The sequence below is a fragment of the Abramis brama genome (genome assembly GCF_963993115.1).
Source record: "Abramis brama genome assembly, chromosome: 10".
In the NCBI taxonomy this organism is placed as follows: domain Eukaryota; kingdom Metazoa; phylum Chordata; class Actinopteri; order Cypriniformes; family Leuciscidae; genus Abramis; species Abramis brama.
The window spans coordinates 42,732,081-42,795,074 of NC_139972.1; the positions used below are offsets into that span (position 1 = coordinate 42,732,081).

Genomic DNA, 62,994 nt, shown 5'->3' on the forward strand with positions numbered 1-62,994 from the left:
TTATTTAAGTTATAAATGAACTATAAACAAGTTAACTTAGTAATACAGTAATATGTTTGTCATCAAATAATTTATCAATGTTTTATTATTATAGGCTATAACCTAACCTTCTACAGTTTTGGATAAAATAGGCCTACATTTTTTGCATAATTTTTGCTTAAAAATAAAGCATTCATAAATTATTTTATGATAAACATATTACTGTCTTAAGTGAACTCATTTATAGTTATTAACTCAAATAATATTATTATTATTATTATTATTATTATAATTATTAATATTATTACATTTTAGGCTACATATTTTGAAGACGCTTTTGTCCAAAACTTACAAAAAAATGAACAAAGCAATTCGTCAAATATCAGTCATAATACAGTTTAGAAAATAATAATAAATTGCTAAGATTATATCACAAATAAACAAAAGATTTTGATGCATGTCATTCATATTAAATCGTATATTCCACCCCGCTACAATTGAGAATCACTTTAAGCATTCAGACGTATGTCAATTTGATGTATTCCACTTAATATTCAATAAAACAATATACAATAAGATTCGTTAACAACGTGTTCTTCTAAAATGAGGGCGAGTCACAAATCCGTGAGTACAGTTTACAAACCCGTGGGAACGGATTGCGAAAGCGTGGGCACGGTTTATGAATTTGTGGGTACAGATTGCAAAAACTGAAGGCACGGTTTACAAATCTGAGAGCGCGGATTAGAAACTCGTGGGTACGGTTTGTTAAACCGAGGGAACAGTTTGAGAATTCCAAACCGTCGCCACAGATTGTTTTTTTTTCCCTACAGGTGACTTCCCGGGCTCCGTAGATTATAGAATATTGCATTAATAAATATTCATAGTAAAGTGTTACTTGGTTAAATAAATTCACATACTGAGATCAGTTTTATTCAGCTGTTTTTTTTTTTTTTTTTTTGAGCCTCCTCAGCTCACAGTCCAGCTCCTTTAGTGAACAGTCTAGTTCAAGACTCCTTTAGTGAACAGTCTAGTTCAAGACTCCTTTAGTGAACAGTCTAGTTCAAGACTCCTTTAGTGAACAGTCTAGTTCAAGTCTCCTTTAGTGAACAGTCTAGTTCAAGACTCCTTTAGTGAACAGTCTAGTTCAAGACTCCTTTAGTGAACAGTCTAGTTCAAGTCTCCTTTAGTGAACAGTCTAGTTCAAGACTCCTTTAGTGAACAGTCTAGTTCAAGTCTCCTTTACGCCCGTTTCACACATACTCCGTGTGCAGTGCGTGTTGCAGTGCGTATGCGGTGCGGAAGCATGATGTGCCGATGTGCCAATGTGCTTTCACACATCACGCGTTTGCAGTGCGCTACTGATCCGCAGTTTCTGTGTGCCACAAATTCAAAATGGGTAATTAATTTTGATTTTAAATCCAAACGTTAACTCTGACATTGTTAAAGACATTTAAAACAATATGAAAAGTTATTTTAATCATTGTGATTCTTTGTTTTATATGTAGTTCGATTTGTTGACAGAAAAAAAGCTATCGCGCTATATCTGTTTCTAAAAAGGAGAAGAAAGAGACGCATTTGGGTTCACTCAGTCAACCAGCGCAGGATACAGTTTGGTGCTTATTACCATCTTGTCTCAGAACTACGACTTTACAGTGACCGGCACCTAAAGTACTTTCGGATGAGTGCCGAACAGATGGATAATGTTCTTTCTTTGGTTGGAGCAGACATCACAAGGCAAACCACAACTTATCGTCCGTCCATCGAACCCAAGCAGAGGCTTGCTGTTACACTCAGGTAAGGACAGATTTTGTACACATTAATTACATTTAGCCTATAAATTAATAAATATAATGCTATATGTTTGTTTAAAAAAAAGTGTACTTAAAAAAAGTAAATATATATATATGTGTGTGTGTGTGTATATATATATATATATATATGAAGAGTTTGGTTCCAAAACGCGATAAACGCCATTTTAAAAAAAATTGAGTTCCTGCAAAAATCAGTATTGTATAGGGTCAGTATTGAAAAGTCAATTTTAAATTTTATGTAAAATGCGATATCCGCCGTGTTATTCTGTCATGTTTTCTCCCTTTCTTTCCAAACCGCGACAAACGCCAGTCTCCTTTCTCTGCAGAATGAGATAAATCCGCTCTCAACCAATCACAGCGCACTATACCACGCACTGTAAACAGTAACTGCAGCGCTTTGAATACACCCGGCATCCTAGTTTTTCCTATCTACTTTGTACTTTTTGATCAACAATCAAACAAAATCTTTTATAATTTTGACGGCATTGATGAACCTGTGGTGGTTTCTGCGGTAGGGAAGAAACGTAAGCCATCGAAATCTAATCATTTACGTGAGGAGATTAAGAAGACGAGGCGCGGGAGGAGGAAAAATGCCGGCTGTTGCTTGTTCTCACACGACAGCATCAAACTTCTATCACGCTGACACGTTGAACCCAGGGGATCTTTTGAAAAACTTTCAGTTGTTTTACTCAAAGTCAACGAAAACCGAGCAGGACTAAGCCGTTTTACAGATGATCGCCGTCAAAAAAGTTCAGGAGGTATTTCCTAGCGATAGCTGATTGAATGTATTTTTAGTCCAGTGCCTGTAACATTAATAAGATATTGATCGAGTTCAGGCTGTCATATGTGGATGGATCAACTTATTTTGTTGTGTATTTTCAACAGTTTCAATATGAAAAATAACTTTTATATTGATTCAATGGATTAATTGCATTTGGGGGAAAAAAGTGTTATGAATTTATTGCATTTTGGGGAAAAAATGATCAGTTTTTATAATAAATCTTTGAAAATCAAAATCTGGATTTAAATTTGTTTTGTTATTATAACCTAAATATGCTATGTGAAAGTTTGAAACAGAAAATAGCGTTTTTCATCTTGCCAAATTCTTGGTAAAGAAAACACATTTTTACTCAAATTAATCAAAATGGATTTATCGCGTTTTGGAACCAAACTCTTCATATATAGTACATGAAACGCAATATATATTTAAATATCTTTATTAAGTACAATATCCAAACATTACAACTCAGTCATGCATGCATGGTAAAACTATATACATATTATTAAGAGTAATAAAACACTTTAGACCTAAAAAAGAACATTAAAGTAATAACTTATTGGCATAATTTAAATGAAAAAAAATATTACAAAACAATAAAACAATAAAATAAAACAATTAAGTGTAGTGTACAACTAAATACTTTATAGAGCTAAGGGAACTGATGATAAACAGGAGAGGAGTCCTGTTCTGATCCGTGCTGATGGTAGGATGTAGTTCGGGAAGGTGTTATACGGTGGAGGTGATGGGTCTGGACTTCATGGCAGGAGGTGGTGGGGTGGATTGGCTGAAATCCTGTTGTCTGTGCGGGCTGGGTACGTGAGAACACAGGGCCGGCTCGTGTGTTTTGATGGCGTTGATTTTCGTCCTCTAACTCCATAGTTGCTAGGTAGTTGAGGATATGGATTTGTGCCCTATTTTGGTTCCGTGGATGAAGCCTGTTTAGTTTAGGCACTAAACTGAGGGCAAAATAGTACATCTCATCCTCCTGTCTTGGTACATGAGGTGGAGCTGTAGTTGTTGGCTGAGTTATAATATCCAGAAGCTGTTGTTCTGTTGGACTTGGTGATGCAACTCTTCTCCTTTTTTGTCTCTGTCGACCTTCATTCATTATTGCCTGCACTCTGGGATGGGCAGGGGTGTCAACTATTTGTGATGATAATGGAGGAGTAGAGGTGGTTGGGGGTGGAGTGGGTGTTAAAGATATTTGACTTTCCAGCGCAGGTGTTGCAGACCTTTGTACAACGTTAAGGGGACTGTATGGTCTGCTTAGCTGGCATATCTCTGGATCCACATCCTCCTCAGCCAAACTCATATCCACTGGTTCATCCTCTAGCTGCAAAGTGGTTTTTGAACTGAAATAATAACAGGCATTATTAATTTACATTTACAATGTAATATAATAACAACAAATCAGTTATGCATTTTGAAAACATACTGTATAACAATATTCCAAAAATAGTAATACAAAATTATTTAAACAACTCTTGTTTTCCCTAATTAATTGTTGAGTTATTTTGTAGACATTACAAACATACTAACCTTCTGGCCTGCATATGTGGCAACAGGAAAGACATCACCCGTTCATATTTCCACTCCTTCACAGTGCCACCAGCAGAACCACTAGGCATTTTCTTTTGCTTTTTATTCCTTACAAAGGCATCTCTCAGTAGTCTCCATCTACGCTTGCATTCATTCACTAAAAAAAATTCCATTTATATTTTAATACATTGTTGTTTCTTTTGTTCTCAGATACCTTGGCACAGGGGAGAGTTTCAGCAGCCTAGCATTCCAATATAGGCTTGGGATAAGTACCGTGGCTGAATCTGTCCACATGACATGCAGAGTTATTGAGAGGCATTTGGATGGCGTCCCAGTTCCCAAAACCAACTGAGGAAATGTGGAGAAATATTGCCACCCAATTTTGGGATAAATGGAATTTTCCAAATTGCATAGGTGCAATTGATGGAAAACATGTCACCTTAGTGTCACCAGCACATTCTGGGAGCTTGTATTTTAATTACAAGGGGACATTCTCTATTGTTCTCTTAGCGCTGGCAGATGCTGAATACCGATTCACTTTTCTACAAGTGGGTGACTTTGGTAGAACAAGTGATGGAGGAGTATATAGTGGTTCAGCACTTGGAAGAGCAATGGAGGCCAACAAGTTGGCTGTGCCAGAAGACTGCCCTTTGCCAGGGTCTGGGGCACAAGGTCCGATGCCATTCACCATGGTGGGAGATGCTGCATTTCCCCTGAAGACATATCTGATGAGGCCATTTCCTGGGAAACAAATTCCACAATGGCGCAGAGTGTTCAATTACAGATTGTCTCGGGCACGGATGGTTATTGAGTGTGCCTTTGGCATTCTTTCATCTAGATGGAGAGTGCTCCACACAAAGATGAACGTGAATCCGTCAAATGCTGATTCTGTGGTCACTGCAGCCTGCATCCTACACAACTACCTCCTGAATCCTTCAGAGAACCAAAGGTGGCTGGAGGAGTCAGAAGAAAGAGGTGAAGTGCTATCACGTGTGAGAAATGTAGGTGGCAACAGGGGATGCAGGGAAGCCTATGACGTACGCGAGAGGCTTTGCACTTTTTTCAACACCACAGAAGGCAGAGTGTCCTGGCAAGAACAGATGATCTAAGATGTGTATTAACCATCTCCAAATACAACTGTGTTGAGTATAGAAAACATTTTGAATTGTAAATAGTTTTACTTTGTGAGTGAAAAACAACCTGTGATATATTTTAGAAAGAAAAGAAAAAAGAAAAATAAATAAATAGATTTAACCACTTCTTGTCTCAGTTCTTTTGTAATGTAAGGACACCCATGTGTAATATATATAAAATATATTTTTTTAATAAAGTTCACATTTGTATTATATAATTTCAAATTTGAAAATATATTTATAATCTTCGGCATGTCAATAAAAATCTGTTCTTGCAGTTTGTCTTTGTAATTAAAACATTAATCTAACACATTATGTATGTAACAATGCAGATATTGTAATATATTAATTATTGTTAGTACATGTCACTTATCTACACCAAAATGATTATTTTTCCTCTACTGACAAGGCTGGCTGTACATATAAGGTTAGACATTTTGATTTACAATTAGATAGTTTTTACTATTTGTAAAATACAAATTGTAACATATTAGTATTTATTACTAAATGTATTGTAATTTTTATATTGTTATGTAATTATGTAATTTTACTCCCTTTTAGGATGACTTTTTACCATCTGTCTAGGGACTGCAGATGAAAAATAGCCTTTTGGCTACTTCTGGCATATTGACAGAAATGTTTATTATTAATATGCACTGTCCCAGTTATAGAAAAAAATTACAAGTGAATAAAATAGTAAAAATTATAACTATATAATTAAAACAAACTTTTAATTACACTGTTCAACATCTGTATATTCAAAACTAATTTAGATTTACTTATGAATTCAGACGTAGGCTACAAATATTCAGATGTTAATTTATATATTCAAACTTTCTATCAATATTTCCTGTTCAGCCCTTCATACATTAAATGTAATAATTTAATAAATTCGCATGACATGGAAGGTGACGACTAACAAAATAGATAAAAAAGGGGAAAAACAGTAAAGTATTCAAGTTTAAATAGAATAACATACAGCAATAATATCTTTGTATTCTAGTTTAAAAACAATAAATAACTTTCTTATATTCATTAAGATTATATCGATTGATAGTCAAGCAATGGAAAAATATAGGCCTATGTAAACAGAAAATGGCACTTGAAACAAACATTTTAAAACTTACCATCAACACCAATAGCCGAGGAAATTGCTTCCCATGCCTTTTCCTTGGCATTCAAATCTTTGTACAACATATTCTGCGGGTCATAAAGAATTTTGTGTTTTTCCACCTCCACGATTAGACGAGTGTCATCCATGTCACCTTCTTTTTGAGTACTTTTCTGTCCACCAGCCTGTCATGTGATTGCCTGCTGTGATGCGGGTGTTCCCCCCAAACCCCTCCCCAAAATATTTATTATGTATTTCTTGAGGGGAAAAAATAGTATTATCTGATCGCATTTTGCAATTGGGACTATACTGATTTTACTTTTTTTTTTTTACTTCTTGACCCTGTAATTTATTACCTGTATAACACAGTAACTGCAATTATAAATGTGTATATTATGAAATTATTCAGTTTCTTGTCAATCTATGTTTATTTTAATGTGAACAATGCGCTGCCACTTTAATTCACTGCGGTGCAGCACAGCAAAAATAGACTCGGTGCGGAAACGATCGCTGCACTGCTGTATACGCACCGCAACTGGAACGGATCGACGGACTGCAACCGCGTGCAGTGTGAAAGCTCTAACCTGTTAACATGGGTACGGAAAAAAAAACGCACTGCACACGCACTGCACACGGAGTATGTGTGAAACGGGCGTTAGTGTGCAGTCTAGTTCAAGACTCCTTTAGTGTGCAGTCTAGTTCAAGACTCCTTTAGTGTGCAGTCTAGTTCAAGACTCCTTTAGTGTGCAGTCTAGTTCAAGACTCCTTTAGTGTGCAGTCTAGTTCAAGACTCCTTTAGTGTGCAGTCTAGTTCAAGACTCCTTTAGTGTGCAGTCTAGTTCGAGTCTCCTTTAGTGTGCAGTCTAGTTCAAGTCTCCTTTAGTGTGCAGTCTAGTTCAAGACTCCTTTAGTGAACAGTCTAGTTCGAGTCTCCTTTAGTGTGCAGTCTAGTTCGAGTCTCCTTTAGTGTGCAGTCTAGTTCAAGACTCCTTTAGTGAACAGTCTAGTTCGAGACTCCTTTAGTGTGCAGTCTAGTTCGAGACTCCTTTAGTGTGCAGTCTAGTTCGAGACTCCTTTAGTGTGCAGTCTAGTTCGAGACTCCTTTAGTGTGCAGTCTAGTTCGAGACTCCTTTAGTGTGCAGTCTAGTTCGAGTCTCCTTTAGTGTGCAGTCTAGTTCAAGACTCCTTTAGTGTGCAGTCTAGTTCAAGTCTCCTTTAGTGTGCAGTCTAGTTCAAGACTCCTTTAGTGAACAGTCTAGTTCGAGACTCCTTTAGTGTGCAGTCTAGTTCGAGACTCCTTTAGTGTGCAGTCTAGTTCGAGACTCCTTTAGTGTGCAGTCTAGTTCGAGACTCCTTTAGTGTGCAGTCTAGTTCGAGACTCCTTTAGTGTGCAGTCTAGTTCGAGACTCCTTTAGTGTGCAGTCTAGTTCGAGACTCCTTTAGTGTGCAGTCTAGTTCGAGACTCCTTTAGTGTGCAGTCTAGTTCAAGACTCCTTTAGTGTGCAGTCTAGTTCGAGACTCCTTTAGTGTGCAGTCTAGTTCGAGACTCCTTTAGTGTGCAGTCTAGTTCGAGACTCCTTTAGTGTGCAGTCTAGTTCAAGACTCCTTTAGTGTGCAGTCTAGTTCGAGACTCCTTTAGTGTGCAGTCTAGTTCGAGTCTCCTTTAGTGTGCAGTCTAGTTCGAGACTCCTTTAGTGTGCAGTCTAGTTCGAGACTCCTTTAGTGTGCAGTCTAGTTCGAGACTCCTTTAGTGTGCAGTCTAGTTCGAGACTCCTTTAGTGTGCAGTCTAGTTCGAGACTCCTTTAGTGTGCAGTCTAGTTCGAGACTCTTTTAGTGTGCAGTCTAGTTCGAGACTCCTTTAGTGTGCAGTCTAGTTCGAGACTCCTTTAGTGTGCAGTCTAGTTCGAGTCTCCTTTAGTGTGCAGTCTAGTTCAAGTCTCCTTTAGTGAACAGTCTAGTTTGAGACTCTTTTGTACAGGGCCCTGACTGAGTCTGTTTCCACCTGAAACATAATTCCACCACAAACATGATCATTACAAGTTTTCTAGAGGCTCATCAAAATCACAAAAAGTTCCTTGACTTCCTACAAACACAGGACTGACTGTAATTTATGTCAAGGGTTTTAAATCCTTACACTTTTCTTCTGAAGCCCATTGAGGTAGAGGCCTCAGTTTCTGGAGCAGGTTCTGAAAAATCCTACAATAAAAGAGATGTGTAAGGGCCAGTCCCTTTTTATGCCACACATTCAAATGTTTGCCATAATAAAAAGCCCAGTGCATTCACATCAGCAACTCTGAGAACACACAGACAGAGTGTCTTCATCACTTCACCCTAATAAATAAAAATAGGCCAATGTAAAGCATAACTGTTGTAAAGCAGGTTATGTTTGGTGTTCTGTCTGCTGCACACTGACCTCTGTGTGGGAGACTGTGTGTGTGTGTGCTGGCTTCAACAGGGACACTGTATTTCCCTCTACTGCAGAACATACAGTCAGCCATATTTAAAACTTACAAAAAAGTAGTAATGTATTGCACACGTACCCAGTGTTACTTGTTTAGAGGAGCCAGCACCAGGGTCAGATTGTACAGCACCTGTAATCCCATCCATAATCGGCCGTCCCTTATTGCCTACTCAGAGCCAACTCCTCCGCCAGTGTATTCTGGTTTTCTGAATTTAACTCTTTATTTCTGTTTGCTGCAAACAAGTGTATGTGATAAAATGTTCACAAAAGTAATAAAAGGTTGTGGTAAATACTCACCACTTTGAATTATATTTTTATATTTTGTCTTTATCTGCTGCCAAGAACATTTGGAGTTGGGGTTGCATCTAAAAAATCTAAAAATCAATGAATATTAATCTTTCTTAGTACATACATGCACATTTTTTTATATATTATAAAAATAGGCTATATTACACATATAGGCTACACATACATATATACATACATCATTTTACATAAATATAGAACGTATTTGTTTAACTTACACATTAACAATCAGCAATCTTTCTCCAACAGTCTTCTCTTGCTTTGGCAGCAGAGACCGTATTGTTTCGAGCTTGAAATACATATTTAAATTCATCGTAATTCTGAATAATTATCTCTTGCTCCTCCGCAGAAAAATATATCGCTCTCGCTCTACCCGCAATTGGCTGTTCAGTGTCGACATCACTCTTTTATGTGCACGCGCGCGTGGAGTAATCATAGCTTAAGGATCAAAGCCTGAGTTGACAGAGAAAGTTGATGAGCTGCATCATGGTACCAATAAAGCCTGATTGCATCGGTTTGGTTTTGTCAATTCAAAACTAATCCTGTAACCCCGAGTTTGTTCAGCTACCTTCATGGTACAGGCCCCAGATGACAGATGAAGTCGTGAAGGAAGACAAAAACAATCAAGCTTCAGACAAGAAGCCACAGTGACTCCAAGTGGTTGGTAGGAGTATCCCTAAATGTATGACAACTTTATTTAACAATGTTAAATAAATAAACTTCTAAATTAAATATAATTAAGTATTACTCGTGTGTTAAAAGTGTCCCTATTATGCTATTTTAAAGGTTCCTAATTTTGTTTTGGAGGTTTTTTCATTATATAAATTGCAGTCTCTGCTCTTTTCTCACTGTGTCTGAAACGTTCGAATAAGGATTTGTTCTCTTGAGAGCTGTTCTGCTTTAATTGGTCAGACTCAATCTGTTGTGTTTGCACTGAAAAAAATGTTTGAAACTTAGAAAATGTAATTCATGTGGTAACATAAAAAATAACTGGCTTTACTGAGGCATTACTCTCAATAGACATAACCTGATTTCTCCAGCAAGGTAAATGTGTGTGTGTATGTATAGTGTGTATGTCTTTCCTGTAGCTCAAACAGTAGAGCGTTGGCGCTTTCAACGCCAAGGTCATGGATTTGATTCCCAGGGAAAGCAAGAACTGATAACAATGTAAATATGTACCATGAAATGCATGTACCTAGCATCTGCCAAAAGCATAAATGTAAATGTATAGGCCTATGTATGTGTATATATGAAGAGTTTGGTTCCAAAGCGCAATAAATGCTATATATATATATAAAAAAAAAAAAAAGAGTTCCTGCAAAAATCAGTATTGTATCTGGTCGGTATTGAAAAGTACATTTTTAATTTGACGTAAAATGCGATATCCGCCGTGTTATTCTGTCATGTTTTCTCCCTTTCTTTCCAAACCGCGACAAACGCCAGTCTCCTTTCTCTGCAGAATGCGATACATCCGCTCAACCAATCACAGCGCACCATTCCACGCATTGTAAACAGTCACGACGGCGCTTTAAATACACCCAGCTTGCTAGTTTTTCTTATATACTTTGTACTTTTCGATCAACAAACAAACAAAAACATGAATAATTTTGACGGCATTGATGAACCTGTGGTGGTTTCTGCGGTGGATAAGAAACTAAGGAATCGAAATCGAATCATTTACGTGAGGAGATTAAGAAGATGAGGCACTCTGGAGGAGGAAAAATGCTGGCTGTTGCTTGTTCTCACACGACACAAGAGAGGAAAGAAGTGGGCAAACTTCAAGCCAAGTCAGCTTCCCAATGAAAGCACAGTGAAAGAAGCAAAAAGGAAGGATGTGCTGAACTTGATCTCTGAAATTGGACTGCAAATGTGCCTTCTATGATAATGCACTCTCTCAGTCACAGACGAACGATGTAGACTGTGACAGTCATGAAGAGTAGCTGCCCACTGTGTCAGATTTCTTCATGAATGACAAGTTGTTGAATGATTTTACAAAGAATATTGGGTAACACTTTGGAATACTGTTTCTTACTGCATAACTAATAAGGAATTACTGAAGAACTAATAAGTAATTCTTTATTAACATTTAAGTCACTACTCACTTAAAAAAGTTGGGTTAAAATCGACCCAACAGCTAACCTAATGGTGGGTTATTTTAACCCAATAAATTAGGTAACTACTTTTACCCGATAAATTGGGTTACAAAAAACTAATTTGTTGGGTTATTTGGCCAAAATGATGCTTTAACCAACCTAGTATTATTATTATTATTACTATTATTGCCATGTAAATAACTCACAACTTCAGTATATTGACAATCCTTTATTTACATTCAATTAGACAAAATTAAATTAAAATTAAAGTTATTGTTTTAATTTATTTCCTAAAGGTAAGAAATTGTTTCAATAAATAAAAAAGGTGACAGTATGTTGAGGGAACACCTCCAGGCACAGAATATTAATGTTAAAATTAATTACTTTAGAATTATGTTTTAAGTTCTAAGAAACATGGAGCACAAAAACACAAATAAACAGTAGTAAACATTTTCATTAAGTTATTGTTGCAATTGCTTTCATTTACTTCCTTAAGGTAAGACATTATTTCAATAAATGAATAAATAAAAGTAATGCAATCATAAACTGCCTCATAAGGCGACAGTGTGTTGAGGGGACACATCTCCAGGCACAGGCTATTAACGCTAAAATTAATTTTTTTACAAATATGTTTTAAATTCTAAGAAACATGGAATACAAAAACACAAATAAACAAAGAAAACAAACCAAAGCTAGTCCAGCTTATCCAATTCTAAACTGCCTAAGTAGGCGACAGTGAGTTGAGGGAACTCCTCCTGGCACAGACTATATTGTGTGTTGTAGAAACTGCTAAACAGCTGCAGCAGGCTTTGGATACTCAATGTCTAAAACATAGAATAATTAAAGCATGTATCCACAGCTTGTACACACAACGACGAAGGCTTGTGAGCGCTTGAATTTATCCCCAAGCTGCAGGACATGAGGGAATTGCCTCTGTTGCTCCTCCTCCAAATATCGAATGATGTTTGTTCCAACCTTTAAATAGAATTTTGAAATGGTGAATATGCACACATGGATCAAATATTACCCAAAATGTGTTGTCATAAAATTTGCTAAATATTACAACTTGACATGAAAGTACACAGCTGTTGTGCAGGATTTTCTCACCAGAAGAAATGTTAGTCTGAACAGGAAGAAGATCCAAGGCTCTCTTCTCGCTCTTGCAGTATGAAAGGATTCGTTGAGATGCATGTCCCCAAATTTCAAAAAGTTTATCTTTGGCATGTGGGTATAAAATACCAAAGTCTTGAGCAATCTAAAAATTAATAAAGGAAAAAAGAAAAGTTAAAATCACACCAACACCTCATATGGTGCAGTAACAATGAAAGTGTGGACTTTTGTTTTTCAATATGAAAAAATCAAGTGGGATTCATTTTTTTAGGGCAGGACACAGTGATTTTTTTTTTTTTACAATGTCCAAGCAAACAAATGAATTGTTTAGGTTAGTATTAGTTGTTTATTAAAATTAATGCAAACTTAATTTTCTTATTATAGATTATACATTTCTTTACCATTCCAGGGGTGTCCAGAAGTCTTGGATACTCTTGTGTGATCTCTTTTAAAGATTTAGACCCGTTCTCTCTTATCCACTGTGCTCTGAAGATTGCTGTTCCTCTCATAAATTCCTCAATTTGACTAACTAGCTGCTTATTCTTTTTCAGCCACTCTGTCATTTTTGTTATTGTCTGCTTCACTGACTTGTGAATCTGCATGAATCAAACAGCATCAGAGTGATTAATATCACAACAACCTAAAGCAATGTTTGAAGAATATTAACAGGCCGATGTAACAGTTACTACTAAAATTTCCAAAATTAGGAGAACAGTTTCACATTGAACGACTTTGATCACAGCACAATTTAGATTTAAGGAATAAAAAAGGAATAAGAAAGAAAGTAGAAAGAAGAACGTTAATAAGGTTTCAGCACCTTTGGTTAAATTTGTCTTATACCTGGCAATAAAGTAATCCTCTCAGTCACAGTAGCTCGGCGCTCATAGGTTCGTGACCTCTGTCTAGATGTTGAACTGTGCCTGTGGAGGCGTTTCCTGATGTTACGGAGTCGTTCCTCCAGAAACCCTGTGGCCGGATGGCAGTATCACCCTGGTGTATACCATACCTCCTAAAACATCTACACAAATGTTAAATGGATAGTTTAACAAAATGCGAACCATTTTCCTTCGGTCTTCAAGACATAAGTTGTGGTTTTGTTCCAAATTGGAGAGAATAGAAAAACCCATGTGTGCTTCCCTCTAAAATCTGTCGTATATCCTTAATGGAGAATTTCTTTTTTCTAGAATTACACATCAGCATAACTTCATAATGCTAGAGAATTTCAGATGTCAGAGAATTTCAACATCACTGATGAAGGTCTCTATAAAGTGTGTATTTGTAAGGTATTTTACAAAGGAAATTGGTACTAAGACTGAACTATTAGGTGTATTATGCCTCGTTTCCACTGAGCAGTACGGTACGGTTCGGATCTGTTAACCATGATCTGGCTAGCGTTTCCACTGCCAACAGTACTCTTACTTGATAGGCGTGGTGTTTCGATCGACGTCATTTTCGCGCGAAGAAGAACATAGTAAACTACAATGGATGATATACAGCAGATCTTGTTCTTGCTCCTCGACATGTTTGTCACAAGAAGACAAGCGCCGACATTAGGCTTTTCTCAATATCAAGTACGCAAAGTTTGTACTTGCCATGTGCGACTCCTACATGCAAATGGTACAGCGCGTTCTTAAAAGCGTCACTCAGCTCGCTCTGCTACTCCGGTTATCTCTGTTAACTTACTCAGTATGTAACGTTACATTTTAAGCAACAATAAAACGAAATATGTTATAAAACACCACTCTGCCTCTTTTCGTTTCATTTAAATAAATTAAACATTATAGGGACACAAATGTGGTTCATGCGTAACGCATATTGATTATTCACTGCACGTTATACGTTATTCTATTTATAACAAAACGAAATTTAAAACACAACCCTAACGTTACCTCTTTTCGTTTAAAAAAATAAATAAAATAAACATATTCCAGGCAATATATGCATTTGTACAAATGTTGCAATAAACATCAGTGATAATCTTGTAATAAAAAATGACAAGAAACCATATTTCTTTTTGTAAAATTTCAGTTTTATCAATAATAGCCTATATAAAAGTTTAAGTAAAGTACAAGAAGCTATACAATAAGAAATAAAGCAAACAATTCAGTCAAATATCCAAATGCAGCGCTCTAGTCTAACATTACAACAGTAAAGTTAAATACAAATAACGTTAATATGAAACTAAACTTAGCCCTCAGCCAAAACGATTGACAGGGAACTCATTATATTCACGAGACCAAAGATCGCCCGTTAGGTCTACACAAAACGAATTATATCTTATGTTTAACCACTACCGTCGGAGTCAGCGACGAACGCCGAGAACTAGCCGAGGAAAGGCTCATCCAGCCGGGAAACATGAGCGCCGAGCGCCCGCTGAACGCATGGATCACACAACCGGGGAAAAAAATAATCATCTTTATAAATAAACCACAGATTTGAGCTTTAAACAACTACATTCTCGCCTGAAAAACTCTTAAAATTACATTTAGTGATACAGTACCAGTAGTATTATATTAAACTGTATATTAAAAAATGGCGCTTCTTATGTTGTCATTCCCCTTGTAGCACGCGCAAGTGACGATTCTCTGTCAACCAATCAACGTCCTGCAGTGAGTCTAGCTCCTACTTTTAGTACCGTACCACTGTGCTAGGAACCCCAATGGAAGGGTACCTAAAAAGTGGTACGGTACGGTTCGGCATTTTGGTACCATTCACAACTTTTGATAGTGGAAACGCAAATAAATGCGTACCGTTCCGTACCGTACCGTACCGCTCAGTGGAAACAAGCCATTAGGTGATTGTAACATAAACTGGGCTGAGAAAGCAAGCAGGAAAAAACTCAAAAGTAAAGTATTTAAAAATAAGGGAAAAGGAAATACGTACAAATGAGGTTGAGTTTTCCACAATAGTCAGTGTCACAGTAGGAACTTCGGTTATGGTAGGCACCTCGGTGTCACTAGCATTGTTTTCAGAGTGTTCTTCTGTCTGTATGTATAGAAAAGACATTCTGGTTTTTAATTCCATTTACAATATACTTTACATAACCAACTAAATAAATAAAAAATATTAATAATTGTACAATACAGCTGCTGTAGATTACCAACCTAACATATGCCTTGCAACTGATTACTGTACCACACCAAGAATTGGCCTTTTAAAATTATAATAACAAACCTTAAAATTGTAATATATACATATAACCTATGGTAAAGTGTGTATGTCTAGATGTACAAGAGGCTTCTATTTATAACATGTATTTAATAAAGATGTACTGATAAGGGGAAAAAAGTAAAAGCTTGTACGACTCATTTAATGTAATAAAATAAATAAATAAATACTGCCTTAAAAACGTCTGTAGCGCAAGGGTTAGGTTTAATATTTCGGTAACACTAAGGTTCATTAGTTAACTACATTAGTTAACATTAACTAATAATGAACTGCACTTATACAGCATTTGTTCATCTTTGTTAATGTTAATTTCAACATTTACTAATACTTTATTAAAATATTGTTAACATTAGTTAATGCACTGTGAACTAACATGAACAAACAATGAACAGCTTTATTTTCATTAACTAACATTAACAAAGATTAACAAAAACAGTAGTAAATGTATTGCTCATTGTTAGTTCATGTTAGTTAATACATTTACTAATGTTTAATAAAGGAACCTTATTGTAAAGTGTTACCAATATTTCTAAATGATTATCTGGCACTGAACTGTAATTCCACATTACAAGATGACAAATTATAAGAACATTGAAATTTATTGCAAAAAGTGTTGAAAACATGTTTTCAAAAAAAATAAATAGCTGTAATAATCTATAATAGCTGTATAATATTTATAAATAATATAAAACAGCAGGTTAACACTGTCATAAAGAAAGCATCGTTTTAATTCCAAAAGTTTTACACCAAATTACAAAAGAAACTGACCAAACATAACAGATAAAACATCAACAAATAAAATAATATGTATGCACTCCCAAGGCCTGAACTTCAACCCTGCCAATGTTTCTCTAACACACATGAACAAAAGTTACTTTTGTTTTTGACAAAGGTCACCGAGCAAGCCAGTTTTCTTTTTTTGCTCAATGACACTTCGAAGTGGCTCCTTCATGCACATTTCTGTGCATTGTTCTGCAAACTGTGATAGTTTCTGGCCTCTATGAAATGTTTCGCGCAAGGTCTTGTAGGCTTCAACGTCACAAGCCTCTTGCTCAGCTATCGCTGCAGTATCCACCATTGTTTTGCGGTCAACCCCACACTTGTGGTATTCCAGCGTTTGGTGATTCCCTGTTCCAAGAAATGCAGGACCTTTTTATATCTTTGAATTGCATGCTCTGGAAGAAACACTGGGAGAGAACAAAGGTGCATGATTGGTAAGTAACTCAAATAAGACTATATTTCAAACACACACACACACACACACACACACACACACACACATACTTTTACTTTTTCCTAACAATAAATAATTTTCATGATATGATGAAAGACTCTCGATAGGATTCAATACAATGCGATACAGTTATCAAAACAGTGTCCCAAATAGTGTGCTTAAACTTGAATGTATTGTAAGAAATGTATTTTAAATATTAAATGACACTATACTGAATGCCATTTGACAGCAGAAAGAAGAACTCTGAATAATGTGGAAAATCCAGGTCACATCAGATGTCACACAAACTTTTGTCATTTTTTTCAATATCATTTAAATATCAATATCATTCAGATAGAGCTCACTGCCACAGGTGGAACGACCCCCATCGGGTCCTGATCGAATCATTGAGTCTGGGATTACATGAACAAAGTTGGTTACACCAAATATTCATTTAGCTTTCTATGATGTTAATTCAGAAGTGGAAACTATTTATGGCAATGTTTTTGGTAGACATTTTACAATTTTTTTTCCAGTACTTTAGGACACCATTTTAAGTATAACATTGATGATGGCATAGTTATTATGACAATGACAACATACCACTCCTGCTTTTTTTTCTTTTTCTTGATTTGTGGGGTGAAGACGGAACAGATGAATCAGAGGTGCAGTAAGAGACTGATTCATTGGAAGAGGATGAAGAGTCAACTTTATTTGACTTTTTTTCTTTTAACCTTTTTGTTCTCTTTATGCAGGTTGTCTACTTCATCAGAAGAGTCAGGGTTGACAATCATACTTCGCATTTGGGAGGAAGCTCCTTGCATCTCATCCTTTGTTGACAATGCTGACAAGAAATACAGAAATAAACGTCTTGGTTACACATTAGTTCCCTGAAGAACCGCTGCGTCATCGCTATTGGTTCCATACGTGCTTCACGAAGCAATCACGCAGAGGCGTTCCCACAGCGATGACGCAGCGGGAGTTCCCTTGAAAAGGAACTATGTTTCATTTTAATTATTTGGCATCATGCACATGTGAGCTACTACTTTGATTAACACAAACTAATGCATTTGGACAAGACTTGTGAGCTTGTAAACTGTTTACGTACATATTTACAGCTGTTCTATTTGTACAGAATTAGTATCACCTGAGAAAATATTTCTGGACCATTATACAGAAGGTAAAAGTCACCGTAATCTTTACTGACATTGTCCGTAATTATTACTGAGATTGCACATTCGGATGGGATTAAAAGCACTGGTAATAATTACTTTACCCCACCTAGTCTCATCCGAATAGGGCTTAAATCTGTCATTGTATGTTGAATGCATTTGCAGCCATAGCAGATATTCGCTATGGACCCTTTTCACATTTCAGGGTTCTCAGAAGCGGAAGTCATCACAGTTGGGTAAACTTCTATAGCAAAAGAAAAAAAATCTATGATAGAGTTTCCACGGCTTTCCAAAAGAGGGAAAACACATAGAGAGATGATTGTGTTGTTCAGAAAAGAGAAAGATGTAACTTTTGCGGTCACAGCCGTTGTATTAGAAACACCCTCGCAGCAGCGTTGATTTTTTTTTTGTCATTTACTAACAAGGTAATATTACAAAATATATAGTTAGAAATGTGTATTAAATTTTTCATATTTTCATTTTTAAAACATTTAACTAGACTTGCGATGTTGATAACTGTGGAGATGAAAAAAGGGTCCAGTGTCAGTTAGCCATGATGATTCCTTTAACTCGTGAACGAAGGGTCCAAAACCACGAGGGTACCCTCTCCATAATGTGACTTATGTGATTGAAATGTCAAGTGAGTCCTCAGAATTTTATACACATTTGTACACATTAAACATACAAAAAAATGTATAAGTAAATCTTTATAACGATTGAACGATTTAAATGAGTGCATATTAAAAATGTATTGTACTCGCTTTTTATTAGACAGAGAGCATTTTACCATTTGTCAGACTGTGCAGGAAATCCCTCTCACTCTCTAGATCTCTGCATTAGTCCTCAAGGACTTTGATTTTTGATTGCAAAAATATGTTTTCTTCCTTAATTTTCATTAATGACACATGCCTCTGTTGAAACAAAACACAAACATTTTATTTGTTAAGAGAACAGCCAAAGTTGATTGGATTTATTATTAGATTAAATATAAAATGTCATATGAAATCAAAATGTCATAAAATGTCATAAAACATTTTTTTTTCCTTGATGTTGTGATATAATAATGAAGTTACAGATCTCAAAATGCTCACGGCCCAAAAAAGAGCATTAAATGTTTTCACCCTGCGAAAACAACTTTGTAGAAATGTAGAAATTGATAATCCTAATGTGTGCAATCTAATTAATATTTACCACAGTTTTCATTGTACTCATTAAACTTGTAATCAAACAGAAAGTTGCTCAGCGCTGCAGTGGTTACCAGGGTAACCAGTCTATAGCGCCACCTGCTGTCAGTGTCAGTCTTTTGCTTGTCATGTTGTGTTTTGGCCTCTAGAGGTCCTCATGGTGCCCTCATGCCCAGCTTACTCAGCTTGTAATTGATGTTATTAGGTTCACATGTGTCTTGTTCTGCCGTGTGACTCTGTCTCATAGCTTCTTTGCTTGGTGTTTATTTGTTTTGAAGCCAGTTGCCTGAGTAGGTGTTCTCTAACTCTGAGACTTTGTATTTTCTTTTGCCTGTGGATTTTTCCTTATCAGTTTTTTTTTTTTTTTTTTTTTGTGGACTTACTCCTCTGGAGGTTTATGATTTTTTGAATCTTTTTAATATTTTCTGGAATACCCTTTTTGGACTTATTTTGTTTGAGAACTACTTTTTGCTGTTTTTTGCTCCAGCTGTGGACTATTGCTTGAACTCTTATTAAAAGACTTTCTGCATCTCAAGTTCTCCATAGTGCGTCTTACTGTTGGGTTCACCATCCTCCAGTGGCTCAAAGTTTGAGAGTCTGACTCTCACACCGGAGATCCGAGTTCAAGTCCTGGTTCTGACAGTCAGTGAGTGAATTAGTATTTCATTCGGCCCATAGGCACAACGTACATGCACCAAATTGCATGCATGTAAAATAAGTTACAAAGTGCGTTCTAAAACACTAAACAATACTGGGTAACGCTTTAGATTACAGCCCGGAAAGTACTGCGTAATTACGCCGAAATTACAGCGTACGTTTCGGGAATTATAGTGTACTTATAAAGTACGTATGTGTAATTATAAGGGAACAAGTTATAATATTTGGGGAATAAAGGGGTAACAACCAAGAAAAATACAAATAATATGCAGTAGGTCTATTTCATAACTAAGGGCTAACTATTTTAATATTAAATGGTATGTATGACCTAAATGCTAAAAACGTGGAAAATTACAAATGATTTATACAGTAAGTAATTCATAACTAAGGGCTAACTATTTTAATATTAGGCCTACCTGATATGGCCTACAAGCTACATGCAAAACAACAATCTTATATTTGAGAGCAATTTAGCGAGAACACATTCACTGAATTGGCTCGATCACACTCCTCTCCACATATAGCTGGTGTGTGGTGATTGCACTGGCTTGTCATAGTCGTTGTCGTAGTACCATGGCTGCCGTCGCATCATCCAAGTGGATTCTGCAAACTGTGGTGATTCAGAAGACACCTCTGATATGGTTGTAAAGTGCGCTGGGTCTTCATTCAATCATAATCATACAGCATATCTTTTTGGAATAATACAAAGGTATTAAAATATGTTTAGGCCTAGGTATTTTTTTAACCCCGGGGTACATATTCTATCATTTCATGATGCATGATGGAGATTACTGAACAACAAAACTTGAAATTCAGAGGAATGAGTTTCTGCTATGGTTTTATTTAGAATTTTCAATATAGGTTACTTACCTTAAGAAAGAAAAACAGGAGTACAGGATTTTGTTGGGTCATCAAGCAAAATTAAAAATAGGCAAGGCAACTATGATGAAAACAAGGCAAGCAAAACTAGAACTATTTTCTGTCACAGGATAGATGATCATGAGACGAGGATACAGATGCAGAGGAAATTTAATAGTGACAATCAGACAAGGTACAAAAACTCAAAACACAGAGACTCTAGGAACAAGAAACTAGGACAACGAACCAGCACAAGACTACAAACACAAGGAGGCTAAATAGGGGAACAAACAAAGGAGGGTAATGAGACAGACAGGTGGGACAAATTAACCAATAATCAGATAACAAGATGGGAGGGGCTAGACAATAGACACGAGCACATGGCCCAAAATAACAAAACACCCATGTGCAGCACAAGACAGGACAGGCATGTGACATTACCCCCTCCCTACGGAGCGGCTACCAGACGCTCCATAAGACCAGGGCGGGACGGGAGGGACAGACCAGGGCGGGGCAGGGCGGGGCGGGGCGGGGCGGGGCGGGGCGGGGCGGGGCGGGGCGGGGCGGGGCGGGAGGGACAGACCAGGGCGGGACGGGAGGGACAGACCAGGGCGGGACGGGAGGGACAGACCAGGGCGGGACGGGAGGGACAGACCAGGGCGGGAAAAGGGGAATGGACAGTTCAGAAGGCCAGGGAGGCACACAAAGTTTGGAAGTCCAGGGCGGAGCAGACAGTCCATCGGGCGGCCAGGGCGGAGACGACAGTCCATCGGGTGGCCAGGGCGGAGACCACAGTCCATCGGGCGGCCAGGGCGGAGACGACAGTCCATCGGGCGGCCAGGGCGGAGACGACAGTCCATCGGGCGGCCACGGCGGAGACGACCCCTCGGGCGGCCAAGGAACAGGCACCGGTTCAGGAACAGACACCACCGGCCCAGGAGCAGACACCACCGGCCCAGGAGCAGACACCACCGGCTCAGGAGCAGACACCACCGGCTCAGGAGCAGACACCACCGGCTCAGGAACAGATACCAGCGGCCCAGGAACAGACGCCACCGGCTCAGACACCACCGGCTCAGGATCAGACACCACCGGCCCAGGAACAGACACCACCGGCTCAGGAGCAGACACCACCGGCTCAGGAAGAGACACCACCGGTTCAGGAACAGATATCAGCGGCCCAGGAACAGACGCCACCGGCTCAGACACCACCGGTTCAGGAACAGATACCACCGGCTTAGGCTCAGGAACAGGGACCACCGGCTCAGGGTCAGGCACTGGAACTGGCACCACCGGCTCAGGCACTGGAACCGGCTCGGCAGCGGCCATCTTGTCCGAAGACACAAGCTCGACGGCCACCATCCTGTCCGAAGACACAGGCTCGGCAGACCTGACGTGAACAGTTCTGGGAAACTCTAGGATCTTGTATAGTCTTTCAAAGTAATTCAACAGAGTCTCAGCTGCTCTGTCTACCTCAGACTGCACGGGGACCACCGGAACTGGGACCACCGGACTCGGGATCACCAGAACTGGGACCACCGGAACTGGGACCACCGGACTCGGGACCACCGGAACTGGGACCACCAGAACTGGGACCACCGTACTCGGGACCACCGGAACTGGAACCACCGGACTCGGGACCACCGGAACTGGGACCACCGGACTCGGAACCACCGGAACTGGGACCACCGGAACTGGGACCACCGGGACAGTCACGGAGGGAGTCTTCCTTCTCCTCCTCCGTTTCGGGATCACCGGAACTGGGACCACCGGGACTGGGACCACCGGACTCGGGACCACCGGACTCGGGACCACCGGAACTGGGACCACCGGAACAGTCACGGAGGGGTTCTTCCCTCTTCCCTCCGTTTCGGGATCAGCGATGAAGGCTTTCCTTTCCGCTGACTGCCGTCTGCCGTGGTCCTCTCCTCCTCCATAGTCCTTTGAGCACATCTGGCGAAGTACTCCAGCAAGAAAATAGAGGATCCTTTCACCTTTCCCTGAGGAAAAATCTCACTCTGCTGTATCCACATTTTGGCTGGTTCGTTCTGTCACGGGATAGATGATCATGAGACGAGGATACAGATGCAGAGGAAATTTAATAGAGACAATCAGACAAGGTACAAAAACTCAAAACACAGAGACTCTAGGAACAAGAAACTAGGACAACGAACCAGCACAAGACTACAAACACAAGGAGGCTAAATAGGGGAACAAACAAAGGAGGGTAACGAGACAGACAGGTGGGACAAATTAACCAATAATCAGATAACAAGATGGGAGGGGCTAGACAATAGACACAAGCACATGGCCCAAAATAACAAAACACCCATGTGCAGCACAAGACAGGACAGGCATGTGACATTTTCATAGTTACTGTGTAAATATACCATTGTTTTGTGTTGTTATAGTGTAAGTCAAACTTGTTACCCCCTTGTTTCACGTAGTTACAGAGTAATTACAACATCTGCGGGCTGTAAATTGAAGTGGCACTTGTTACCCCCTTGTTTCACGTAGTTACAGAGTAATTACAACATCTGCGGGCTGTAAATTGAAGTGGCACTTGTTACCCCCTTGTTTTGTGTAGTTCTAGGATAAGTTTAATATTAAAGTAATGGTGCAGATAAACCTAACTTCAGCCAAAGTTCTAAACAAAGAAATAAAATACAAATTTAAAAGCATAGTAGAAAGACCTTAATTTAACCCAAAACAAGTTTATTTAAAACAAAAATATTTATCCGAACAATTTTAAAAGAACAACAAGAAACTGTAAAAACAACAAATAACTAACGAACAATTCAACAAAAGAACATCAATTTAAGGATTAAGTATTTAATCAAAAAAATTAACGCCTAAATTTATTTTTTAAAGGTAACAGCTTGTTTGCTGCCTTCATTTTTTCAATTTTAATTTTGAGCTGGGGGCAGGAAGAAAGGAATTGCTGCAAATCTTTTCCATAAGACTGCAAGGTTGTCCCTGCAGTATAGGGAGGTACAGTCAGGGCTTCTCCCTCTGATGCTATTGCCACCTGTAATCACACAAGTAGAGAAATATATATATATATATATATATATATATATATATATATATATACACTGCTCAAAAAAATTAAAGGAACACTTTGAAAACACATCAGATCTCAATGGGGAAAAATATCATGCTGGATATCTATACTAATATGGACTGGGTAATGTGTTATGAACGAAAGGATGCCACATCGTTTGATGGAAATGAAAATTATCAACCTACAGAGGATTGAATTCAAAGACACCCCGGAAATCTAAGTGAAAAAATGATGCAGCAGGCTTGTCAATTTTGCTGAAATTTCATTGCAGCAACTCAAAATGGTACTCAGTAGTTTGTATGGCCCCCACGTGCTTGTATGCATGCCTGACATCGTCGGGGCATACTCCTAATGAGACGACGGATGGTGTCCTGTGGTATTTCCTCCCAGATCTGGACCAGCGCATCACTGAGCTCCTGGACAGTCTGAGGTGCAACCAGGTGATGTCAGATGGACCGAAACACAATGTCCCAGAGGTGTTCTATTGGATGTAGGTCAGGTGAGCGTGGTGGCCCTTCAATGGTATCATTCCTTCATCCTCCAGGAACTGCCTGCATGCTCTCGCCACATGAGGCCGGGCATTGTTGTGCACCAGGAGGAACCCAGGACCCACTGCACCAGCATAGGGTCTGACAATGGATCCAAGGATTTCATCCCAATACCTAATGGCAGTCAGGGTGCCATTGTCTAGCCTGCAGAGGTCTGTGCGTCCCTCCATGGATATGCCTCCCCAGACCCTCACTGACCCACCACCAAACCGGTCATGCTGAACGATGTTACAGGCAGCATAACATTCTCCACGGCTTCTCCAGACCCTTTCCTGTCTGTCACGTGCTCAGGGTGAACCTGCTCTCATTTGTGAAAACCACAGGGCACCAGTGGCGGACCTGCCAATTCTGGTGTTCAATGGGAAATGCCAATCGAGCTCCCTGGTGCTGGGCAGTGAGCACAGGGCCCACTAGAGGACGTCGGGCCCTCAGGCCACCCTCATGAAGTCTGTTTCTGATTGTTTGGTCAGAGACATTCACACCAGTGGCCTGCTGGAGGTCATTTTGTAGGGCTCTGGCAGTGCTCATCATGTTCCTCCTCGCACAAAGGAGCAGATACCGGTCCTGCTGATGGGTTAAGGACCTTCTACGGCCCTGTCCAGCTCTCCTAGAGTAGCTGTCTGTCTTCCTGGAATCTCCTCCATGCTCTTGAGACTGTGCTGGGAGACACAGTAAACCTTCTGGCAATGGCACGTATTGATGAGCCATCCTGAAGGAGCTGGACTGCCTGCGCAACCTCTGTAGGGTCCAGGTATCGCCTCATGCTACCAGTAGTGACACTGACCCTAGCCAAATGCAAAACTGGTGAAAAACAGTCTGAAAAGATGAGTAGGGAAAAAATGTCAGTGGCCTCCACCTGTAAAACCATTCCTGTTTTGGGGGTTGTCTCACTGTTGCCCATCTAGTGCACCTGCTGTTAATTTCATTAACACTAAAGCAGCCAAAACTGATTCCCCAACCCCCTCTGTTACTTAACTGATCAGATCAATATCCCAGGAGTTTAACTGACTTGATGCTATTCTCTGATTAAAAAGTGTTCCCTTTATTTTTTTGAGCAGTGTATATATATATATTTAGCAGAATGTCAAAACAATTTGTTACACTAGTACAATAATAGGAATTAGGCAAAGAATATGGAAACAGATTATTGTGTGTGTGTGTGTGTACAATCTACAAATCAGCCACGATACAGAAAAAAAGTGCACAGCGATGAATGGGTGAAACTAAATCAACAAGAGTGCAAAACAGACACACAGACACAGACACACACACACACACACACACACACACAAACTGGTACGGATATTACCATACAACAAAAATTTGTCAGAAGACTGAAATACAAGGTTTAATCCAGATGGATTAAGCTGTGATAAAGCATTCCTGTTTATTTTTGTTACATTTTTATTGAACTTTAATGTTAAGTTCTCTCACGCAGATTGCACTAATCTGCCTTCAAAAATTTTATTTAAAAAGCCTAGTCTCTATATTAATCTGAAATACTGCATTAATTGAAAAATGTATTTAAAAAAAAAATGGGTGAGTTTAATTTTCAGGTGTCCAGTCACTTGTTTTGACCGCAAAGAACACACGTGTGACTCCCAAATGAGGAACAGGCAAGAATAGAAATTGATCAGCAAAAAATAAATTCATGTAAATTTCATCTGGTCTTAAGTAAACATATCCAAAGGAATATGTTAAATATTTGATGGTAGTTTGGATTTTATGAGTTGTACCTCCTATATATTGTCCTATTAAGGTATTAAAAAGGCCAAAGTAATCAATATTCCTATGATTTATTTTATATATATATATATATATATATATATATATATATATATATATATATATATATATATATATATGACAGGTCTAAGTGTTCTGAAATTTAGGCATATATATATATATATATATATATATATATATATATATATATATATAAATAAAATGTATTTCTTATATTTTTTCACTGCTGAACAATTTTTCACATCTTCAGCCTCAGGGGTGGGCAACTCTAGCCCTTGAGGTCCACTGTCCTGCAGGGTTTAGCTCCATTTCTAAGCAATCATTTAATCTGATTTATGATACAACAATAATTTTCAAAGTAATCCTGAAGACTTTGGTAAGATTTTTCAGTTGTGTTTGGTCAGGGTTGGACCCAAACTCTGCAGGATGGAGCAGGATTGGACACCCCTGTGTTCTACCATAAAATAAGCTGTGTGAAACGCTGCAAGAAAAAATCTTGTTAAAAATGCAAAGATGTAATCAACTTAACATAATATATATATATTATTTTAACATTTAAATATTACCATTTGCACAATTTTTAACTCAAAATACTTAGATTGAGAAGGGGGACTGTGTACAGGGGGCCCTGAGGCCAGGAGGGCCTACAAGGATCTTCTCTAAAGTGTCCCGGCCCTGGAACGAGATTTCTACTGCCCCCAAAAACAATAGGGAAGCCTTTTAGCATAACACTATAATTCAACGAGTGTTTTGTGTACTTCACTGTGTAACGTTATGTTCCATGATAATGAAAGGGAGAGAGAGAGAGTTTATGAATAAGACTTTAATGCGCACTTATATACTGTGTTTATTCAGTTCTTAGTGATTTTCTGCAGTAAAACTAACGCTTCATATTTTATGTGATGTACAATAAACTTAATTGAACTCATCAGTATATTTTGGTCATCATTCAGACGGGGTCTGCTACAGCAGGCTTGTATTAATAGTGGAGCAGATGGCATAAAAGTTATAAACGTAATTAAAATAAACATACCTGTTCTATCGCCATACAGCATATATTCTCTAGCTCTGTGGGCATTATTGTCCTACTCCGAGTCGAAATAAACACTGTTACTGTGAGTTTCTGTTTTGTTATTATCATCTTTCTGTGAGATGAGATTTTCCTGGCTCTGAGCGTGAGCTGGTTAGGCTCCGCCCAATGTGCGTGGAACCGCATCTCATTATCATTTAAAGGAGACATACTAAAACTGTGCGTTTTTCTCAGCCCGCCAAAAATGACAATTTAAACATGCTGTAAAAATTATCTGTGAGGTATTTTGAGCTAAAACTTCACACACACACTCTGGGGACATCAGAGACTTATTTTACATCTTGTGAAGAGGGGCATAATAGGTGCCCTTTAAATCAAGATATCTCAAAAATGATCTGAACAAAAACTAAAAAATTCTCACCTTCATGAAGGAGGATTTATTCCAGGATTGCATTAGTTTTAAAACTTTTTTTTTTTTTTTTTTTAGACCGCATTAGTTTTTACTAAGTGTAACTAATATTAACATTGCGATAGTAGTACTGTAAGTGGTCACACTAATACATGACAGCAAGCTGTGTAACAACAACAGAAGTTACAGAACGATTATGATTACATATTTACTGATACATACCTCTGCAATGATGCTTGACAAAGCCAAGGTAGTTTTGTCAACCTTGTGTTTTTTTAGTGATTCGGGGATGCTCTTGGTTTTTTTGAATGTAGACAGTATCTGCAGGTAGCGATGCGTAACCTGCTCCGGGGTTGTCACTAGACGGAGAGACATTTTTGGTAATTATTACAACTGTTATCAGCTCTTCGGCACTGTGTTGTTGTTTGATAACTGTATAACATTATGGAGTCCATACACATTGAAATGACAGTCTTTAGTGTTTTATTTGCTACTAGGCTTTTTCTTCAGCACTGACTCAGTGGATGCATACATGGACCTTTATAATCCCTTAGTAATTGGATTAAGACTGCAATTGGATTGAAAACCATGTAAATACCTCTAATGATCCTAATGACATCGATCTGAATGAAATTTTATTCGGATTGTAAGTGGTGGTATAAACCTTTTGGGTCCCATTTTATATTAAGTGGCTTTAAGTACTATTTACTTACATTGAAAAAAGTAATTTGATACAATGGACTTAAGTGTACATACATGTTTTTTCATTGAACTTATATATTAAAAATACCAGCATGTAATTAATTTATGTAATTACATTTGTAATTACACAGTTGACCCTTCCCTTATACCTACCCATCCCACCACACCTGTCCCTAACCTTACCCGTATCACACCTCAATAGCAACAAAAGTGTTTTACAATACAACATGAACACAATAAGTACATTGTACTTATTTTTCAATGTAAGTACATAGTACTTAAAGCCACTTAATATAAAGTGGGACCACCTTTTGTTATCTGATCGTTAAGAAAACATTAGCCATGTATACACTTGATTGAACTGCTTCCTAAAACGGGGATGTTCTGCGCATGTTCATTAATGAGTCATTAAGAGTCATGACAAGCGGGAAGCAGAAATGGCCCGTCGGAGATGTCACAGTGTTGCTAAACATGTTTAATGATTAAAAAAAAAATAGTTTAAAGACTACTTTGTACCATACAATAGATATATTGTACTAATTCAGAGACCTAATGCTGGATAAATTTAAGCAGTATGGCACAAATAATTTGTTTTCACTTTCACCTATTTAGAGCCTGAAGTTATATTAATTTGAACTTAATATAACTATAAATAGTAAAGGTAAGAGGTAGCTATAAGGTGCATATTTTGTTTGAATATAAGAGGATGTTTGTGTGGTGTACGCAAATGCAAATATATATACAGATTTGAAGCTTGCAACAAAACATGCACATCGATCTGATTACTTTATGTAGCGGTAAAGTAAACAGTATGTTTAGAATCATCAATCGGAATCAAGGCAACTTGCGGTCAGATTAATAAAAAAAACACTACGCATCTGTAGAGATTATAAGTGTATGAGTTGTCCCACACAATCAGAAATCTCAACACTGTTTGGCCAAACTGTCTTTATATTGTTATTACTGTGATGAGTTTTCACTGTGATGCTTTAAAGGATTAGGTCACTTTCTAAAAAAATTTGCTGGTAATTTACTCACCACGATGTCATCCAAGATATCCATGTCTTTCTTTCTTCAGTGGAAAAAGAAATTAAGTTTTTTGAGGAAAACATTTCAGGATTTTTCTACACAGAATGGACTTCAATGGCAACAACGATCCCAATGTTCAAAGAAGGTTCAAATGTCCGTCTCAATGCAGCTTCAGACTCTCGACACGATCCCAGTCGAGAAATAAGGGTCTTAACTAGCGAAACCATCGGCCATTTTCAACAAAAAAAAATCTATATACTTTTTAACCACAAATGCCCATCTTGTACCATCTCTGACGTATTACGTCATCACGTTGGAAAGGTCACCAAAAAAAAAAAAAAGAAATTAAAAGAAAGATGTCGGACAATTTTGAAGTTGGAGGAGAAGATGAGATGGAGTATTTCGCCCTTTGCTGCCTTTTTGAACCGGAGCACACAGACAAATAACAGATGACGTGACGTGTCACCTTTCCAACGTGATGACGTAATGCTTGGCGCATCTCAGAGATGGTACATGATGGGCATTTGTGGTTAAAAAAGTATATAATTGTTGTTGTTTTTTGTGTGAAAATAACAGATCGTTTTGCTAGATAAGACCCTTATTTCTCGACTGGGATTGTGTCGAGACTCTGAAGCTGCATTGAGACGGACATTTGACCCTTCTTTGAACATTGGAATATTTGGTTTCCATTAACCCTCTGAGGTCTGAGCTGTTTTCTGGGCCCTGGAGGTGTTCTGACATGCTCTGACATTTCTGGTTATTTCTGTTACTTGTGACATTTTCATGGCTAAAGTCTAATTACACTGTATTCAGCACAAACTCTGCTACGATAATATATCAACAGCATGTATGTAAAAGTTTGTAGTTTTGAGATAATGACATTTATGCGTGGTTTGTGAAAATACAAAAAAAAAATCTCACTGAAATAAGGCTATGAAACCCATACTGATTATTTCTTCACAAGACTTTTGAAAATTGTATGACGTAGCCTAGAATATTTGCTCTAAAACTATGTGAAAATCACCCTGATTGCTCATTCAGATAAGACAATATATTGATTTAAAAATGTTACGACGTGTTTTGTGTGAAAAAGCCTTATGCGAGAGCTCATTAATATGTAAGCTTTTCACACCTGAGAAAGACAAAGACCCTCCCCTAATGGCCCTATTAGGAGCTATCAGGCCCTGTCATTCTGGGCAACCTTGCACAATACTGTAAATGAGGAGATTTAAAAAAGAATGGCTTTTAAATTGTTTGGATTTATTTACAACACAACATAACCCAAAGATACACAACAAATGCCAAAAAAGCACTTATTGAAAACAATGATCCAAAGACAGAGACCTTTGTGCCATTCCTAAAAACATTGTACATACCTTTCATTTCCAAGGTGTTTGATTTTCACTTTACCATGTTCATGTTCACTGAAGTCCTCAGTGGCATCTGGGCCCTGAAAAAAAAAAGTGAACATACTGACATCAAGAGAAAGGCCTGCACGATTTTGGGAATAAATTTTAGATTTTTCTGGTTAAAATTGCTTTTTAAAATTCACAGAATACACACACACACACACAAATGTTTCCAACAATATATAATATAATGAACAGTGAACACTAGGTTTGTTGTGCCTTGTAGGCATAAGCTATGCGCAGTGCTGGATAAAATATGATACATTCAAACGCGATCGCGCTGCAAAATATGATACATTCAAACGCGATCACGATCCAAAATATGATACATTCAAACGCGATCACGATCCAAAATATGATACATTCAAACGCGATCGCGCTCAAATATAAAACATTATGGCCCGGTTTCACAGACATGGCTTAAGCCTAGTCCCAGACTAAACTGCCCACTTGAGCTGTCTTAACTCAAAGCGACTTGCACAGATATATATTAAAATAGTCAAAGATTTAGCCTGTTCTGGATTAAACAAAGCCGATTGCAAGAGGAAGGATTATAGCTAGAGTCTATGACTAAATTGAATCTTAAATTAATCCTTCAAAGAGGCAGGTTTAACTCCTGCTTAGTACTGTTTGTGAGGGAGCATGGAATATTTGGAATATCTAAATGAAAACCAACATGCACAACAGAGGCCAGCCAGAGTACTTGTGGATAGGAGTGATCCATTACATTACTTTGATGACACAGCTTTTCAAGACCGCTTTCGTATGTCCAAGGAAAATGCAGTGGAGATAATATCTTTGCTTGAGCCTAGACTTTCCTGTCTGTCTCTGAGAGGAAGGCCTTTACCCATTTCTCTCCAAGTTCTGCTCACACTGAGGTTTTTTGCGTCCGGGACCTTTCACCGTGAAACTGGTGATTTGTGTGGTGCCAGTGAAGCAACTGTGTGTAGAATAGTTCACAAAGTCAGCAGAGCCATTTGTGAACTGAGGAGTCTTTACATAAAGTTTCCTGATGCTGCTGACCAAGCCAAATATAAAGTGCAATTCTATGAATATGGGCACTTCCCAGGTGTCATTGGCTGTATAGATGGATGTCATGTTCCTGTCAAGTGTCCATCAACCCCTGATGCTGAGGAGTACAGGAACCGTAAGAACTGGTTTTCTATCAACGTTCAGGGTGTATGCACACCTAATTTAGAGTTTTCAAACATTGTTGCGCGCTGGAAAGGTTCAACTCACGATTCAAGGATTTTTGTCAACTCTTCATTATGTGCTCAGTTTCAGAGTGGACAGTATAGTGGACTTCTACTTGGTGACAGTGGATATGGTCAGAGTAACTTTTTATTCACTCCATACATAAATCCCACAACAGCTGAGCAGCAAAGATACAACAGAGCTCATATCCGAACAAGAGGCATGGTTGAACGCATGTTTGGAATATGGAAAAATCGATTCCAGTGTTTACGTAATACACTTCGCTTCAGGCCAAGGAGATGCTGCAAGGTCATCATTGCTACAGCGGTGCTGCACAACTACCTGAAGCAGCGCTGCTGTCCTGATCCTCCAATGGAAGATGACGATGAAGCAGATGTGCCCATGACTGAGGCAGCCAGTGACCAACGAGGACTTGCACACAGAGTTGCGTTCACATTGCAGCACTTCAGCTAGATGAGATGTATTTCAATATGGAATGTATTCATTATGCCTTATTTTGCCTTGATAATTTTTGTTCTGTACAAAATTAAAATAGTGTGCAGCAAAATTAAAAAAAATTACTAAACCAATACTGGTTGAAAATGTAGTTTGTGGTTGTTTAAATACACTCAGTCATGAATATCTAAATGACAAAAGGTTTATTTTTGTTTTTATTGTTTATACATCATATTGTTCACCATGGCTGGTAATCACAATTGCCTCCTTACTGTATCGTTTTTGGATCATACCTCTTTCTTCCAACTTCATATCCAATTCAACCTGTAGAATTCTCATTTTCATTTCATGTTCTTCCTTCAGATATTTCATTTTTTCCTCATGAAATTCTCTGGCTAACTTTTCATGGATGGTCATCTTGCTTGTTCTCTGCTGAAAGGTGGTGGCAGCATCTTTTCTCAGGGATGCAGGAGCAGATGTGGAAGGCACACAATTACTGTGCTCTGGCTTTTCCAACCCGTTCAGATTCCTTTCTTCTGTGGGGAAAAACAGAGGCACAAATAAATTCACATGATCCTTACAATGAAAGAAGAATAAAAATTGACAGAGTGGAATATATGTACCAAAGGAAGAAATCAATTTCTTTCTAACATACCATTTGTGCTCAGATCTTCATCTGAACTGTTCAAGTGATCATCATCTGGTATACCATCCAGAGGTTGCTGGTGCTGTATTATTCCAGACAGCAAGTCACTCAATTCATCAGTTTTGTCTTTATTTGGTGGTCCACCACCAGTAGTAAATCGCTGTCTTCTGATCTCTGCATTCTGTCGTTTTAAAGCCAGTTTAAGGTTCTTCCACAGAGTCTATACAGGCAAAAATCATTCATTATAAATTGTCCCAAAAATATGAATATGAGAAATGAGCAATGATAATAATGAAGAAATCTCACCTGAAGTTGTTGTATTGTTCTTGTGGTTGCATTTTCATTTGCATTAAATTCATTGCAAATTGCATTCCAAGCACTCCTTTTCTTTTGCTCACTAGCAGTAGTGTGGATTTTACTTTCAATAACTGGATGGTTTGTCAAAATTTGTTTCAGTAGTGTTTTTTCATACTCACTGAAGTTTTTGGAACGAATTCTTTTTGCATCTGCCATTGCTTTGTGTCAAAATGTACACCGATAATAATGTTTTCTGGTCCATTCCAGGTTTTTATGAGCACCATCAGCCCAACGGCATGTGCTTATACTCAACTTAATCAGGCCTATCCCAGGTGTTTTCATTTAAGCTTACTTAATTTACTCCAGGACTCTGTAGTCTCAGACTAACTAATCTTATTTTAAGCCACGTTCATGAAAGGTACTTAAATGCCCCAGTTTAACTAGTACACATTAAGGCCTACTCCTGGCTTATGCTAAGCCATGTCTGTGAAACCGGGCCTAGGGTTACCATATACATATCTACGTTTGAGCAGATATCCACAAACACAGTAACAGTAAACACGGGTCTAAATATTATAATATTCACCATATATCTAGCAACAGTTCAACTGCAATGTGAAATTTATGCAACAATAGCAAACTAATATGTAAGTATATAATTTCTTACCTTATCTTTCTTGTCTTCAAATCGGGTTCTTCTTCTTCTGATGTAAATCCAATGTAAGCTCAGGCACGTCTTTCAAACTCGACGAAAAGTGAAGTGAAGTGTTTTGTTGTTGAGGTAATGAGCGCGATCGCGTTCCATGTGGAGATTTGCATGTGAATATCTTTTGCGCGAGTAGGCGTGGTAAATTAAAAAATAATTAGGAAGCGTTTGAGAAGCTGGACATCTTGTTGGTTTTATACAAATTACTTAAACAGAGAATATTTGTTTTCGTTTTGAATCCGATCATTTAAAAGTACACACTTAAATGTTTATAAAGGTGTATGGCTCATAAATGTGTGACAAGTATTCGCTGAGTTTTGTTTCAGTTTATAGACGTGCTCAAGAAAAAAAAGTTCACCGCGACGGAGAGGCAGAACGCACACCCTGTTTATTTTCTTTATTTTACAAAAGCACAATGTTTTGATTTGATTGTAAGTGGACACATACAAAAGTAGAAATATCACAGATTCTTTTTTTATATTTCTTTTTTCTGTATGACCATAAATGACGAAGAAATTTAAGTTTATAGTGCTACAATGTGGAGAAAATCCAGCAAAACGCGCCCGCGCGTTTGTCAACCTCAGAGGGTTAAAGTCCATTAAATGGAGAAAAATCCTGAAATTTTTCCTCAAAAACCTTAATTTCTTTTCAACTGAAGAAAGAAAGACATGGATATCTTGGATGACAAGGAGAACAGTAAATTATTAGGATTTTTTTTTTTTTAAGTGAACTAATCCTTTAAAACATTCTAGTACCCTCAGTATAGCTTAATTGTGTAAAGCCTAACACAATACATCTATTTTCCAAACCGCTTATCCTCTTTTGGGTTGCTGAGAAAAAATATACAGTGAGAAATTATTATTATTTTCAGTGACAAAAAACATCAACATTGAAATCATGTCCAGAATTTTTAGAATGTAGGTGAACAAGTTGAAAGTGTGTTAGCTAAGTAGCATTTTATAATTTCAACTTACTCCTCCTCCCAAACGATCTTTCGTTGGGTTTTGTCTTCTTCTTCTTCTTTTCTGCCTCAGAAGAAGAAGACGTGGAAGATGAGGAGGAGGAGGACAATGAAGAGGATGTTGAGGAGGAGCTAATCATCTTCTTTTTTGGTTTCTCTAAAAGAAAATAAATGTACTTTAAGTCTCTCTGCTTTAACTTCTTTTAAACTAATTCTTTACATGTATTTTAAAAATTTCATACAATAACCTATACAAAAGCATGTCAGGGGAAACTTGAAATATAAATATTTAAAAGCACATCATGTTTAAAAACAACAATGTAACTTACTGTAGCTGTGAGGAGGGGCAGGTGCAGTTGATGGAGCAGGGCCAGGCGCAGCAGCAGCAGAGTCCATCATTTTATCGTCAACCGGAAGGGCCTCAAGAACTGTATCTGCTGCTATGACATGGCACGACTTAACATGATTATCTTAATTTAAAAATATGTTATTTCAAAGTACATTTTATGACATACGTTTTTTTTTCATCCAGTTAAATTAGAGAATACACACACACACAAAAGAAAAGCGCAAGCAACGCAAGTCTACTCTGTGTAGAAAACGTTTTACCTGCTTTCAACGCTTCAATGTCTGTGGGCAGGAGTACGGGGATCACGGCCTCCCCACGGTCTCCTGGAATACTCAGTTTGATAAAAATACTTAGATCGCTTCCCTCGTCTTTGTTTTCCCAGACTGTTTCACGCAAAACTTTCAAACCTACCCCACGAATCTGTGACTGACGCAGCAACACAATCACACTTTTTGGCGTTTCCATAATCTGAAGAAGAACTGATCATTCCAGAAGAGCTGATCATTTAATCAAAAATAATGTCCAGTAGGGGGCAAACAATTTTATCTAAATGATTAAATACCGTTAAACTAGGTTGAAAAAGTTTTAAACTACTTTCAACCAAAATAATAATAATAATAATAATAATAAATGTATTGGAATAATACAGTTTCAATTGAAGGAACTGTCTCTAAGCTAAAGCAGAAGCTGGTAACATCCAGTTAAATCTGAGTTAATTATTTGACCTTAAGTATTCAAAAGTTACTTCACTTTGACTAAAAGCTATAAAACACACCAAAGCAACTTGTATTAACATACCTCGTGCCTATTTATTATTTCTATACATTTACTACTGTAAGACACAGTACTTTACTCATTTTGTATATGAATGCAATATTCACATACTTAGAAACAGGTGTAGACATCACACATCACAATTGCCAGGATTCAAATTTCATGTTAAAGGTTTGTATGATGTATGAAATTAAACTCATAATTTCTGTGTTTTTTTTACACACCTTTAATGTAATTTGGCATTCTACAAATTTTAAGTAAAAGACACAATATTATAGAAAATTAAAATAAAAGTAAAATAAATAACACTAACCAAACATTTTAACTGGGGTGAGTAGAGTTTTGTACAGTACATGTATAATGATTACAACCGAGAACATAGGGTGGCCATTTCCATAACTTAGATGAACCAGTCTTGCAAAGTGCACAGTGCCTGAAAACATAACATTTTTGGACTTCTGGAAATAAAATAAATACATAAATAAACAAATAATGAATGCAAAAAATAAATAAAATACACATTTCAGGTTTTTTAGGCCGATTTACCACAACTCCAAAAAGGACGGCAAATGAGTGTTTGGCTTGAGGCTGCGCCGGACGCCGGACAGGGGGCTTAAAATCTGGACGTATGGCCTATGAGAACATCACACAAGAACGAAGAATTTTCTTCTGGTTATGAACAGTCTTGTTTAGTCTCATTTAAATTTATACACCTTTTTAATGTCATGAATTTGGCGGCCAATGGGTCCATGTCTGTGATCCTTCCCAAGCCAATAGTTCCACTCAATGAGACAAAGATTTCTTTTTAATGAATGTTCAGTAAGGTTTCCTCTGTAGCGATATATATTTTCTTTATATGAGCGCCATGCACGCTCCATGTGCTGGGTTTGGGCGCCCGATTGTGGATGTACGAAGAAGCGTCTGTGGTTCACCTGATAGTGAATGTAACCCTGCTGTTGCAAGGTATTGTATGCTCTCCATCTATCACTGAGAATTTGACTCCCAGTTCTTACATACTTTTGTATGATGGGTAGCAGATGCCTTCTGGAACGGCTTTTGACCAACTTCAAAACTGGTCTTCGACGTGTGCCCCTCACCTCCATCAATCCGAAGACCCATGTACGTTTTCTTCTCCAGGCTCTCCCAAATCGTCCACGGTTGTACTACAAATAGTCAAATCAAAATGAAACAGCCATGTTATTATTCATTACCAGAAAAAAAATAATTTTAAAATATTTTTATCTTGTTGGATGCAGAATGAAATGTGATGGAGACTGCTCGTGAAGTTTTTTTGGGGGGTGTTTGTCTCTGGTATGGAGTTCGTTGGTCTGTGCTTTGCTGAGTGTCCTGCCCGACCCTGATACATCTTTATTTATGTTATGCTTATGTTTGTTTTTTCTTCAGTTAAAATAAATATTTTGCTGAGAATTGACGTGTCTGGTCTCATTTTTGTTGCAGCCTGAGAGCTGGCTGTAACACTTAGGTTTCAGTATCAAATCAAATTAGGTTAATCTATGTTTTAATGTAACTTATTTTAAAAAAAAATTTGAACAGTCAAAAGAAAAACATTTCATGTCTAACTTGTAAAACTAGTCTTAGAGCTTTATGCAACCGGCTGGTCTAAGTGACTAAGTGTGGTGTTGTTTTTTTTGTTGTTGTTTTTTACATTTTGCCCCTCATGGCTGTTCTGTTTACTTTTTCTAAGTTCTGCATTTGGTTCCTCACTCTCTCTCTCTCTCAATACATTTGGCAGTAATACATAATACAATATATATGAAAAGGGAAATCAATATTTCACAACTAAGCAAAATATGTAGACAGTTACTTATACTTACCATCTATAACCAAGTCTTGTAGAGCCTGATTTTGCCATTCTCATGTGATGTTTACAAGCAGGGCACTTCATCTTTGGTGCAAGTAGACGTTTTTTCTGCAACCACTTAATCAGCTTTCTTCCCCCTTTCTCCATTTTGTGGACCAATTCTGTCATTAACATGCCCATGGCTATAGAAGACAAAGAAAATAATGCCTACATTCATTATCGTAATCATCAAATTTCACGTAGATCATTGCATAACTTTCAAATTTACCAGTTTCAAAATTACACTAGGCCATCTCATTATGAATCACACTTAACCATTTTAGATGGGGAGTGTGACTAACACAACAGAATTGTGCATGTTTGTTTACTAAAATTGATAATCCTAAACTTTGCTTGTTCAAACACCAAATTTAGGTGATAGATAATAGTTATACATGTATAATATTATAGTCAAACAATATTAGCTAACGTAACATTCAAATCAACTTTAAGCAAACTCGCTTACCTGAAAATGTATCAACAACACGAACAACGGGACTTTAAGGTAATGACTAACGTTAGAGAAAATGAAGTAAATGCAGCCCTGGAACTAAAATCCGAAAACGGAAGAGACACAAGCCTGTAATAGAAATCGACAGTAGTTATACACAATTATAAAACACACACACACACACACACACATATATATATATATATATTAGTAGGGATGCTAGGGACGTGTCCCTAGACTCCCTACCAATATCCAGTGACTCTGAAAACTTAAAATATATTTATATATATATGATGCCCCTGTCCCCACCAATTTAAAAATCAAACCTACGCCACTGATATATATATATATGTAGTCGATAACACGTTTACTTATGTATTTTTTTACACGCAATATGAATTACATTTTAAAGATTAGTGTCAATGCTAAAGTTATAAGCTCCTCAAACTGATTATGATTCTTTCATTGTAGATCGATGCTTTATAGTAGCGGGTCCTTGCCAAAAATGTAGGTAGGGAAAATACTGGATCTTAGCGCTAGTTATGATGAAAATGTAAAGCTTTATATTCTAATCGCTGACATACACTTTTGACAGAATTCTAATGTCCTTATTCAGCCTGAGGGTGACACGTAATGATTGGTTTACTTTATTAAAAGGAGCAGTTGAAACACGCACATCCCAGTCAAGTACGGGTGCTGGATCTCATATATAATGCAAGCAACAAAGCAAAGATCCGCACACCGGAGAGCTCCCATTTACAATATTGTATTAACTAGTGCAAAATGCCCGTGCAAAATCAGTTTTTGTGTGTGTTTTTAGTAATTGTTGGTTTGGTGCCCGTGAAAGAGACTGTGAACGCATTGAATTCAGGGAGCAGGCTAGGTTACTACAAATGATGGCTGTGAATAAAATATAATATTCAGAAGTAAACAGTGTAGCTGACTGAGTGTTTATGTCAGAATGTTTATTTTTAAACCACAACCTTCTAAGTGCTTCTTTTACCGATATATTTAAGAAAACGCTATGCTTGAGCAAACAGTTTGTGAATAGGCAACTACAAATGATGCCCGTGAAAGAGACTGTGAACGCATTGAATAGGATATGTTTAGTTGGTGAATAGCATAGGCTACTATTACACAGTAGCGATAACGTTAAGCGCACCAGAATCTATCTATAAATTACAGAAGTAAACAGCATAGCTGACTTATAGATTCAGTTTACATCCACAAATGAATATGAATTACATCCACAATGAATTACATCCACATCCGTCAATTCAGGGAGCAGTGCAAAGTGCCCGTGCAAAATCAGTTTTTGTGTGTGTTTTTAGTAATTGTTGGTTTCTTGGTAAAGAAACAAAATCAGTTTTTGTGTGTGTTTCTTGGTAAAGAAAACTATAATATTCAGAAGTAAACAGTGTAGCTGACTGAGTGTTTATGTCAGAATGTTTATTTTTAAACCACAACCTTCTTGGGGCTTCTTTGACCGATACAACCCTCTAATGTCAGAATGTTTATTTTTAAACCACAACCTTTTAAAAATGATATATTTAACGATATCTTTAGCATTTCTCATCCAAACAACGTCAAACTTGGCACTGCACTTACTCGTGCCCGTAGCGAGACACCTGTCGAGTTTGAAATCCATCGGACTAACGGTTCGAGAGATATGTGGTTAACAGACATACAGACAGACAGACGTTTCTGTAATTTATAGATAGATGTGTGACGTTTCGGGCCTTTCGCGGCCCTTCCTCAGGCCCGAAACGTCACACATTAATAAAATATTGTAAATGGGAGCTCTCCGGTGTGCGGATCTTTGCTTTGTTGCTTGGTTTACTTTATTACACATGAGTAATGCATAGAATGCCATTATATAATTGCATTCATGTATTAATGCGTCAAAAAGTTGTTTTGGAACATTGCATTTTAGGAATTCCAGTGAGGTCATGTCATGTCTACTCTATTCGAACAAACATAAAACATTACACAACAGAATTACTATGTAAAAGCCATTCAGATGAGCATGTTTAAGCTAAAGGGTTTATTCTTTCATTAATTTGATACCCTATGAGAGGGAGTAAAATCTTTCCGTGGCAGGGGCAGCTGCCACCGGCGACTGTCACTCGACCTGCCACCGCTATATGCGCCTGTCACTCGACCTGCCACCGCTATATGCGCCTGTCACTCGACCTGCCACCGCTATATGCGCCTGTCACTCGACCTGCCACCGCTATATATGCGCCTGTCCCGCGACCCGTCACGGCTCTACGTGGCTGTCCCGCGACCCGTCGCGGCTATACGCGGCTGTCCCGCGACCCGTCACGGCTATACGCGGCTGTCCCGCGACCTGTCACGGCTATACGCGGCTGTCCCGCGACCCGTCACGGCTATACGCGGCTGTCCCGCGACCTGTCACGGCTATACGCGGCTGTCCCGCGACCCGTCACGGCTCTACGCGGCTGTCCCGCGACCCGTCACGGCTATACGCGGCTGTCCCGCGACCTGTCGCGGCTATACGCGGCTGTCCCGCGACCCGTCACGGCTCTACGCGGCTGTCCCGCGTCACTGTTTTCACAGAATTGTAAATGCAACGCATATGTTTGTTCATTAAATTTATTAATTTTTAGCATTTAGTCATTTATTTGTAATAAACACTTTAAGTGGGCTATTTAAAAATTGTTATTTATATGTTAAATTATCCTTTTAAAACATAAAAGTTATGTAATATTGTGTGTGTGTGTCGAAAGAATTTGTCCGCAGCTGCTCAAAAAAGAAAAGAAAATAAGAAACCCATCAGTCAAAAACCCCACTGTCAGTGTTTTGTATGGAACAGGCAAATATGTAAAATATAGCAGGAGACATTTTAATTGTTTACTAATAAAACAGTTATTTTTTTTATGTCAGTGTCGGCTAGACAGATGAAGTTGACGACTTGCGATCTTCGCAGCGCCAGAGAGAAATGCACATTTCATACAAATTACATAAGCAGCGCAGTCTGTTTTCTTTCGTTTTGAATTGTTCTGCTTAAAAGTAGACATTTCAAGCTATCTATATGTCTCAGGTCTGTGAGGCAATAGGCTACCTTATAGGCCTACGGTCCGTGTACCTTTCCGTTACCTTTTGTTTAAAAAACGGAAAAACGAAGAAACCGTTAGTTTATCGCATATTCAAACCTTCTCGTGGACATAAAAAACGAGTTTCAGTTTCTTTTATTTATATTTTTTATTTTGTTTTCATCACACGTTGTTCTAATGCATCAAATGAAAATACAATAAAACCAAAAACGAAAAATGAAGGTTTTTAATGCACAAAGCGCGTATTAGTTCACCGGAAGTATCCACTCGCGCATGCGCAATTAGGCTTCACTTCATCTAGTTCACTTATCACCTCCACGTGCGAATAATATGGATACATACGTGCTTTTTCATGGAAACAAAAGAGTCACTCTCAAAGATGAAGATATGCGTTCTGAAAAAATTTCGCGCATATTTCTGGTAGGTTTGCAAGACTCACAGAAAGATAATTTTAAAGGGGGTTAAATAAGTTAACTACTATGGCAATAAGCTAAGTTAACTAGTACAGGGCTATTCCTTTATGTTCCTGGAGTTCAACAACCCTAATAAAACACACCTGCCTGTAATAATCAATGTAATAATCCTGAAGAGCTTGATTAGACGGTTCTGATTTGTTTGATTAAGTTGAACTGAACTCTGCTGGTCATGGCCCTCCAGGAACGAAATTGAATAGTCCTAAACTAATAGTTTGGTCTTAGTAAATGACCTATTAGCATGTGAGTATGAATAAATGTAGAGCCATACATGCATTGTAACACTTTTTGCTAATGTATGTACGAAATCTACTAAAGATTTTTAGGTTTGCTTCTAATATATTTGACATCTCAGCTGTCAATTCACTTTAATCGATTTCTATAACTGGGAAATTTTATATCTATAAAAGTTTTGTAATGTGATTCGGCAGTAAATGTAAAACCTCTGTGCAACATCAATTTATATATCTCATCCTTAAGTTATTAATAACAGTTGTGGAACATATGGGCTGGTATGTGTTCTATGCCAGTGTTTCTCATGCCATGTAGCACTGCACATTTTTCTTTTATGGCACAACTATTTCAGTTTTTAGAGTACTATGTCAGGTGTGTTAAATATGGGAGACATCCAAAACAACAAACACACCTTACATAATGCTTCCTGATGAGCTCACTAGTACTCTAAAATGGATGTGGCATACAAGGGAAACATGTGCAGTGCTACAGTCAAGGACCAAGCATGAAAGGCACTGGCATACAGGGTGCGAACTACGGGGGAGCTAGGGGGAGCTTGGCTCCCCTTAATAAGACATGGGCTCCCCTGAAAACGTGATTTGTGAAATTTTGGGGGGCACTGGCATACAGGGTGCGAACTACGGGGGAGCTAGGGGGAGCTTGGCTCAAACCCATACCGGTAATTCACTTCAATAAAGATAATGCATGCTATTCTTGTCATGAGCATCAAGGTGTGGTGGCGCTGCGGTGCAAATTCCACTCATGTTAACTCACAGATTTTTTTTATTTTTTTTATTTTTTTTATTGCATTTTCAAAATTACAGAGTTTGATATCAAGTTCTTGTTACAAATCTTATACACATTTTCACATTTGATAAACATAACTTGAAACAACAATAAATTGAAAAAAAAGAAAAGAAACAAACAAAAGAAAAAGGGCATCACACACATATATTAAATTCATTTAACAGCGATACAGATCTTTGGGCTTTTTGATTTTTTAAAAACTTTACAGATTCAAAATACATTTTAAAGGCTGCTTTAAAATGAGCAAAGTTGGGTTTTGAATTACTCCATTTAGTTTGATGAATATGAAATTTTCCTAATAATAGAAACAAATCAATAACATAAATTTTTCCTTTAGAAAAGTCAAATTCATTCGAATGAAGCAAGACAGATGACAAATTTAAGACTATATTGCAGTTCATTTTAACACTTAGAAATTGAGACATCTCATACCAAAAGACTGAAGAACAGGGGCATTCAAAAAACAAGTGCACAATAGACTCTCTTTCACTATTATACAAAAACAGCATTTATAATCAATATCCAGATGAAAACGCTCTAATGTGTCTTTCACAGGATATATTCTGTGAGCAATTTTAAAAGACACTTCTTTGGTTTTATTTGATACACAATACCGACTAAGAACACCCCAAACATTTTCCCACTCTGTTAACTCACAGATTCGGCGAAAAAAATATAAACGAGGCCATTGATCTGCACGCGAAGTCCTTGAAATCCATTCTGTGGATGTTATTCCCAAAATGTGTTGTGGCTGGGTTGTTATAGGTCTGCGTGACTCTCGATGTCTTAGGCCTAATTGAACGGAGGAATTATGGTATTCTTCTGTAGCCCGACGAATAATTTAACCGTTGTTCATGTGAACTTAAAGAGAGTCTATTTATAGACTATTTGTTGGTGGATGTTTGCTGTTTGACCTATCAATTCGGGTCGATAAAGTATAATAGGGTAAATCCTGTAAAGTGATTTATCCTATAGTGCTTGCATAAAGCAAGTAGGCCTAGTGCATACACTTGTGACTTGTAGCTGTTATATATCTGTCGTTCATGAACGATCCATTCATTGCGTCTGTCACGTGACAGATGAACGAAAGACTCTTAAGGTAAAGTAATTATTTATGTTCCTTGTAAATTATTTTTGACTGCATTATAATGATTTCTTAATTCAGAATATAATCAAGATTGCGTAGGTGGATGTGTTCGGTGAATTTGCCAGTTAAAACTATAACATTTAAAGCCCCTTAGATGAACGAAATGGCTCGAAAAAAGATTATTTCATTTTGATGAACGAGATGGAACGAGAGTCAGTAAAATGATCCGAACTTCCCATCCTCGTATGGCACGCGCATAACCAATACCCCCCCCCAACAAAAGTGGGCTCCCCCAAAAGACACGGTATAGTTCGAACACTGCTGGCATAGAACATATGCCAGCCCATATTTTCCATAAGTGATATAAAGTAAGGGTGAGAGAAACATTTTAAGTTGTTGTTGCACAGAGGTTTTACATTTACCATCATATTACTTTACAGAACTGTTATAGATGCAACATTGGCCTGCTACATAACTTGATTAAACTGAATTGAATATGTCTGGCTTTGAAATGACATACGATTTTACTCTGCTAATTCTTGTTCTTTCTGGTGTAGGTCAGCAGTGACAGTCTCTATTTGACTGATAATTCAAACGTTGCAATCTTTCCCAATGCTGAAGGGTCTTTCAGCTCGTTGGACTTGACATTAAGGGCTCATTATGAAGTCCATGGTGACCCAATTGAGATGCCGCAAAACACCCCATCAACTTCAGCATTTGCTTCAACACCAGTTCAGCGACATTTCTCTTTCACAAGACCAGCATCATCTGGATCTGTTCTCACAACAACGCCCCGTGCAAGCCGAAGTTGGACAAGGTTTGAAAACCTTCTTTTTATTTATTAGTTTATATTATTGCACTTAACTGTGAGTGTTTTTTTTAACAGGGTTTATATGTAAACTAAATACTACTAGAGAGTTCATCAAATGTTAAATCTGTTTCCAAATTTCAGAGCAATAAATATTGCAGAAGTGCTAGATGGCAAACCAGTTCCCAAAAGTGTTGTGGTGGTAAGGTTTACTGAAGCTGAGGCCAGTGTTACAGGCATTGTTCAGAAACTTCAAGCTGACCTAAGGACTACAGAATCTCCTGTGTTGCTGGATTCAAACTGGAACGAAATAATGGATTCAGAAGGAACACGAGGTAACACAACTCTCACGATTTGTATTATATTGTATTGTCATTTGTTTAGTAATTCTGTTACTGACGTAGTGTCCTTTGTGTGTACTGTATGTGTTAAGGTTCCCAGTATTGAAGACAAACCTCTAGAAAAATTAACGCGATGCTCATTAGCCATTTTTCCAGGCTTCAACACAGACGAAAAAGGATGAGGTGATTGATATTATTTTATTGGATCTATTAAGTTTATTTTAATTTTGTTTGTTATTAATCCAGGTAAATGTTATTGGAATGTATAATTATTGATCAAGTTACAAACAAGCATATCTATCTATCTAAAATGAGCTGATAACCTTAATCAGGTGTGTTTGAGGAGACATGCAAAATGTGCAGTGTTGGTGGGCCTCCAGGAATGTGGTTGGGAACCACTGATATATATTATGTGTGTGTAGGGAAGAAGATTCTGGATTGCAGGACATTTTGGAAAAGATTGAGGTGTTGGAGGCATCTCAAGGTCTGGAGAGTGTTGCTGTCAGACTCCGGGAGCTCAACACACTGGCCACAAGGGAAAGAAACCAAGTCAACATGCAGCAGGCATCACAGCTCAAGGAGGCCTTCACCTGCCTTGTTTGTAGAGGTATGAGACGCCAAGGGTCTGATGTATTAACTTCACAATTTACCACACACTTAAAGGGATAGTTCACCCAAAAATGAAAATTATCCCAAGCTTTATTCACCCGCAAGCCATCCTTGGTGTATATGACTATCTTTTAGATGAACAGAGATGTATTTAAAAATATCCTTAGTCCTTCAAGGTTTATAATAGTTATGAATGACAGCCCAAATGTTTTAAAGGAGGATCTTTGTCTTACACAAATGCATTGATTCGCTTCAGAAGGCCTTTATTATCCCCATGGAGTCGTATGGATTAATTTTTTTATGGATGGATGCATTTTTTTTTTTGTCTTCAAAATTTGGGCTGCGATTCACAAACATTATAAACCTTGGAGGACTAAGGATATTTTTAAATGTATGTCTGATTGTGTTCGTCTGAAAGAAGATAGTCATATACACCTAGGATGGCTTGACGGTGAGTAAATCATGAATGAATTGGGTGAACTATCCCTTTAAGGGTTTATAGTTAAAATACACTACTCACAATAAGTTAGGGATATTGTTATTTACATGAGTGCTATTCCTATTTGGTCTGAATTTTAATGAAATAAGTAAAAGTATCCTTTGATATTACTAATAATGAATGAGAAGAAACACCATTTTCATTTGTGTAATATTTATTACCCCAAAAATGTAGACAATAACAAGGGTAGCCCCAAATAACAAAAATTGACAATGTCAGTAGCGGGTGTTTCCACCATTTGCTGCAATGACAGCTTGACAGCGACGTCTTGCTCACCTCGTCTTCTCCAGCAACACTGACGACCATCATTTCTGTGCAAGGTGACCCGGCACTCGTCAGTGTTGCTGGAGAAGACGAGGTGAGCGATACGCCGAGGTCAACATGGTCCCCAGGGTTAGCTTTGGTGGAGGAGGTGTAACAGTCTGGGCAGGCATCACCAGTCAGCGCAAAACTGATTTGGTTATTGTAGATGGCTCAGTCACTAAGAATGTGCAGTGACTGAGCCATCTACAATAACCAAATCAGTTTTGCGCTGACTGGTGATGCCTGCCCAGACTGTTACACCTCCTCCACCAAAGCTAACCCTGGGGGTTAGCAGAGACATCATAGAACCCATCATCATCCCCCAATTCCGCCAGCACACCCCCAACTTTCTGTTCATGGATGATAATGCTCCACCACATCGTGCCAGAATTGTCACAGCTCGACTTCAGGAAGTCGGAGTGCCTCATATGGTATGGCCAGCAATGTCCCCTGACCTGAACCCCATAGAGCACGTTTGGGACCAGCTGAAGCAGAGACTGGATGATCGTACCCCACCCCCACGTGACCTGGCAGAACTGCTTGCAGCACTCGTGGAAGAGTGGAACGCATTGCCTCAGGACAACATCATGAGGCTAGTGAGGAGCATGAGACGTCGCTGTCAAGCTGTCATTGCGGCAAATGGTGGAAACACCCGCTACTGACATTGTCAATTTTTGTTATTTGGGGCTACCCTTGTTATTGTCTACATTTTTGGGGTAATAAATATTACACTAATGAAAATGGTGTTTCTTCTCATTCATTATTAGTAATATCAAAGGATACTTTTACTTATTTCATTAAATTTCAGACCAAATAGGAATAGCACTCATGTAAATAACAATATCCCTAACTTATTGTGAGTAGTGTAACTTGCCATATGTGTGTGCAGCATTCACACACCCTGGACTCCACTACACCTTTTCTTTTTATGGATGTGTGCGTGAATTTGACTCCAAATGGCTAAGCAATGAACTGAACAAAACTGAACAACTTTTCCTTTACCAGCTTTTCTTTTACTTAGTTTTACTAAAGAATGAATAGTGCTTCTTAAATATTTTTATTTTGCAACTTATTTTGCAATCAGTATATACTCCAGTATACCTCAACATGCTAAAATGTAGGCAACAAAAAATGTTGATGACATAGTTTTAATGCATATCCTCCATGCTTTTACAGACATCATCAGTGAGCCAATGCTGTGCGAATGTTGCCGGAGCATCATTGGGTGTAGAGCTTGCATTGAAGAATGGGCATTAACATCAAACCAATGCTTAAAGTGCAGGTCTGAGTTTTCTGTGCTAAACATAATCAGGGTGGCTGGTCTGTCAACTGTTCTAGATGTTGTGAAAGAGTTAGTTTGAAATGTGTTGTACAATGCTTCTCTGAAGAAGCATTTTTTCTTATAGACATAGTGTTCTAGGATGTGAAATTGCACACAAATGTAAAATCCTTACCTACAATTTTTTTTTTTTCTGATATGGAGCATGTTAAATTGTTCCTGTAAAAGTGTTCCAGAGTGTGAAATTGCACACAAATTTAAAATCCTTAACTACAGTTTTTTTTTTTTTTTGAGTTTATAAAATAATACTTCAGTACAACAGTGTTCCAGGTTGTAAAATTTCACGTAAAAAAAACGTATCATCCCAACTTATAGATACTGTAGTTGTACTAGAATTGGTAAGGTGTTTGTTTTCCAGGGAAGAAGTTTCAGGTTGAGAAATCCCACACATTCACAGAGCTGTGCATACATTCCAGGGCATAGAATTAAGGAGCGTTAACCTTTTAAGATGTTTTATTTGTCTTCCCTCATTGGTATAAAAATTGTATTTAACATTGTTCAATGAATGTGTTTTAATAAATGTTTTGTTCAAACAAGTACTTGCTTGATAAACTTTTATTTGCTCAATTACAGCTACTGGCTGTACAAATCTTAACAAAAAATAGAAATGTTCATTAAGAAGACTTAATTCACTAAATTTGGTTCACAAAATGAGACCCACAATCTTATTTAAAAATATAATCAAAAAATTAAATTCCACTATCTTCACAAAGAGTACATGTAGATACACCGCCTTTAAGGATTTGAATATCGGTGAGTAATGTTAACAAGGCACATAACTGCTTCCTGAAAATTTCTGTAATTGTTGTTAATTACACTGTTGTAGAGGACAGACAGGTCAGGAAACTGATCAATAAAGGACTGCTCTGCATATGCACAGTCCTCTTCTGTTAGGAAAGGGTAGATGCCAAATGTTGTTGGTGTGGTCAGAGAGGATCCCATCTCTTGTAAGTACATGTTTGCAGCGACTATGGAATTGGGTAGCAGGTCTTCACTTAACTTTTTGAAGCAACCGCCTTCTCCCAAGGCATTTGGGACACCTCTCCCTGCAAAAAATTAAGTGTTTTTAGTTTGTTTCTCAAAAAAATAAACTGGTTGCTAATAAGAATAAGAATACCTGGTATTCTGTGGGCATTCCACGAGTCCACTACTCTTCCTACACCAATACGGCCTATCTGGCATGTGAGATCAGACACACAGTAGCGAGTGGTGGGGTCCTCCATGTCAATCATTTCCTGGTCAGTCAGCTGAATCAAAGCCTCCTTAATAGGGTAATTGACCCGGTTGTTTATCTCCGGCCACATTCGCTCAATCCTGTGGTTCTGATTTAAAACTTAAAATTATAATCTTGCAGTCCACCACTTTTATGCGTACTGAACATATGAATCAAAAACATTAACTTATAGAGGGCCTACCACAGGTTTCAAACAATTGATTAATTATTATTATTATTATTTTTTAAAACTACTCACCTTTGTTGAAGGTGTCTGCTTGTAAGGCTCCCTTACTGTGTTATATCTGTATGCAGCTAGGATCTCTTGCATAAAGAGACATAAATAAAATTCTTTCCCACAGTCTACACGTACTTGGTCCCAGATTCCATTGGTCAGAACAGCTGGTCTGAAATACAATAAGGAAAGCGTTCATAAAAATGGCTCAAATCCTAAAAGCATACAGTTGATATTAAAATACATATCTATTAGTTGAGCTGAATGACTCAAACAACACACATTTAACACCAGAACTCAACTAGTATTTCATTTTACTAATGATTTCTTATTACAGAGTTTTTTCCAACTAACCTGTACACCTCCTCATAGATAGTAAGGTTGTTCTTGACAGGCATGGTTGCATGCCCAACGACTCTGTAGCTGTACCCATCAACTGCGATCACATGCGTAACTCCGAACATTACGAGTTTCTCGTTTTGGTCAATATGTAATTTGTGACCAAAATACTCAGCATTGTAAGGAACTGGGTTTAAGTTTCGAGCTCCTTGGGAATTTAAATGGTAATAAATGTATGAGTTTACTAGTTCATTAAGTTTAATAATGTAACATACACAATGTGTTGTCTATTCAGGTTAATTGTGCAGTCTTTGATTAGTATTGTATTAATTCCTCATACCCCAATTTTACTATACACATACTAATCAAACACTGCATACATTATTACACAATTAAACTGAAAAGACAGACAACACTGTGAAATAGGCACCTGTAAACGAGCTTGGTGGTAAGGTTGATGGACAAGCCTCAGTGCTGATCCAACGCGGCGTTCTGAAACGCGGAGTCCCTTTGAGGCAAGGTAACCGTCATCATTTTTCGGCCAAAAGACGGTCCAGTCTGTACGAAATAATATTAAACCGGATATGTCAAATTGCAGGCGGACAGTACACATCCCTTAGTAGTAGCAGCAGCAGCAGGATTATAAAAAAATAAACTCACCTCTCGAATAGCACTGGCCACTGCCACCTCCAAATGATCATCCGACAAATGCCCTCTCTTTACCAGGTTGCGGTCGCCAAGGAACTTATTTATGCTGGCCACAGAATGGCCTCTTTCAATTCCAATGGACGCCAAGGCAGTGGAAACATCAGAATACGTTGCTCCATTATTTATCATATTAACTATGTTTTCAGCGTGATTTTCCAGGACTGACCCCATCTTGATTGATGAACGCCACCTTGTTTGTCGCAAGCATAGATCGCAAGCGCCAGTAACCAGGGATACAGTAAACTTCCGGTGAACTAATACGCGCTTTGTGCATTAAAAACCTTCATTTTTCGTTTTTGGTTTTATTGTATTTTCATTTGATGCATTAGAACAACGTGTGATGAAAACAAAATAAAAAATATAAATAAAAGAAACTGAAACTCGTTTTTTATGTCCACGAGAAGGTTTGAATATGCGATAAACTAACGGTTTCTTCGTTTTTCCGTTTTTTAAACAAAAACGAAAAAACAAATTATCCGAAGGTACACGAATCCGTGTATCATTCGTTCAGTCGTTTTTTATTTAATATTGAAAGTAGAAAAATGGGAAAAAAGTTCCTTTTTCGATTTTTCATTTTTTCCAAAAAACGAAAAACAAGAATTCAGCTTGATTTTTCGTTTTTCGTTCTGAGGTAGAAAAAATAATAAACAGCTTGAATATTCGATTTCTACACATGGGCGGGAATGAAACGCCCCTTTCCTCTGATTTGTCAGCCGAAGATTTTCCTCAGTTCTGCACTGCAGAATAAGAGTCCTCCGTTGTGCAGATTCTTAACGCGTTTATTGCAACTAGGCTACATTTAATCTTTTTTTCATCAAACAACCAGACTAACGAATGGTTCGACACAACCCGTACTGGGGAATAGACTAGACAGGGCTTTCTTCTGTGTAGATATAAATTCACCTACGCTTTGCATCAGCTGGGTATGCAGGGTAAATGACGGCTGTGAGACGGCTACCATGGTCGCCTCACCCAGTAATTATTTTATTTTTTTAATAATAAATGAAGATATAAATCAATATAATTAGTTGTAAATTAAATATTTTTAACACTAATACACAAAGAAAAGAATAATGCATTGACTATATAATAGGCCTATTTTAACGTAAACGCATGAACTGTCATTCAGACTGACTATCTAACATCCGGAGAACAGAGAACAACAGAGATATTAAAATACATACTCTTCTGAAATGTATTAATTTATATCTCAAAGATGTGCTTTGAGTTTTATAAAAAGCAATAAGGTACTCTAGGCTAGTGCTGTATCTGAATAAGCCCCAGCGCACGGTCATGTTGAGAGGGAAACAAACGCATTGTATTATTAGCCTATTCAGAAATAGTGTAAAAGACCGTAAATAAAATACAACATTAACATTATAAACACTATTAATAACATATGTCTATGCGTATTATACTTCCCCTTTCTGTAGCCTGTCAAATCCTTAAATGAATGGTATTCAGAAAACAACAAGAATGAAAAATAAGTAGCCCGTATAATAAAAATATAGCCTAACCTAATAACTTATAATAATAGCCTATTATGTCCTTTATTGAAACTGAAACTGTACGGACATTGGTTTCGCGCATCTCTCATTCGGTCCAAGGTTTCCATATTTGCAATGTAACATTTGGATGCTAACTAGTAATGTAAAGAAGGCTTCGTACTTCAGTCGAGTCCCAATATACACGTATATGCTAAATCATCATCTTCACAGCAAGGGAAATGAGTTTGGAATAACAGCAAGTAGGACTGTGCAGCACAGCCTTTATATTGTACAAAAGACCAATTAAATTAAGCAGAATAATTTTTATATATTTGGTTGACTGTGTTTTATTTTAATAATGAATAGGCTGCGATGTCAAGTTAGCAATGCCAGAAGTGAACTGATAATAGCCTAGATGTTGTGTGAGCGAGCAATGCGCCAGCGCCATCACTTGGATTTGTTGCTCAGCAGGGGAAATAATATTCTGGGAACAGAATAATATTCTGTCTTTTAATACTCTGTCATTCGAAGCAGTAAAATTTATATTTTTATTTGTGTACATTCAAAATGACTACAAATGACCTTTAAAAAATAAAGAAAACAACACGATGCGCTGCGTCTCAGACTCCTTGAACATCTTTCTGGCGCACACCAAAAATGAACCAAAATAGAGTGAATAGCCTTCTGACGCGCCTACTTTTGAAAGTCAACATTTAGATTATTTTAAGTAAAATGCATTATATAGTCACTTAGGAATAAAACACAGCGTGGTTCATGATAAAATAAATAAAAAAAACGTGACTTTAATAGCAAACCCCTGGCACTTGAGAACTCTGGTCTACAAAGAAGAAAGCCCTGTCTAGTCTATTCCCCAGTACGGGTTGTGTCGAGCCATTCGTTAGTCTGGTTGATGGAAAAAATATTAAAAAGTTGCAATAAAAGCGTTAAGAATCAGCACAACGGAGGACTCTTATTCTGCAGTGCAGAACTGAGGAAGAACTGATGACGGGACAGTTTGATCTTCGGCTGACAAATCAGAGGAAAGGGGCGTTTCATTCCCGCCCATGTGTAGAAATCGAATATCAAGCTGTTTATTAATTTTGCTACCTCAGAACGAAAAACGAAAACTAAAGCTGAATTCTTGTTTTTCGTTTTTTGGGAAAAAATGAAAAATCGAAAAATGAACTGTTTTCTCATTTTTCTACTTTCAATATTAAATAAAAAAACGACTGAACGAATGATACACGGATTTACACGGACCGCCTACGCTGAGTTTCGGTTCATTTATGAGACGAGCTCCAGGTTCACCAGCGCCTCCGTGTCCTGATTATCTATTTTCTAAGCCTATATTTACTTCTTATTTATTAAATCCAGACAATTGGTTGATGAAACATCGATTAAAATTAAGATACAATTAATACAAAACGAAATTAAATTTAAAGACAGGCTTTGTGCTTTCAGTTTGAGGTCTCTGTGAAAGTTTTAAAACATTATTTTAGTGCCGCTTTAGAGCGCTCACGATAGCGGAGAACTGTCTGTAACATTTTTTTTTTTTTTTTTTGTGAAATAAATTTCTAAAAAAATGCGACTTAGTCCAGTGCGACTTAGGCTATATAGCTAGCCTATGTTTTTTTCTTCCTCATGGCGCATTTTTTGACTGATATGCGACTCCGGAGCGACTTTTAAAATAGGCTACCGTAAGTTATTTATTCTTTTTGTGCAAATGTCCCATAAAGTCCCATCCTTTAAGGATTAATTTATGTCCCGTTGACTGGTCCATTGCATTACGAATAAAAGCAGAATCAATAAAGTCAAAAATGTGATGTGCAGTCAGGTGGTTTGAGTGTGTGCGTTTTTGACGAGTTTCATAGTCTTGATATTGTTTCTTATTCAAAAGTGGTGACTTATTCAAAAGTGGCTACTATATTTATTATTATTATTATTATTATCATCATTATCAATATTATTATTGGTATTATTATTATTAGGCTAAGCCTAGCCTACTACTATATTGTGTAGGCTAGCCTACATGTAGAATTACAACTAGCCCAGACATCTTTATTTAACCGTGAGTGACAGGCGCATAGCCGTGACGGGTCGCGGGACCATAGCCGTGATGACGGGTCGCGGGACAGGCAGGCGCGTATATAGCCGTGACAGGTCGAGTGACAGGCGAATATAGCCGTGACAGGTGAGTATAGTTGTGACAGGTCGAGTGACAGGAGTAGGTGACGGGTCGCGGGACAGCCGCATACCCGTGACCATGGGTGGCGCTAGGGAGGAGCAGGTGCTTCAGCACCCCCAAGAAAGACCAAAGCACCCCGATACCACCCCCAAAAATTATTTATGGAAGCAATTATATTCAGGCTGTATTCTATGGAAGCCCTGAACCGCATTTTGAAGAAATACTATCTCGTTATTTCGACATAAGAAGTCTTATTTTGACATAATAAATCGTTATTTCGACATAATATCTCGTTATTTCGACATAATTAGGGGACATTCTCTGCATTAAGCCACATTAATGCATTAAGCCACATTAATGCATTAATGCGTTCTTATGGTTATATGGGAGGAAAATGCTTAATGTGCAATTAAACGTTGCGTTCATATTATGGGCTCATCTGATTTTTTGTACATAGCCTACTTTATGATTTTAGTATCATAATGATTAATAAATGCATGCACAATTATCCATGAACTTGATTTGAACAAATGCCTTTAAACTTGTGTGTGCAAAATTCAGAATTAAATGAATGTGCAGCAATTTGTACAAATAGAGAGTCTGTATGCCTACTATACTGTTGTAATAGTACTGTTTTGTTAAAATATTATAGTATTATTTTTTTCCATTTATGTTGATTTATGAAAAGTGAACAGCACGAGTAAGATAGGATGCGCAATATATCAAGAGACATGGAGCGGGTCAGACATGATTTTGACCACTTCATTAAGTTTTCTTTTGTAGAAAGCCTTTATTTAAAGAGAATTTAGTTTTGTATAAATTGTATATTAATTTTAATAAATTTTTCATCAACCATTTGCCTGGATTTAATAAATAAGAAGCAAATATAACAGACATAGGCTAATCATGGAGGCGCCCGCTGGTCACTTGCATTGCACGTTAACTGAAGCGCATCTCATCCTAACTTAACGAAACTCAGTGTATGCCTCAAACAGACATGAGAAATATATCAAATACACAAAGCTTGAAATGTCTTTAAACGAAATAATTCAAAACGAAAAGAAAGGGCTCCTCTCTGATTATGTAATCCCTTGTGCATTTCTCTCTATTGGCGCGTTCATATGGCGATCGTCAACTTCATATTTGCAGCACTAGTTTATTAATAAAAATCAATGCACGCGTCGCCGGATTTACAAATCTTGCTTGTTGCACGCACACATATTATGTCGGAATAACGAGATGTTATGTTGAAATAACATTATTATTATTAATAGGCTACATCTTTTCTATTTGATTGAATGCTGAATGTTGCTTTGTTCAATTTAATAAAATTAAAACTTTAATTGTGGTCATTAAAATAATTGAATATTAAATATTTAGTGGGCAAGTTTTTCTCATTTATATACATAGGCCTATACAGCTCCCCCTGTCAATGATCTAGAACCCCCCCAGCACATGCGTTAAAAATTCTCTGGCGCCGCCCCTGGCCGCGACGGGTCAAGTGACAGGCGAGTATAGCCGTGACAGATCGCGGGACAGCCGCATATACCCGTGACAGGTCGCGGGACAGCCGCATATGACCGTGACAGAACGCGGGACAGGCGAGTAGCCTATAGCCGTGACAGATCACGGGACAGCCGCATATAGCCGTGACAGATCGCGGGACAGCCGCATATACCCGTGACAGATCGCGGGACAGCCGCATATAGCCGTGACAGATCGCGGGACAAGCGAGTATAGCCGTGACGGGTCGCGGGACAAGCGAAGCCGTGACGGGTCGCGGGACAAGCGAGTATAGCCGTGACGGGTCGCGGGACAGTCGCACATAGCCATGACAGGTCGAGTGACAGTCGCATATAGCCATGACAGGTCGAGTGACAGGTGCATAAAGCGGTGGCAGGTCGAGTGACAGGCGAGTATAGGCGTGACAGGTCGAGTGACAGGCGCATAAAGCGGTGGCAGGTCGAGTGACAGGCGCGTATAGCGGTGGCAGGTCGAGTGACAGGCGCGTATAGCGGTGGCAGGTCGAGTGACAGGCGAGTATAGCCGTGGCAGGTCGAGTGACAGGCTCATAAAGCGGTGGCAGGTCGAGTGACAGGCGCGTATAGCGGTGGCAGGTCGAGTGACAGGCGAGTATAGCCGTGGCAGGTCGAGTGACAGGCTCATAAAGCGGTGGCAGGTCGAGTGACAGGCGCATATAGCGGTGGCAGGTCGAGTGACAGGCGCATATAGCGGTGGCAGGTCGAGTGACAGGCGCATATAGCGGTGGCAGGTCGAGTGACAGGCGCCGGTGGCAGCTGCCCCTGCCACGGAAAGATTTTACCCTTACTGTACCCTACTCCACATAGGAAGAACAGGCATACCAACTAGTAACTGACCTGATGAAGACACATGCTGAAGCGGACTGAAACTGATTCTGAAGCGAGGTTTCAAGAGGTCCTTCGAGGTTAACGTAACGTCGCGTGAAAATAAGCTTCTTCTGCCGTTTTATGGCGATTGGCAAACAAACGAAAAGTTTATTCGCGCCATCTACTGGGCTGTGTAATGTTACCACTCTCAATGAGAACGCACTGCAGTTTTTCACCACATAATTACATTGGGAAACTGTGTGGATCGCTGTAGAGAGGTAGGGAGGGCTCCGAGACCGGTTGCCCCGATTAGTATCACCAGAGAATTCCTGCCGAATCCATGCATGCGCTTCATTTTAATATACTCACTTTTGAGACTTAAAATAATTTAGAAAATTAAAAAAAATATTTGTTTGAGAATGATAAATACTTTTATAATTATTAGTGCCAAGATGTCTATATTTGGATGCATTTTTTGGTTGGGCTCTGCCCCTCCTGCCTATACAGTCGAGCCGCGGCTGGATGCGAAGAAGTCTTGCCTGCTTCTGATTAATGTGATTAAAAAAAAGAAAGAAAAAAACCTTCTGCGGTTTAATGCACACATTTCTGTTGAGAATAAGCAAATTCCAGAAAAGTCCAAACCAAATTGTAGCTACTTGATGGTAGTGAATGTTTGCTCGATTCCCAGCTTTAGTGAGGCTTCGCGATTCATATGCGTTAGCGACTCTGAAACAGTGAATCTTTTATTTTTGAATCGTTTCCCAGAACCCCAGCCCTTCTTCACACACACGTGCGTGGAGCAGGACAGGATAGCAGCGCGCTAAGACAGTAGGTATTTCGATTACATTTATGATCACATAAATGTTTGGTTTGTTTGTGGCTTCTATCAATTTTTGATTTTTTTTTTTCAAAGATGAAACGCACCAGAAGAAATATATTAAAACCAGCCAAATACAGGACAGTGGAGGAAAATGCCGAGGTCACATGTGGGAGCAGCGAGACAAGCACCGCCAACTTTTCGAAAACATATTCGACTGGGTTTCAGTGTAAGATGAAAACCTACCTTTCCCTCTATTTCTGTTTTGATAGTAATTAATTAGCTACTAACTCTGTTAACACCCGAGCTTTGTGACCAGCTAACACATATAACCTGTTATGGTTATTACACCATATTTTGACTCCTTTTAGCTCTTTAGTGCCACCTATACGTGGAATGTTTTTATTTTCACAAGTGGAAATATGTATTCATGATACAATGCATACATATTTCATTTTCATACATATTATTATTGTGCCATTCATTTGTAAGGCAAGTTTATTTTTGACAAACTACGTACAAGAACATTGCTCCAATGTAAGTGGCTCCCTTCGCAGGGAGCTTGATTGACAGGTGATCTGACCAATCATACTTCGCCATCCGCCATTTTGTCCGACAAAGCACTCAGGAGTCTGAGTAGGTAGATTAACATGGGAGGATTTCATAGACCGTATGAATTTGAACTTGAAAAACGAAGTGTACTGACGCCTTTCCACGGTTAAAACAACATTCCTTCTTATGTTCATTCATGTTTATTTGATGCTATTAATTAACTAGAAGGAAGAGATGATCAGTTCACGAGCAGCTTTAAAGGATTAGTTCACCTCAAAATTAAAATTTCCTAATAATTTACTCACCCCAATGCCATCCAAGATATCCATGTCTTTCTTTCCTCAGTGGAAGAGAATTTAAAGTCGTCATGAAATCAAATTTTACCATTCGTATTTTTATATGTAATAGTGTAGTGTTTATTATAAATGATTTATCTGTGCACTTAAAGGGTTAGTTCACCCAAAAATGAAAATTCCGTTTATCATGTGACGACAATACTTTTTGTGCGGAAAAACAACAAAAATAACGACTTTATCCAACTATTAGTGTTCTTCAATGTACGGCGTCAGAGGCACAAAAAGTATTGTCGTCGCATGATAAACGTAATGTAGAGCCACTGTAGTCACTTAGACTATTTTAATGATGTTTTTAATAACTGCTCTGGGACGGCGAGTTTCAGTCCCTCTGAAAGCCTATGGAGGAGTGAGACAGCTCTCAGATTTCATCAAAAATATCTTAATTTGTGTTCCGAAGATGAACGAAAGACTTACATGGTTGGAACAACATGAGCGTGAGTAATTACTGACAGAATTTTAATTTTTGGGTGAACTAACCCTTTAATTTTTTTTTTTAATTCGTGCACCCTTATAATCTTTAATCAAATACGTTACCATTCCCTCCCCCCTCGAAATGACTTCTCTTCAGGTCAAAACTGTTTACTGTTAACAAACAGTACTTCCATATATGAGTATTTCCGCCAGCGGCGTCGAGCGGAAGAAGCCGGGAACTACGTCATCGTGCTCGACGGCGCCGGCGATCTGACAGACACATTAAAGAGCCACAAAACGGTATTTATTGTTTATATTTCTTTTAAAAAATGACCAAATTTGAAAGGTGAGACTTTGTTTAATATGTTTAATATCAAAAGTAACCTGGTCTGTCCTGTCTGTCAGCGTGTTGTCAGTCTCCTCTCTGCTCCGTGATGTATTTTTCACTGCATGAGAACATGGTGTGGCATGAGCGGCGTAGCTTGTCAGACATAGCGACAGTAACTAAGGGGGGCGGGTCTTTGCGAATGGTCAATTATGATTGGTCATAACGATTTAAGTGTATTAATGAAAATTTACATTACCAGAGATGATTTGATGTTGTGAAGAATGAGAAAGAAGTCAAATTATGGGTTTTCAAGAAGACATTGAAAGAGTAATAAAACTTCTAACTTTTCTCTCTTTTCTTTTTTTAAAGCTAAGATTTCTACTCTAAAAGCAGAGATCTCCTTGCTTAAAGATGAGTGCGATTTTTTGAAGAAGGGGATTGAAAAGATGAAGTCTGTTGTTCCAACTGCAGTGTCTCAAGTCCATACTAATCCGGCAGTGTCAGATTCTTCAGGTTTGAGTTTAATGCTTCATTGTTATTGTTTTCTGTTAGAAGAACAATGTTGCTTTGGAGTAAACAAATTAATGTGGAGTAGGTAATTATCACAATTTTACACCAGAACTGCAGTTGAAAAGCCATTATCTACATCTTCCTTGAGAAATAGATATGTTATCTGACGATTTAGCCTCTACACTCAAGCTGAACCCAGTGAACAGGATTTGTGGATGAATCAATCCTCTTTTCCACAAACATTGAAAGTGATAAATAAATTGGTAAACATGGTACCTGCACTTAATAAAGATGGTGAAATTTGTTCATCAAAAATTCTTGGAATATAAAACCATTAAAAATGCAGGTTAAAAAGTATGAAAAACAGACTAATATATATTTTTTTAAACAAACAAAAGTTTCTTAATTTGACTAACTATATAGATATAACTATAGAGCATGTAAACATGAACAATGCAACAGAACACAAAATCAAATAGCCTAAAGAATTAGTTATTTTGCAGACCTCTTATTGTACCCTCGTAATATTGCCGACTAATACTGATGTAGGTGATTTGCAGTTGAAAAAAAAGTAAAGTGTAGTTTTAATTCTTTCTCAACAGCTTTTAAAGGGATACTTGGGATTTAGCATTAAGCTTTGTGTCAGTAGAAAACCTTTAGTATTTTCAAATTACCCTACTTTCCCCCCTCATATCCCCCTTAGATGAGAGATTTATGTATTTTTTTGTCTGGAAAAAATCCTCAGATAAAACACAACTGCTGCCTCTTTTCGTTTAAATAAAAAAAAATATATTAAACATATTCCAGGCAATATGTGCATTTGTACAAATGTTGCAATAAACAACAGTGATAATCTTGTAATAAAATAAAAGTCGACCCATATCTTTTTTTGTTAAATTTCTGTTTTTTCAATATAGGATATAGCCATTATCAAGGTATAAGTAAACGGTACAAGAAGCTTTAAAATAAGAAATAAAGCAAACAATTCAGTCAAATATACATGTTCAGCGCTCTAGTCTAACTTTACAACAGTAAAGTTAAATAGCCTAAATATATGAAATTTCACTAGCCCTCAAAACGATTGGCCAGGGAACGAATTATAGATTTACGAGACCAAAGATCGCCCGTTAGATGTACACAAGACAAATTATATCTCATGTTTAACCACTACAGAGACATCAGAGTCGGCGGCAAACGTCAGAAGGACGCTGAGTCAGAACATCAGCGACGAGCGCCCGGTGATCGCCTGGATCTCACAACCTGGATCAAAATTTCACCTTTATAAATAAACCACAGATTTGAGATTTTAAACAATTACATTCTCTCCTGAAAAACTCTTAAAACTACATTTCGTGACACAATAAAGTAGCATTATATTTCAACTGTAGCCTATATTAAAAAATGGCGCTTCTAGTGTTGTTATTCCCCTTGTAGCACACGCAAGTTACAATCCTCTGTCAACCAATCAACGTCCTGCAGTGAGTCTAGCTCAACCCTTTAGTACCATACCTCTGTGCTAGGTACCCCAATGGAAGGGTACCCAAAAAGTGGTACGGTACGGTTCGGATTTTTGGTACCATTCTCAACTTTTGACAGTGGAAACGCAAATAAATGCGTACCGTTCCGTACCATACCACTCGGTGGAAATGAGCCATTAGATAACAGGTTCTTATTCTGTGGAGAAAGCAGAGTAGTAGGAGACAGCTGAGTAGTAGGGGTTACCATCGTCTTTTTCCCGGAGATGTCCGGCCGTCTACTCAAGATCCTCCAAAATGTCCGGGATTCGGCTTTTGCTTTTTTGCCATTCATTGTTTACATGCACACCTTTTGTTTTAATCTAACTGAATTAATTCCGATTGGTGAATCTGAATGTAGTGCTTACATGAATGCCAAGTAATCGGTTGATGTGCATTTTAGGCCTCGCGTCGTTCTCCCGCGACCCCTCACTAACATAATGAATGGAGACTGTAGAACGCAAAAGCCGAATACCGGACATTTTGGGCGAACTCGAAATCCCTGTCAGATTCGTCACGGAGACTCACTAGTAGCTAGCCTTCTTGTGTTTAACTGCGCTCTCTCATCGGTAGGAGTGGCCTCCTAGGGCAGCGAAGCAAGTGCATTCTGTGAGTTGTTGTTTTTCATCCACATGAGCTAAAAATACAGTTTCTGGCTTTTCTCAGTTTAGAAGGCTCCAAATTCAAAAATAATTTGACATTTCTACTGCATAAATTACCAATTTTAAATACACATTCATCTTTCCAGAGGTGAAGTATCCCTTTAATGAATACATGTATTTTAATGTCCACTAAATTTAAGCATATTTACTGAAATGCTGTTCAACTTCAAAATTCATACTCGGCTTATATTTAAAGTGTCCCTATTTTGCATATAAACCTGTTATACTTTATTCGACCTCTAAAAAGCAGAATAGGGACACTATTCTAAAAAAAAATCAATTTACAGTTATTACGATGGCCTAAACGTTTCAGTGCAGATGGACTGCTTGACAACATCAGCATTAGTCCTTGTGTAACAAACTAATAGGCTATTATCCAACCACAATTTGTATCTTTTTCTCCAATATTTAAATGTGATTGCATATGCGCTTTAACGTGGACTGAGAGTCAGCTTCAATCAGGGTCAACAGGATGAGACAGAGAGAAACTCTGGTTCTGTTTGCACACTGAAAACTTCTGTCAAATCATGATAAAGAAACGTATTTTCTACTAATGCCACTTAAAGTAATAGTTTGCTAAAGAGGTTTTTTCTCTATATATAATGCAGAACAGCAAGACTCGTGGGATTCCACCAGCTCCTCATCATCAGATTCCTCGGTGAAAGCGAAGAAAAAGAAGAAGCAAAAAATGAAGAAACCAAGGAAGAGCAACAAAAAAAGGGGGAAAAAATAATGTTATAATTTATTATCATGTCTATATCATTTAAAATGAAAAGTTCACAATCTGTTTTGAAGTTGTTTGTCAAATAAAGTTTATGACAAAAAGGATAATATATTTTGTGTGTGTGTGTATATATATATATATATATATATATATATATATATATATAGCACCTTGTGTACCCTACAACTACGCAGACATTATAATTACTCTGTAACTACGTGAAACAAGGGGGTAACAAGTGCCACTTCAATTTACAGCCCGTAGATGTTGTAATTACTCTGTAACTACGTGAAACAAGGGGGTAACAAGTTTGACTTACACTATAACAACACAAAACAATGGTATATTTACACAGTAACTATGAAAATAGTTCTAGTTTTGCTTGCCTTGTTTTCATCATAGTTGCCTTGCCTATTTTTAATTTTGCTTGATGACCCAACAAAATCCTGTACTCCTGTTTTTCTTTCTTAAGGTAAGTAACCTATATTGAAAATTCTAAATAAAACCATAGCAGAAACTCATTCCTCTGAATTTCAAGTTTTGTTGTTCAGTAATCTCCATCATGCATCATGAAATGATAGAATATGTACCCCGGGGTTAAAAAAATACCTAGGCCTAAATATATTTTAATACCTATGTATTATTCCAAAAAGATATGCTGTATGATTATGATTGAAAGAAGACCCAGCGCACTTTACAACCATATCAGAGGTGTCTTCTGAATCACCACAGTTTGCAGAATCCACTTGGATGATGCGACGGCAGCCATGGTACTACGACAACGACTATGACAAGCCAGTGCAATCACCACACACCAGC

At 38.0% G+C, this 62,994-nt stretch overlaps 4 protein-coding genes across 4 annotated transcripts; 2 read left to right on the forward strand and 2 right to left on the reverse strand.

Moving 5' to 3' along the window:
- Positions 1 to 3,220: 3,220 nt before the first annotated feature.
- LOC311090438 (uncharacterized protein) lies at positions 3,221 to 6,503 on the reverse strand (the record flags this gene model as incomplete). The annotated part of the gene is made up of 3 exons (XM_084125695.1): positions 3,221 to 3,923; positions 4,111 to 4,267; positions 6,371 to 6,503. The coding sequence occupies 3 exons, from the start codon at positions 6,501 to 6,503 to the stop codon at positions 3,221 to 3,223; spliced, it is 993 nt and encodes a 330-aa protein (XP_083981821.1).
- Positions 6,504 to 31,082: 24,579 nt separating this feature from the next.
- Positions 31,083 to 32,182, forward strand: LOC311090930 (putative nuclease HARBI1; the record flags this gene model as incomplete). Its single annotated transcript, XM_084126566.1, has 1 exon — positions 31,083 to 32,182. Exon 1 carries the CDS (start codon positions 31,157 to 31,159, stop codon positions 32,180 to 32,182), a length of 1,026 nt encoding a protein of 341 aa, XP_083982692.1. The 5' UTR covers positions 31,083 to 31,156.
- Positions 32,183 to 44,499: 12,317 nt separating this feature from the next.
- Positions 44,500 to 45,215, forward strand: LOC311091265 (uncharacterized protein). Its single transcript, XM_084127083.1, has 3 exons — positions 44,500 to 44,704; positions 44,840 to 45,030; positions 45,129 to 45,215. Exons 1-3 carry the CDS (start codon positions 44,574 to 44,576, stop codon positions 45,140 to 45,142), a joined length of 336 nt encoding a protein of 111 aa, XP_083983209.1. The 5' UTR covers positions 44,500 to 44,573; the 3' UTR covers positions 45,143 to 45,215.
- A 3,134-nt stretch (positions 45,216 to 48,349) lies between these two features.
- LOC311090439 (uncharacterized protein) lies at positions 48,350 to 49,698 on the reverse strand (the record flags this gene model as incomplete). The annotated part of the gene is made up of 5 exons (XM_084125696.1): positions 48,350 to 48,376; positions 48,603 to 48,832; positions 48,904 to 49,108; positions 49,259 to 49,406; positions 49,589 to 49,698. The coding sequence occupies 5 exons, from the start codon at positions 49,696 to 49,698 to the stop codon at positions 48,350 to 48,352; spliced, it is 720 nt and encodes a 239-aa protein (XP_083981822.1).
- Between the last annotated feature and the right edge of the window lie 13,296 nt (positions 49,699 to 62,994).

Bases quoted from the DNA above. Each gene is read 5' to 3' on its own strand.
- LOC311091265 (XM_084127083.1), top strand. From the start codon at position 44,574: ATGCCGCAAAACACCCCATCAACTTCAGCATTTGCTTCAACACCAGTT. The intron at 44,705-44,839 runs GTTTGAAAACCT...TCCAAATTTCAG, and splicing joins GCAAGCCGAAGTTGGACAAG to AGCAATAAATATTGCAGAAG.